Source organism: Zingiber officinale, chromosome 4A (genome assembly GCF_018446385.1).
Source record: "Zingiber officinale cultivar Zhangliang chromosome 4A, Zo_v1.1, whole genome shotgun sequence".
NCBI lineage: Eukaryota > Viridiplantae > Streptophyta > Magnoliopsida > Zingiberales > Zingiberaceae > Zingiber > Zingiber officinale.
Window position 1 is genome coordinate 107,440,481 of NC_055992.1, and position 71,582 is coordinate 107,512,062.

The window sequence follows — 71,582 nt, forward strand, 5'->3', positions numbered from 1 at the left end:
AGTTCATGACTCTCAAGCGTTCTTGTTGTCAGGAGTACCCGGATGTATTTCCAGGAGTGCAGGTTTGCCTCCCGGAAGGCAGTGGAGTTAGCATTGGTGATTCGGGAGCCAGCTGAGCATCAGCTCCGTTCGTATGGCACCAAAAGAGTTGAATGGTGAATGTTCAACTCGAGCTTTAGACTGGATTCGTTCGCCCTAGTGTTTCACCATGGGGTTCTCCATTTTATTTGTCAAGAAGAAAAGGCGGCACCATGAGGTTATGTATTGACTACGACTGGTGAATTGATGGCCAGAAATAAATATCCATTACCACAGTTGAGGATTTGTTTGATCGGCTCGGAGGTACATCTGTATTCTAAGATTGATCTGCGATCCGGATATCATCAATTGAGGTCGAGACTCAGATATCCGGAAAATGACTTTTCGTACGGATACGGTGATTATGAGTTTTTGGTAATGCCATTTGGGCTTACCAATGCTCCAATGGTGTTTATGGATTGATGAACCGCATCTTTCTCGAGTATCTGGATCGGTTTGTTATCGTTTTCATTGATGACATATTGGTCTACTCTCGAGAGGAGCATGCGACATCTTACGCGATCTTGGAGATTCTTGACGACATCAGGTATCGAAGTTCACAAGAAGTGGTGCAGCTATCTCGATTGGTTTTACGGGACACGTGGTTTCTAGCGGTATTTCAGTTGATCCTCGGAAGATCGAGGTTGTCACCGGTTGGGAGCGGTAGAAGTCGATTCGAGATCCGCATGATTTTACAGGATTGGCGGATATTACCGACGTTTTGTCGAGGGCTTCTCGTATTGCTATGCCACGTCTTACCCGGAAGGCGTGAAGTTCATATGGTCCAAGGATTGCGAGACCTTCAGGAGTCAAGCGGAGATTAGTGTCGGCTCGGTTTTGGTTTTACCTTACGAGAGGATGGTTGTACTTTCGATTCATCACTTCAAGGTTTGGGCGCGATGCGTACGGACGAGTAGTCTCTTATGCTTCTCGTCGCTGAAGGAGCATGAGAAGAATTACCCATTCATGACACGGAGTTAGCGCCATCATCTTTGCTCGAAGCTATGGCGACATCATTTATCACGGTATCACATTTGAGATTCTCACGATCATAGAGTCTCAATATATTTTCACCAGAAGGAGCTTAATCTCTGACGGAGGAGATGGATGGAGTTCCCGAAGGATTACGATTGTACCATTAGCTATCACCCGGAAAGCTAATGTGGTTGCGATGCAGGAAGTCTCGAGGGACTTTGGCTTGCCACCGATCACGGACTTGATTCGGAGTTTCTGAGTTAGATCTTGAGGCGAGGACAGAGCAAGGTATTCTTGTTACCATGGTTGCTCGATCGTCGATCGGAGACGAGATCCGAGAGGCGGTGATCGGCATTTGCGGTTTATTAGCGGATCGGATAACCGCAGGCAAGTTTACCGCGAGGAGGGTATCATATACTTCCGAGGCAGATTATGCGTCTCATCCGGTCTTCAGGAGCTACTTGAGGAGGCCCACCGTACAATCCATCCAAAGGGACCCGTATGTATCGAGACTTGAGGCGTTCCTATTGGTGGAGCGGTATAAAGAAAGACATCGCGATTTCGAGCTAGATGTCTTGTTTGTCAGTGGTGAACAGAGACCGCAGGATTACTTCAATGGATTCCTCAGTGGAAGTGGGATCACATTACCATGGACTTTGTGGTAGGGTACCCCGGACGATGCGATTTGGGTAATCGTAGATCGATTAACCAAATCCGCGCATTCTTAGCGGACTGATTCACTGGATCGACTGGCAGATCTGTGTTGTCGGGAGATCATCAGACTACATGGTGTTCCATTGAGTATCATTTCGGATAGAGATCCACGGTTCACGTCTCGTTTCTGGCAGAGTCTGCAGCAGGCCTTGGGTACACAGCTCCGTTTCAGTACAGCTTTCCATCCACAGACAGATGGACAGTCAGAGCGGACCATTCAGACTTTAGAGGACCTGCTGAGGTCATGTGTTATGGATTTCGGAGGCAGTTGGGAGGACCATCTGCCGTTGGTAGAGTTTGCCTACAACAACAGCTTCCATTCGGCTATCCAGATGGCACCGTTTGAGGCGTTGTATGGTAGACCTTGTCGGACACCCGTCCTTTGGGATGAGGTTGGAGAGGCTCAGTTGTTGGGACCTCATAGAGTTCAGCAGGATGCAGAGTTGGTCCGTACTATCAGACGGAGGATGTCAGAGGCGCAGGATCGCCAGAAGAGTTTTGCTGATCGGAGACGCGGACCACTAGAGTTCTCTGTTGGCGACCATGTATTTCTACGAGTTTCACCCACGAAAGGGGTGAAGAGATTTGGCCTCAGAGGTAAGCTAGCTCCGCGGTACATTGGCCCTTTCGAGATCTTGGAGAGGATCGGAGCAGTAGCTTACCGACTGGCACTACCACCGTCTCTGTCAAGCGTGCACGACGTATTCCACGTATCTATGCTGAGGAGATACGCACCCGGCCCGACACATGTACTGATAGATATCCCAGTTTCGGTTCAGCCTGACGTCACTTATGAGGAGGTTCCGGTACGGATTCTCGACCGGAAGGAGCGTCAGTTGTGGAACAAGACTATCCGGCTGGTTAAAGTCGGATGACAACATCATTCGGACGAGGAGGCTACTTGGGAGCTCGAGGATACGATCCGAGCTCGATATCCCCATCTTTTCACTTGAGGTATGTGATTTATTTACCGTTCAGCATTTGCTGATGGTAGATAACGAAATTTGAGGACCAAATTTTTATAAGTGGGGGAGAATGTAAAATACTGAAAATAGGCGAATATGAAAAAGGGAATTTTTAAGAATTTTTGGACATTTTTCGGGAATTTTTCGGAGCTCGTATGGACGAGTTTACGGGGATAAAATGGGGTTCCGGAAAAGCCTGTTTAGGCTACCCATTTAAGCGAGGAAATGTTTATATTTACATTTCCTTTTCTTTTATTCTCTTTTATTTTTCTTTATTTTCTCTTATTTCTTCCTCGCCGATTCTTTTCCCTCTCCCCGAGCGCCCGACGCCGCTCCCACGCCCTAACCACCCTTCGACGGTTCCTTCCTCCTCTCCCTCGCGTGCATAAGGCCCGGACTAAGGGAAGTCGGCACTTCCTTTCTCCCTCTCCGTAGCCGAGTGATCTCCTTCGTGCCCTAGCCGTCGTCGACGCACGGAGCACTACCGCCGGCGACGCACGGAGCACTGCCTCACACCCCTGTGCCCTAGCAAACTCCTTCCTGACGCCCTCTGCCCTAGATTTGGGCCACAGCCGCCGCCACTTTGCCCTAGCCGAATTCCTTCCACCGCCGGCAGTCCGAGTTCCCTTCTGATGTTCGTGCCCTAGCCACAGCCTGCACCGCCGCGAATTCCTCCGCTCTAGGTCAGGCCGACACCCGACTTCCTCTTCTCCCTGTGCTCACGACCCGCCGCACCTCTATTTAGTGCCAACGCCACTGCTTAGTGATTTCTGCCCTTGTCGACTAAGCCTCAGCCCTAGCACCGGTTGCCGTGAGCATTAGCTGAGTGTTGCTGTTTATTGGTTCTGGCTGCCGGAAATTTTGGGTTGTTGAGAGTCGTCAGTAGACACTTAGGGGTAAGTGTGGATTCGATCTCTTGTGTGATCATTTTAACTTCACTAGAATCCTTATGTTGGCTGGAATAATTGCAGGTGTTGGCGATACAGACAGAACCTAGAGAGCATGAAAGGTAAGGTTCTTGTTTAATGTTTATGGATTTAGGTTTTGATGTGGACAAGTTAATTGATGATTAATTAAGGTTAATCGATAATTAGGGTTTTTCCTAATTGAATTAAGAGTTTGATTTAGTTATTTGATACAGGTTGAGTAACTAAATTATATGTGTTTAATTAGGTAGGTTAATGATTATGACTTAGGGTTTTGTCCTAAGTTGTGTTGGGAATTTTATTTAGCAATTCATTGGAATTTTAGCTAAATAAAATATATCTCTGTTGGTATCACAGGACCTTGACGCGAGACGAGTATCTCGACGTCGTGTTCGGACCAGATTTGACATTTCCTATTAGAGGCGGGTACTTTTGACTTTTTGTTTTTGATATGCTTAGTAATGAAATTAACATATTGCATCAATTGTGTTTCTTATCTGTTTCGGTTAATCACTACCCAAATCTTGGTACGTGTTTGATTGATTGATTATTTTGCATCTCATGTATATTTTACCTGTTTATACATGCTTATCGGGGGTAGTGATATACCATGCTTCACCATGTTCAGGACCTAGGTTTTTATACCTTCTGTGTACCTTTGATTCGATATGATTCGTTGACCTAGGGTGCACTTTTCTATATATATGGATTAGGTCAGGATGTTTATATGGTTATTGCCATGCATCATTTGCATGATTGCATGCTGTGCGATAGTCCGCTCCATTATTGTTGAGCACATCGCCAGTTACATGGATCTGCACACACCACCACTCATGGGTTAGTGGTCGATTCAGGCAGAGTGTGTTGCAGCAGGGACTCTGTTAGGCACCGTTGGTCCGCTCATGGGTAGTGTGACACAACGTGTTATCCGACAGGTATTCCTCCCGTGTATGTGGGAGTTGAGAGCATTGCACTCCCCATCTATGATTTGGGGTAGGAGGATAGGTGTACTCGACAAGATCCCGTCCACTCGGTCACTCGTCGGTGTAGTGACGACAGAGTACAGTTGTCACAGCCCTACCCTCGGCCTCACTTTTGTATGAGATGATCGTGGCGTCGGGGTGACCAGGCGCATCATTGGCATCATATGCATGATGCATTTATTGCTTGTGTTTGTGTTTGCTGCATTTATATGCTGCATATTGTTTGGATACCTATGTTTGACATGAATACAGGATTTCCTTATCCCTCGGACTGTTTGACCTTATACTCAGGACCTGGTTAGTACAACATTCTCCTGTTTACTTCAGATGCATTTTTATCTTTCTTATCAGGAGACTGTACGCATGATTAGTGCTAGGTGTTGTTTCTTTACTTTGCATATCAATTGTACCTGCTGAGTGTTGGACTCACCCCGCCTCCATTGTTGATATTTTCAGGTTGATGCTGTCAGGAGAGAGTTCCAGTTGCTGGTCCCTAAACCTCGAGGATGTGATTGGTTTTCGTTTGGTTTCCTTTTCTGTTCTAGACTGTTTGAACTCGTTATGTTCTGGATTTATTTACTTATGGACATGGTATAGATTTTATTATATCGATGGATTTGGATTTGGTTTTTATTCTACTACATGCCTGCCTGGATGGCAGAAGAGGTGAGTTCGTCGGATTTGAGCTTTACGAGTGTAGTGGAGTAGGGTGGATTTCGAGTCAGAGTAGTATTTTACTGTTTAATTATCTTAACTGCGTGGTTGTGACAGCCAGAGACTGAATAGATTATATATAACTGCGTGGTGACGTTTTATTTTGTTGTTATTATTCCAGCCGCCTGTGGCTGAGGTATTTGTGAGATGTAGAAAAGTTTCAGATTGTCCACCGTACAGGGGAGGTGTTGCCGAAATTTTCTCGGGCAGGGACTCCTCTGGGGCGTGACAGCGAGTTCATATACCCCAGGCTCGGTCGACTGGAGCCGTCCGATCTAGGTTGCGAAAACCTAGGACGAGATCTTAACGTTGAATTCAAACCGTCAAGCGTCGCAATCAATGTCTGTCACGTCAGGCGTGCGGCGGCGGTGGGCGTGACACATGGCATGATACCACGAGTCGACAATTAATGCGGGCATGGGAACCTATTCTGCCTTAATGAGAGGGGATTTACACGATTCCCAAGAAATCAGGGTGACGTCAACATAGTCTGTGCTCACCCGAGGTATTCCATGGAAAATTTTTAATAAGTGCAAACCCCTGTCAAGCCAATCAGACAGAAGGAACGCACTTATACCCGTTCAGCAAACTTCAGCAGGTCGATCTGCGAGAAATGCCACATCCCATTTGGTCCATACAACAATGAAGGTCGGTCGAGAGGAAATCTGTTCACACTAGTCCAGTCAGTCGGACTATAGTCTCCTTCGACTAGACTTGGAGGGAAGACTTGTGATGCGGTGATTAGGCGGTGCCCCATCCTGCTGTCGCGTGGAGGTCAAAGTCAAGATGGTCAACGGGTGGATATTGTTGGCTGATCCGGTGAGTTATACGCCGATCGGGGTTGAGCACCGACCCATCATCTTGGGCACAGGGAGTAATCAAATCGACGCTCAAGGGGCGCATAGAAGTCGAGCCAAGCAGCTATCCCGCTCGTCCCGATATCGGACAAAACAGACAGAAGACTTTCAGCCAAGTGGCTCTCCCACTTGGCTTGACGGCGGACGACACAGACAGAGGACTTTCAGTCGAGCGGCTCTCCCCGACAGTGGACTTTCAACCGAGCGGTTGTCCTGCTCGGCTAGCAGCGGATAACGCGAGGATATCATAATTTTGGCCGCGCCATTCCGCTCGGCCAAGCAACAGACACTGATGAGACATCCTTCGACATCCTTTTGGGAGCTAGCGTCGCTAACAGGCAGCATGGCCAAGCAAAGGATCGTACGGCGGAAGCTTCCACTGTCACCTCAGAGATATGCTCAACCCATTAAGGTACTGTGTCAGGGACACTTTACTGACATGTCTCTTTAGGGAAAGCTTGGGATAGTGTGCCCGTTTTAAGAAGCGTGCACACACACTACAGGAATCCTATATAAAGGGAGGTCCAGGCATCGGCGGAGGTATGTGTAGGACCGTGATCGTTCGATAGAGGGGGGGTGAATATCGATTCGAAAAGTCGAGTAAAACTACGCAGCGGAAAAGTAAATGAACACAGTTGTTTTTACTTCGTTCGGAGCCTGTGACGACTCCTACTCGAAGGCCCGTGGTCCTTGACCACTTTCGTTGGGCAATCACTAGCAATTCGAATATAATTACAAAATGAATACAGGAAATGCTAGTGAAACAAAGTAATATCGACAAAGAAATTAACTAAAAACCGAAGGAGCACTTTGTCGGAGCTTTGTTGGCGTCGCAGGAACGTAGAGCAGCAGGACCAGCAGTAGAAGAGTTCTCAGATTGATTGATTGAAGAAGCTCCATCCCTGGGGCTTCTTTTATATGCTGCTCCGGGCGCCTGGATCCCTTCCGGGCGCCCTGGTGCGACGTGGCAGGTCTAATCAGCGAACTCCACGTGGCGACGACTCGGCCTGGATAAAATTCACCTCCGGGCGCCCGGATCCCTTCCGGGCGCCCGGACCTCCTGTTTCCAGAAACTTCCTTTCCTGCAAAACAGAGTTAGTCCGAGGCACATATGTATTCTGCAACACAGATTGTTAGCACAATTTATGAAATAGAATTAACAGTAAAAATATGACTTAGATTCCGTCTTTCCGAGACCGGAATCTAGTCACGATCTCGACTTAGATATCCGAAATGGATCTAAGCCGGATCGACGCCTAATGTTCCCTTCCCGGGAATTCGTCCTCGCAGTCACTCCCCCTCACTTACCTGCCAGACGTCCGGTCAGCCCGTCGACCCGTCTGGACTTCTCGCCAGCTATCTAGTCAGCCCGTCGACCTAGCTGGACTTCTCGCCAAGCGTCCGGTCAGCCCGTCGACCCGCTTGGACTTCTTGCCAGCTATCCGGTCAGCCCGTCGACCTAGCTGGACTTCGTGCCAGACATCCGGTCAGCCCGTCAACCTATCTGGACTTCCCCTGCACACTCGATCAAAGTGTCAGACAACAACAAAACTAACTTAACATATTTGTCATTCATCAAAACCTAGGTTAGACCGTTAGTGCTACCCGCACCAACAATCTCCCCCTTTTTGATGGAATGACAACCTGGTTAAGTTAGTGAAAAAATGCAAAAAACAGGTACATCAGTTTTAAAGTTAGTTTTAGTGTTTTCAATTTTGGTTTATCTAACTTAACCACCTAACCCTCCCCCTTTGACATTCATAAAAAAAAAACAAGGATAAGCAATCATAGTGTAGAGTTACTGTAAAAATAAGCACAGCTAATCTTGAAAAAATATCTGAGTTTGGTTTAAAATTCAAAGATAAAAGTATAATTTTTAAATCCAAAAAAAATCAAGTTGACTTGGGGGAGACAAGTTGAATTTTGAAAAGTATAAATTTAAAGTTAATCAAGTTTTAACTTTTCAAGCGTGTAAAATTAAATCAGGTTTTTTAAATTTTCTTTTCAAGTTTAAGTAACATTTACTTTTTTTAAAAAAAATTTCAACTTCAATTTTTCAAAACAAAGCAAAAATTTAACAAGTAAGATTAAATTTGCCAAAATAAATTTGATAAGAGCAAAATTTGGAAAGTTTAATTTTCAAGCATATGTTACAAAGCTGAATAAGTTTAAATTTGCAATCAGGTTTAAAAATTAGGTGGGATTAAATTTCCAAGTTTTTCAAACACTTAGTTAAATTAAACTTTTTGTAAACTAATGTTCAGACATAAGTTAGTTTTAAAAAGCATTTTTCAAACACACAGAATTTTAATTAATTTCTCCCCCTGAACTTGATACTTAAATTTAAACAGTTGTCTAACCAATTAGGTACTAACTAACTATCAGAAGATAGTAGCTTTCACTTGGTTAGTCAGATTAAGGTGATTATAAACAGTCAGTGTTTGACTTGACTGATAATCTTAATCTGATTACTGTCTGATTTGTATTTAACGTCCAGACTTATGCTGATGCACTGAAATAAGCATCTTAAGTCCAGACAGTTGGCCTATGCATCTCACCCCTTTCTATGTTTGTCAAACACAAGCAAGGTAAACCTAAGGTGTTGGTGAGATGCTCAAAAACTAGTCCAATGGGTACATGCTTTCTAAGGATTCAAAACTAGTCTAAGGCCAAAACTATTTTTGAAAAACTAAAAATAGGAAAGTTTTGAAAACAAACAAGTTTAACTTATAATTTGAAAACATTTATTTTGAAAATAATTGTAAAAAATCCTAGTCTATTGAGCACATCCCTAATTTTCGACGTAAGTTGCTAAACTCACTTTCAGGGAGTGGTTTTGTGAAAATGTCAGCTAAATTTGATTTGGACTCAATGTATTTGAGTTCAATATCACCTTTAGTAACATGATCCCTGATAAAGTGGTGCCTAATTTCAATATGTTTGGTTCTTGAATGATGCACAGGATTCTTGGTTAAGTTAACTTATATTGTCAATTAATACTTTTACATTTGTGATGTTTAAGTTGAAATCTTTTAGAGTATGCATCATCCGTAATAATTGTGCAACACATTTACCTATAGCTATGTATTCTGACTCAGTTGTAGATAGAGCAGCACAATGTTACTTTCTACTAAACCAGCTAACAAGTGATGAACCTAATAATTGGCATCCACCACTTGTGCTTTTGCGGTCTAATTTACATCCAGCATAATCTGAGTCAGAATACCCTATTAGTTCAAAATTATTGGTCTAGGATACCAAATTCCTACATTTGTTGTTCCTTTAAGATATCTAAAAATTCTTTTAACTTGTATCAAATGGGATTCCTTAGCACAAGTTTGGTATCTGGCACACATACTAACTGCAAATAAAATATCAGGTCGGCTTGCAGTTAAGTACAGTAGGCTACCTATTGCACTCCTATAATATTTTAAGTCAACTGATTTTCCATTTGGGTCATTATCTAAGATTGTGTTTACTGCCATAGGTGTTTTTATTTCTTTTGTATTTTCCATCCCGAATTTTTTAAGTAATTCTTTAGTGTATTTGTGTTGATAAATATAATTTCCTTCATTTGTTTATTTGATTTGTAATCCTAAGAAATAAGTTAATTTTCCTACTAGGCTCATTTCAAATTCTTTTTCCATTAGATTAATAAATTCCTCTAAAAAATCTGAATTTGTTGAACCAAATATTATATCATCTACATATATTTGTGCAATAAATATGTCTGTATTTAATGATTTAACAAACAAGGTTGGGTCAATTTGACCTTGGTTGAATCCTTTAGATGTTAAGTAAGATGTTAGCCTTTCATACCATGCCCTGGGTGCTTGTTTAAGCCCATATAACGCTTTCTTTAACTTAAATACATAATCAGGGTGTTCTAGACTTTCAAACCCAGGAGGTTGACCTACATAAACTTCTTCTTTAATTAGTCCATTAAGAAAGGCAGACTTAACATCCATTTGGTATAGTTTGAATCTCTTATGGGTTGCATAACTTAGTAACATTCTAATGGATTCTAATCTGGCTACTGGGGCATAGGTCTCATCATAGTCAAGCCCTTCAACCTGACTAAACCCTTTGGCAACTAGCCTAGCCTTATTTCTAGTAATTTCCCCAGTTTCACTTAATTTGTTTCTGAATACCCATTTTATTTCTATTATTTTCTTATTCTTAGGTGGTGGTACTAGGTCCCAAACTTCATTACGCTCAAATTGGGCTAGTTCTTCTTGCATATCTATAATCCAGTCTGGGTCTAGTAGGGATTCATCCACTGTTTTGGGTTCTATTTTTGAAATTAAGGAGATTTGACTCAAGTTTCTAAAAGATGATCTGGTTTGAACTCTTAGGTATGGGTCACCAATTATTTGATCAGTTGGATGGTTGGGATTCACTCTTATAGTTCTAGGGGGTTCATTTTCTTGATGTTGTTCCTCTTCTTCATGACTTAGAGTTTGGTTGGTTTCTGGAACAAATTCAGGTGGTTGTGTAAGTTCTAAGTTTTGTTTAGTTTCTTCAAATTTTACATTAGTAGTTTCTTCAATTTTTAAGGTAACCTTATTGTAAATTCTATAGCCTCTACTATTTAGGGAATATTCTACAAAAATTCCATTTTCAATTTTAGAGGAGAATTTTCCTAAGTGTTCTCTTGTATTTAAGATGAAAACTGGGCACCCAAACACTTTAAAATATTTTATATTGGGTTGTTTATTATAAAATATTTCGAAGAAGGTTTTGTTATGGGTTTTATTTATTGTAGTTCTGTTCTGTACATAGCAGGTTGTACTAACAGCTTCTGCCCAAAAGTATTTAGGTAGGTTATACTCATTTAACATTGTTCTAGAGGCTTCAAGTAAGGTTCTATTTTTTCTTTCTACAATCCCATTCTGTTGGGGGGTTTTAGGGCATGAAAATTCATGATGGTAACCATTTTCAAGACAAAAACTATTAAAGTTGTGATTTTTAAATTCTCCCCCGTTGTCACTCCTGGTTCTTTTAATTTTAATATCTTTTTCATTTTCAATTTGTTTGCATAAATTTATAAAAATTTCAAAAGTTTCATCTTTATGTTTTAAGAATTTTACCCAAGTAAACCTAGAATAATCATCTATAATTATTAAACAATATAAGTTTCCATTTATAGATTTGACTCCATGGGAGTCAAAAAGGTCTAAATGTAGAAGTTCTAATATTGAGTTAGTTTGTGGTTGATTTGTTTGTTTGTGAGTGGATTTAGTTTGTTTACCTTGTTGACAAGCATTACATATGGTTGAATCTAAGTTAGGTAATTTTGGTAAGCCTCTCACAAGTCCATTTAGTTTACTTATATTTCGAAAGTTGGTGTGAGACATTCTTCTATGCCATAACCATGTTTCTTCTTTTTGTGTTAAGTAACACTTAATGGAAGAAGTGGTTAAGTTGATGGCATAGATGTTGTCTTTTCTAAAACCTTTTAGGCTTATGGTGGGAGTATCTAGGTGTTTGATTAAACACTCTGTGGATAGAAATTTAACCTTATACCTAGTATCACATAATTGACTTATACTCAGAAGGTTGTATTTAAAATTTTCAACAAATAAAACATTTGTAATTATAAAGTCTATTTTTAATTCAATATTACCTATACCAATTACCTTGAGTTTGCCGTTGTTTCCAAAGGCAACTGTTCCTAAGCTTTTGTAAGTGAGTTGAGTGAACTTGGTGTGATCTCCAGTCATATGTTTGGAGCAACCACTGTCCAAAATCCACTTGGTTTCCTACAGTAAGTAGGATTTAACGTTAGTCTTTTTATGACCAGACAAAATTTTAAGTTTAAAATTGGAGTTTTGACATTAATTTTTAAGTTTAAAATTAAAAATTTGAAATTAATTTTTAAGTTAAACATTAAAGTTTTGAAATTAATTTTAAGTTTAAAATTAAAGTTTTGAAATTAATTTTAAGTTTAAAATTAAAGTTTTGAAAAAAAAATTTTGAAATTAATTTTTTAAGTTTAAAATTAAAATTTTTGAAATTAAGTTTAAAATTAAAATTTTGAAATTAATTTTAAGTTTAAAATTAAAGTTTTGAAATTAATTTTAAGTTAAAAAAAATTAATATTTTGAAATTAATTTTTAAGTTTAAAATTAAAGTTTTGAAATTAATTTTAAGTTTAAAATTAAAGTTTTGAAAAAAAATTTTAAGTTTAAAATTAAAATTTTGAAAAAAAATTTTAAGTTTAAAATTAAAATTTTGAAATTAATTTTTAAGTTTAAAATTAAAATTTTGAAATTAATTTTAAGTTTAAAATTAAAGTTTTGAAAAAAAATTTTAAGTTTAAAATTAAAATTTTGAAATTAATTTTAAAGTTTAAAATTAAAATTTTGAAATTAATTTTTAAGTTTAAAATTAAAATTTTGAAATTAATTTTTAAGTTTAAAATTAAAATTTAAGCCTTATTCATCTCACCCGATCTATATTATCAATCAGGGAATCCTATGATTTTGCGAGATGAAATTGGATTTTTAATTATTGAGTTTTGGTTTAACTTGTGTTAGATTCAGGTTTAGTTTTGGTCTCTACAAACAGGCATTCTTCGGATAAACTTCTAAGCTTGGTGAGTCACATGGACGTCATTAGAAGTCACCAACCTTTCGAGGTTTTCCGAATAGTCCTATCCACGGAGCTTAGTACTAAACCTTGGTCTAACTGATTAGGATCCATTTAAGGGTAGCTTCGGTCAGTTCCACTTGGCCAAATGCACCAGATCGAAACCATATCTTTCTAGACATGCGATGCCCAAGTTTTCCTAACGTACTATCATCCAAAAATTTCACCAGTATCATTGATTCAAGTTAAACTTAGTCTCTTTTTAACTAATCCTAATTACCCTGCCAGGTTAGTAACTTTTGGAGGTACCAGCTATTCTGGAGCCTCCCCCTGAATTATTGGCCATTAATTTAAATTTTGGTTTTAGGTTTGTGTCGATTCCTTTTATAGTTATAGTTAACTTGGTGATTATTTTGTTGATTAAGGTGTTTAGATTTTGAATTTAATTTAGGTTTGTATTTTGGATTTTGGTTTGGTTTATTCGAGTCTATATAATGTATTTTTTCTTTAGGTATATAATATTGATTAAGTCCTATTTGCGTGGTTAAGCACGCTTTCATAACCCAAGCTAGATTGGTTGATTTGTATTGGGTTATTAATGATTTGAAGGTTTTATTTGAATTCGACTTATATCCTAGTCCAGTTTTATTATAGCATGCCTTTTGATTATTTAGGATTAAGTCTAGATTTTTTGATCTTGTTGTGAATTTTTCTAACATCTCCTTTAAATTGTTTATTTCATTTTTTAATGATAAATTCTTCTCCTCAAGTGTTAGATCTTGAGTTGGATTCGAATTTTTTATTTGTTCCTTGAGGTCTTGATTTTCCTCAAGAAGTGATTTGTTTTCATTTTCTATTTTAATTAATTTATTATTTAAACAGGAAATAATTCTAAAAAAATTTTTGTTTAAATTAAAGTATACCTCATTCGGACCTTCGGAAACGAGTACGGACTCGTGGCTTGTTTGAGTTGAGACCCGTCTTCATCTTGAGCTCATCTTACGTTTCGACCATGGGCCATCGGTCGAGGTGGCTCGATGTTTCGCTCTTCTTCCTCTGATTACGTCCCGAGGAGTCGTCCCACGTTGCTTTGAGGGCCTTCTTTTGGTTGGCTTGGTTTATCGAACTTGATTTTGGGCATTCGTTCTTGTAATGTCCCTTTTGTTCAGAAGCAAGTCACGTTCTTTTGATCCGAGGGAGAACCGATCTTTTTTGCTGAAGCTCCTTTTTCTCCCGGTGAACATTTTTCTTACCAAGTTCACGGTGTTCTTAATCTTTGGAGTCTTGGTCGGGATCTTCTTCATACTCAGGCTTGCTCTTCTTTTCTTTGGAGGAACCTGCAAATAAAGCTATACCTTTTTCGGCTCCAGCATTAGTTTGTTCATGTAATTCTAATTCACAGAAAAGCTCATCTAATTTTAATTTAGAAAGATTTTTAGAAATTTTGTAGGCATCTACAATTGATGCCCACAAACTATTACGTGGAAAAGCATTTAATGCGTACCTTATTAAGTCTCTATTTTCCATCTGGTGGCCTATCGCATGAAGCCCGTTAAGGATGTCCTTGATTCTTGCGTGGAGCTGATTCGCCGTTTCACCTTCCTGCATTTTTATATTAAAAATTTTATTTAAAAGCAGGTCTCGTTTTGTTACCTTGGCGTCGCTCGTTCCCTCGTGCAGTTCGATCAATTTGTCCCATAGCTCTTTAGCGTTTTTGTGTGGACCGACTCTGTTCAGTTCTTCTCTTGTCAATCCGCACTGTAGAGTGTTGATCGCTTTATTTTCTGTTGATGCCTTTTTCTTCAAGTCTGCTGTCCAGTCTTCAGGATCCAGTAGATTCCCGGAGTTGTCCACTGGAATTTTGTAGGGTCTCGTAATGCTCATCCACTGGTCGAAGTCTGTTTTGAGGTAAACCTCCATCCGCTTTTTTCAGTACGGAAAATCGTCCCCGTTGAAGAGTGGAGGTCGTACTGTGCTGAATCCTTCTGTCTGAGACATTTTAGTCCTGCGCACAGACGAAAGAGAAGAAACAAAAAAATCCCAAGACTTGGTCTTGGATTAGTAGTGCGGGAAGAGAGAAAAAATAGTAGTAAAAATCTAGATTCGTGTTGCACCAATTTAGATTAATTAAAAAATATTAAAGTGATGATACACCAGTTTTAGAATTAAGCGTCGAACTGAAAACAAAAAAGGAAAAAAAATTTCACCCCCAGTCTGATTGGTGGTTGCACCAAATCAGAGCGGTACCTGCTCTGATACCACTTGTAGGACCGTGATCGTTCGATAGAGGGGGGGTGAATATCGATTCGAAAAGTCGAGTAAAACTACGCAGCGGAAAAGTAAATGAACACAGTTGTTTTTACTTCGTTCGGAGCCTCTGACGACTCCTACTCGAAGGCCCGTGGTCCTTGACCACTTTCGTTGGGCAATCACTAGCAATTCAAATATAATTACAAAATGAATACAGGAAATGCTAGTGAAACAAAGTAATATCGAAAAAGAAATTAACTAAAAATCGAAGGAGCACTTTGTCGGAGCTTTGTTGGCGTCGCAAGAACGTAGAGCAGCAGGACCAGCAGTAGAAGAGTTCTCAGATTGATTGATTGAAGAAGCTTCATCCCTGGGGCTTCTTTTATATGCTGCTCCGGGCGCCTGGATCCCTTCCGGACGCCCTGGTGCGATGTGGCAGGTCTAATCAGCGAACTCCACGTGGCGACGACTCGGCCTGGGTAAAATTCACCTCCGGGCGCCCGGATCCCTTCCGGGCGCCCGGACCTCCTGTTTCCAGAAACTTCCTTTCCTGCAAAACAGAGTTAGTCCGAGGCACATATGTATTCTGCAACACAGATTGTTAGCACAATTTATGAAATAGAATTAACAGTAAAAATATGACTTAGATTCCGTCTTTCCGAGACCGGAATCTAGTCACGATCTCGACTTAGATATCCGAAATGGATCTAAGCCGGATCGACGCCTAATGTTCCCTTCCCGGGAACGCGTCCTCGCAGTCACTCCCCTCCAGTGACTTACCTCACTTACCTGCCAGACGTCCGGTCAGCCCGTCGACCCGTCTGGACTTCTCGCCAGCTATCTAGTCAGCCCGTCGACCTAGCTGGACTTCTCGCCAAGCGTCCGGTCAGCCCGTCGACCCGCTTGGACTTCTCGCCAGCTATCCGGTCAGCCCGTCGACCTAGCTGGACTTCGTGCCAGACATCCGGTCAGCCCGTCGACCTGTCTGGACTTCCCCTGCACACTCGATCAAAGTGTCAGACAACAACAAAACTAACTTAACCTATTTGTCATTCATCAAAACCTAGGTTAGACCGTTAGTGCTACCCGCACCAACAATCTCTCCCTTTTTGATGGAATGACTACCTGATTTTGTTCTTTTGCTTCACCAGAGACTGACTTGAGCGTCGGAGGGCCATCGCCAAGGATCCCTTTCCTGGCTCGGCACTGACACTACTTGTGTTGCAAGCGGAAGTGAAGCCCACCAAAGGTCAGCAAGAGCGTCATGTCCCTAGCATCCGTCTCTTCGACTTTCGGACAAGATCATATACTACATACATAAATAAACTAAAAATAAATATATTACATCAAATATTTAAAATAATTATATAAATACTACTCGTCTAGCTACTTTAGAAATAAAAATATTTATCAAATCTGCATAATCTAATTATTGGACTATTTCTTTCTCAATCGACAACATTGATAATCCATTTAGTGCATCATGTAACATGGAGACTAATGCGGTGGCTACAGGTAGTAGCAAGATGACAAGTAGTAATCACCATGCAATTAGGTCGCAGTTCGCACAAGCGACTGAGGTAGCGTGCGACAGCCTCGTGCTACACAATTAGGTCACCCGAGCAAAGGCCAACCGCCAACCTATGTCACATGAGATAGCCACTGCGAGAATCGATGCGATTACGTCACACAAACTGTCATTATTGCACAATTAGGTTACAATTAGTGCCACGTGTTGCAAGACGAAGAAGATGGTCAAAGAAGAATATTATGATTACCTCTTATTCAGTGGACTCGTGCCTTAGTAGAAAGAACGCCGGAGAAGAAATCACATGTAAAGAAGAGCAACATTGGAGAAGAAATTGCGTGAAAAGAAGAGTCATGCGTCGGTGTGTGCCTCAGAGCCACGAGCATAGGTTTAACGACCATTTAAGGTCCATGTCTCTCATTTTTTTTAGTATAATTAAAAAAAAGGGTCCTTCATTGGGTTGGGCCCTGAGGCGGTTGCCTCTCTGGCCTCATGGAAGTTACGGCTCTGCCTAAGCCATGTCATGCACAGGTGCCCTGAGTCAAATCCGAACAAATATGTAACAAAAGATCCGCAGCATATCAAATTTTAACCTTTTTTCATTTCTTTTGTTTGATTTGATTTAGTTTTGTTTGTGACGGCAATCAGATAGCGATTATCCTACAAGCTAATGCAAAAAGAAAAATTAAGGAGGAGATAAGAAAAGGAATCTCCAAGAAGAAAACTTTTTATTAAAACTTGAGGGGTTATCTCTTAACATCTAAACATGACTCTTTATAGACCATAACATAAAACTCAAATAAGGAAAGAAATTATAATAATTACAATTAACATATCTTAATTCCAATTTTGTAAAGAAAGGAAATATATTTTTATCCAAAAAAAGAGAGTAATTAACTTAACCATCTTAACTCAAATCAAGACGCAGATCAAGACAAATCCTCTCTAAAAAATACTAGAAATATGAAAATTACCTTAAATACCAAAAATAGGAAAAATTACCAAAAATAGTAAAAAGAACCTAAAAATGGTTTAAACGTCAAAATTTGAGGCTAAAAATTGACGGTTACGGTATCACCAATAACAAATATAGGTTTTTGAATTCTGCATGGGTGACGACAGACAGAGCCTGATTCCAAATCCCAAGTCAAAAGTTATGTCCGTTTGAAGTTTGGAAACTCATATTGGACTTCAACATGAGTTGAGCCTGCTTCAGTTTGACTTTTTTTTAATGGTTAACTCTGAATCGTTTTAACTATAACAATATTCACACCTATTTTCCTATCCAAAATATATAATTTAAGTTTAAAAAAATTACTTTATTAAATTTAGATATTCATTTTTCAATAAATCATATATCAACTTCCCTATTTTTTTTCTCTTACCTTTATTAATTTAGGGAATGAAATCTATTTCCTAAATTTAGATAAGTATTATTTATAAATATAAAATTTAGCAAATTGATAGGATAATGTAAAAAAAATTTAGTTACTTTACCTAAAATTTAAAGTAAAATTTTTAGATAAAATAATTGATATATTCTTGTCTTGGATTTTTGAATGCTATCGATAATCTCGAAAATTATACCAGTATGATTTTGTGAGTGTGTCATAATTATTGAAAGGGATTGAAAATAATTTTATGCCTTTTCATTTCCATTTTTTCAATTTGATAACGGATAGTTTCGACTTTTTTATTTCAAAAGACAGTCAACAACATGTGAAAAATGCCATCGATGACTTAAGGATTCTGTTTCCGCATTAGTTACATAGAACAGAGACAAGTTTGTGGATAGACTTCTTTATAGAACTTGAGCAACGTCAATAGAAAGAAGTTAAAACGCAGTCGTGATTGCAGGTGCAAGCAACGCAAATCAATACACTTCCATGGCCAAGATGCAGCTCTTTCTTCTTCAGTTGCTGGAAATAATAGCGGCAACAGCTTTGGTTGTTCTTGGCCAGTCTTCATCTGGTATGTATAGAAAAGAAATCTCGGTCCATAATTAAACTATAAAATATGATCGGATCTTTCTAGCTTACCATCTTCATTTATTTGTTTGTAATTTTTTTTTCTTTGCTGAAATAAGTCTGCTAGTTTCTGAATTAAAGAAAATACAAACTGCTCATACTCTTTCTTGAAGAAAATGCAACTATGTACAGTTTCACCACAAGAAAAGAGGAACCGAACCAGAGACTAATTAACCTTTTGTGCAGGAGACACAATGACCCCGAACAGCTCACTTATTAATGGCCAGACCTTGATATCAGCAGGAGGCATATTCCAGCTTGGTTTCTTCAGTCCTGATAAAGATTCAGAGAATGGATACTTAGGAATTTGGTACTACAATCGCCCGCCTGCAGGACAAAGCATAGTAGCATGGGTTGCCAATAGGAACAGGTCTCTGAACAGAGCCTCCTCTTCACTGAACCTAACCTCTGATGGAAATCTAATCATATTCGACGGAGAAACACTTGTTTGGTCGACGGGGATATCCACAGAATCTAATTCTGTGCACTTGCAACTTTTAGACTCAGGTAACCTTTTGTTGACGACTGAAAACTTTAGCAGGACTCTATGGCAGAGCTTTGACCACCCAAGTGATACACTTCTCCCTGGCATGAAGCTTGGATTTGACCTCCGAAGAAACACTTCCTGGCAGCTCGTCTCATGGAGGAGCGACGTAGACCCTTCTCTGGGCAACCATATCAACAGGATGGAGACGCATGGGGTTGCAGAGTTCATAGCATGGAACGGAACCACCAAAATTTATCGAAGCGGACCATGGAGCGGACATGGATTCGTTGGCCTTCCTCAGATGAAGAACAGCACCTTGGCAAGGAGCGTAAACTTCACATTCGTATCCAACGAAAATGAGATCTATTACACGACTGAATACATGGACCGGTCGGTGCTATCACGGTCAGTGGTGAACACTGATGGAAACTACGAGCGCTGGAGTTGGGACAACGGAGAATGGAGACTCTTTTGGTCATTTCCGGCGGATGAATGCGATCATTACAATCTCTGTGGGCGTGGCAGCGTTTGCTCTTGGGGCTACTATGCTTTCTCCTGCAGCTGCCTGCAAGGCTTTGCGCCGGCTAGTAACGGGTGCGTGAGGGAGAAGCCCCTAAATTGCTTGTCGGACCAGGTTTGGAAGGTGCAGAACATCAAGGTGCCTGACGCCGAGAATGCCACAGCATACGGCGTGATCAGTCTGGATGCATGCAAGCGCTTGTGTTTGGGTAATTGCTCCTGCGTGGCGTACGCTGTGCTGGATGAGCCAAATGGGTGTGTGACTTGGCAGGGTGACCTATTGGATCTGAGATATTATACCGATGGAGCAAATGATCTGTACATTCGGCTTGCAGGTGAGTCTCTAATTGTTCGTGAATGAATAAGGGCTGATTGGATTTAGTTCATAATTCTCAAAAAAAATTATTTCTTCAGAATCATCAACATCAAAGAGTAACAAGCATGTGTGGGCGATAACTATACCAGTGGTGCTTGGATTTCTGCTACTTTGTTGTACACTTGTTGCCACGAGGAGGAGAAACAGAGCCCAGAAACAAGGAACTCGGAATCATATCGAGCCCTCGGCCAAGGGGACCAGGTTGAAATTGCAGTTTCCAAATGCGGAGAACGGTAATGGATTTCATCACTATGCTTCATGTGGTTGGAAAAAATGTCGATTATATCAACCATGGTGCTCTTTCACACAGGTGACTTGCAGAGCCTCCCTGAACTTTCTAATTCCATGGCTAATGATGATGTTTCAGAGCCGATGTCAAACGAGATTGACTCTGAGCATTCTGGTAACTGTGAGTATAGAGAAGTAGGTGAGTTCGGACTCTCTTTGTTCCTTATTGCTTTGTTTGAGAGATTTCTTATTGCTTTGTTTGATACAGCATTTTTGCAACAAAATCATAGATGAACAAAGTTGCTTATTGCTGAAGTTCCTTATTGCTAATAAGATCAACAAATCATTGATGAACTTTAGTCAATATCAAGTTATATTTTCACAATACAGCATTTGTGATTACTACATGTATAAGAAAAGCTTCCTACTTCACGTTCCAACAATGCCAAAACAAGCCCAAGGAAGCAAATGTGGGAGGTATATAGAAACCACTCAGTTGTAACCACATTTAGCAACTGTAAGTCTGTAAGTCGAACTATTTGTGATCCTTTGGTTCATTTTTTTTCTGGTCCGCTCCATAATTGCAATCGAATTTTGATTGAAATCTAGTCGTAATTGACTACGATCCTTTCTTGACATCATCTTCCCATCTAGGTTATAGTTTTAGATCGAGCCAGACGGTCGAAGGTTGCCGACGATGGACAGACTATATGGTGTCGAGTAGGGGGTGGCCCGCCTACCGCTTGACTCGACCCAAAATTATAATTTAGGTGGGAAGGTAAAGTCAGGGAAGGATCACAGTCAATTACGGCCGGATTTCAGTCGGAATCCGATTGTAATTTTGGACCAGGAGCGAACCAGGAAAAAGTGGGTTAAAGGATATGTGCTCTATACTGTATTAGGAATTTAAGTTGCAAACAAAAGATGGTTGAAAATGCATCAAGTGTGGAAGTGTTTGTTAAAAAAAATTGTTAACCAGGTCAGGTAACATTAAACCTGGGTGACTGATCCGGTCCCATCTAAATTTTCTACCAGCCGCTGATGCGGGGATAAGGGACTCACCCCAAGGAGGGGCAAGGCCACGGTGGAAGTCAAAGTCAAGGCGTGGTCAACTCCCCCACATCATCGGCCAGTCGGGCAACCCCCTTTGCCCCACCGGGATAAAGAATACCCGGTCCAATAGCATCATATCTCGGCCACGAATCCAACTTCTAACACTCAGAAAAGCATGTGTCGGTGAGGCGCACGCCGAGCGGCCAGCCCACTTGAACTTACATCAAACCTTGGAACCAGCAAAGTGGGATCATTACCGAGTAGACCACATTCAGACACAGCTCCACTTGGCACAACAGCAAAGCTCGGACAATGGAAGGTTGGTCGAGCGGCCATCCCGCTCGGCTCGAGAATGATAGCGTCCGGATGACGGATGGTTGGCCGAACGGCTTACCCGCTCGGCTCCGCTCAGCCCACTAATGGACAAAAGGAGGATCTGGTGATATCCTCCTAGGAGCTCATGCTTCAGACAGACGACATAGTTGGCGACATGGTCAGGTAGAGGATCGTACAACTGAAGCTTCCACTATCACATCAGAGATGTGTACAACTCGTTGAGATATTGTGTCAGGGACACTTACTGGTACATCTTTTCAGGGAAAACCTCGAGAAGCATGCACATCTTGGAAAGTGTGCACGCGCACTACATGAGTCCTATATAAAGGGGTCCAAGCTTCGTCGAAAGTACACACACATTATTGTTGCTACTGTTCTTCTACTTCTTCGTTCTACTACTTCCACATCGCCGGTGACTAATTTGAGCGTCGGAGGGCTAATGCCGGAGACCCTTCCCTGGCTCGGCACTGACGTGGTTGTAGTTGCAGGTCGGCTTCGCTCGGAGTCTTCGCACAGTCAATAGGAGTGCCACATCCCCAACATCCGTCGACTCGACTTTCGGACAGGATCAAATTTGGCACCGTTTGTGGGAACGCAATTTGCATTCGAGCCGAGAAGATGGAGGACGCTGGATGACTTCACACCGTGACGCTCACCCAAGAGGAGCTCGACCTGCTTGTACAAGCTCAAGCAGCAAAGATAGTCGAGCAGCAGCAGCAGAAGGCGCTGGCTAATCGACTGGCCCAGCAGGCAACGTCGACATCGGGCAGCCTAGCGGCGCATGAGGACCGGCCAGAACAACTCTTCATCTGAGGACATAATAGAGGGTCGACCAGTACGCATGGGGAGGCACCGCCAGCGCTGATACCTTTCCATCGGACTCTATTCCAAACGCCCTAGAAAATCGCTCAAGCGAATCAAGAGCGGAGATCCTCTTCGGATGAAGTGCCTGTTGGTGCAACATCCCTCAGGTCAAGGTTGACCTGGTTGACCAAGCTTGAGTCTTGGTTTGAGTTTCGATGTTTGACAATGCAAGGTTGATTGAAGAAGAGTCAAGTAGGTCAAGGATGACCGGATACTTGACTGGGAAGTCCTAACTAGGATGTTAGGCAGGAGGAAAATCCTGGTGAGTGAAGCTAGGTGAAAGACCTAGTGAGGGAAGCTAGGCAATTGGGAAGTCCTAGTGAGTGAAGATAGGCAGGAGGAAAATCCTGGTAAGTGAAGCCAGGTGAAAGACCTAGTGAGTGAAGCTAGGCAGGAGGAAAATCCTGGTGAGTGAAGCCAGGTGAAAGACCTAGTGAGTGAAGCTAGGCAATTGGGAAGTCCTAGTGAGTGAAGCTAGGCAGGAGAAAAATCCTGGTGAGTGAAGCCAGGTGAAAGACCTAATGAGTGAAGCTAGTCAATTGGGAAAGTCCTGGTGAGTGAAGCCAGGCAAGAGAAATCCAGATGGGTCAAGGTTGACCAGACATCTGGTGAGAGTCCAAGTAGGTCAAAGGAATTGACCGGATACTTGGCACGAGGAAGAAAAGTACAAGTAGGTCTTAAGGAGTGACCGGATACTTGGCAAGAAGAGAAAAGTCCAAGTGGGTCAAAGGGATTGACCAGACACTTGGTGAGAGAGTCCTAGCTGGTCAAGGGTGACCGGATGCTAGGTCTTATGTACCAACAAGTCATGGTTGACTAGATGTTGGTTTAGGGGGCTTTGGACTTGATTTTGGGCAAAAACCAAGATCTGGATTGATCAGCCGATTGATCCAGCAGGTTTGGATTGATCCGTGGATCGATCCAGCAGATATGGATCGATCAGTGGATCGATCCAGAAGATCTGGATCGATCGGCCGATCGATCCAGTGAGTCCCTGCGAACAGAACCCCTCTGGATCGATCGGTGGATCGATCCAGAGGTCCCAATCGATCAATGGATCGATTGGGACGCTGCTGCTTCGCGCGATAAGCGCTGGATCGATCCGTGGATCGATCCGTGCATCGATCCAGGCGCTCTGGATCGATCCGTGGATCGATCCAAAGCCTCCCCGATCGATTGGGAGCATTCCAATCGATCGGGATTCGACCGTTAGCGTCGATTTAATCCGCAGGCGTTCATTTCCTTCGGCATCTCTTCACCGATTCATTTCAGATCTTCACCAGCTTCTCCACAGCTCTTCTCAAGCTCGAGATCGCCAGTTCTTGAAGGCTCTTGGAGGTTCTTCCAAGTCAAGAGGCGGATCAAAGCAAGAAGAAGAAACTAGGGTTAGGGTTTTTGCTCTCATTGTAAGCTTGTAAGCTTGTATTTCATTACCTTTCCCTTTCTTCTTGTATTGAGTCTTGTAGGGCTTCTCCGCCCTTGGTAGTTACCATAAAGGAGAGTTTTATTAGTGAAGGGTGTGTGTGTAGGTGTGAATCCTTGGACTAGTCACCTCTTGTGAGGTGGATACCAAGTAAACCAACCTTTTTAGCGTTGTATGATTTGTTTCTGTATTTTCCGCTGCGCATCATCGCAAGAAACAAGCAAGGCCGAGCAACGAGCACGCGACGAGCTATTCTCCCCCCCCCCCCCCCTCTAGCTACTTTTGGTCCCAACAAGTGGTATCAGAGCGAGGCCGCTCTTCACCGGAATCATCGCCGGAAGGGGCAAACAAAACAAGCAAAGCTAGAGGGTGAAGAAGTTGGAGCAATTCTACAAGTCGAAGACTTCATCACAAGAAGCTCAACTTCAAATGGAATTCCGAGATGGACTCGGATTCGACACGAGGGTGCCTCCACCATACACATCTATAAGCTTCGATCTTTGGAAATCAAGGATCGAAAACTTCTTAATGGTGGAGATAGAGCAATGGTTTGCTCTCATGGAAGGTTTTGAAGCTCCCACAAACTCAAAGGGCAAAGTTCTCAAGAGAAGCAAGTGGAGCCAAGAGCAAGTTCAAAGGTGCAAGGTCAATGACAAAGTGACCAAGCTTTTGGTCAATCTATTGCCAAGCATCATCCTTTGCAAAATTGGAGAATTTGAAGATGCAAAGGAATTGTGGAGTAAATTGGCCAAGCTTCATGAAGAGATCCCCTCCACTGTACAAGAGCAAGAAGAATCCAGAGAGGGTGACTCTTTGGAGCAAGACCAAGAGGAGGACTCCGAGGTTGAGAGATGCTCAATCTCCGAAGAAGAAGTCCAAGAAAGAGCTTCATCTTCAAGGGAGTGCAATGAAGAGAACAAGGAGGGAGCATACTCCTTGTTCCATGTACAAGATGATGAAGCCTCCACCTCTAGGATTGAGGGGGAGTGTAGATCAATGAACCCGGAGCAAGAAGAGGCCTCCACATCCGGGTCAAGTGAAGAAGACGATGCCACCTCCACAAGTCAAGTTAAATCTATTGGAGGAGTATCATCTTCGGTTCAAGAGGAAGCTTCTACCTCTGGATCCAAAGGAGAAAGTGTCATCCCTACACAAAAAGGTATAAACATTTCAATTAATAATAAAAATCATATTATATGCTTTGAATGTAGGGAACATGGGCACTTCAAGAGCAAGTGCCCCAAATTGGCCAAGAAGAAGGGTCAAGTGACACAAAAGGGCAAGGAGAAGCCCAAGGAGACCACCCCCGGGACAAAGAAGAGCAAGGAGCACATTGTGTGCTTCTTGTGTCAACAAAAAGGGCATTACCGAAGTCAATGCCCCAAGGGGAAGAAGATGGTCAAGGCTCAAGGAGGCACTAGTCAAGGGGGAGCCTCCAAGGTAAAGAAGAAGGTAATATTTATTGAGTCTACCCCTTTACGTTATGGTAAAAAGCATGATAGTTCAAATTTTTATCATTTTAATGCAATTTACCATAAGAATAGAAAGCATGAGGGCATTAAGGAAAAGCATGTGGCCCTACATGCCAAGACTACCCAATCTAAGGTTAGGAAGGTAGATAGACATTTGGGCAAGAACACTAAGGATAATAGATACAAGCCCAAGAATAAAAATGCTCATGGATCAAATGAAAAATCAAATACTAAGGACTTAGTGAGGGAAAATCAAGTCTTGAGGTCAAGACTTGATAAATTAGAAAAGACCCTAAAAAGATTGGAAAATATCCTATTAGGGCAAAATGAGCATAACCTAGGTTTAAGGGTACAAAAGCCATCAAATGGCCATAGAGGTTTGAGATACAAACCCAAAGCAAAAAAGGATGTGCCTAGTTATCATAGGGTTCCATATAGTTATGGAACAAACCCTAAGTCTAGAGGTCAAGTCAAGGATACAAGGGAAGATATCCCTAGAAGTATCTTTGCAACCAAAGTGACTAAGACTTCTAAGAAGTCTAAGAAAGTCACTAACAAGGTCACAAGGGAGGCTATCCCTAGAGTTGACCTAGAAAATGTGACCAAGGCTTCTAAGAAGCCCAACAAGGTCACTAGCAAGGTATCTAGGGAAGTTATCCCTAGTGAGTACCTAGAGCATCCAAGGAGCATCAATAGGTGTTGGGTTCCTAGGAGCATCTTCTCTACCCCATAGATGGGTTAGAGAGTGTCAACTCCGATTAGAAGGGTAGTTAACCCAACTTTGAGGAAATTGACACTCAAGGAGCATTTTCAAGATTTTTATTAACCTTTGAAAATGAAATGGAATTATTATTTACTCCTTGAAAGAGTAAAATGTGCCTAATGGTGGAAAATTTGATTTTATCTTAAAATGGCATAAATTGGGAAAACCTAGAGAAATACCAAGTTGAGATTTTGGTATTCTCTTAGAAATTTAAGGCAATCCGGGCCTTGATTTATGTGATTACTCTTGAGGAAAAATGGAATATGCCAACATTTGAGGATATGCTTAATTTTTAAGTGGCATAAACAAATCAAGAGAAATAGAAATGTCAATTTAGGTTTTGGCATTTCTTTGAAGCATTTAGGGCAATCTAGGTTTAACGTTTTAAGTTAAAACAAGTGGTATATTTTGAGTTAGCTAAGTGGTTAAGGATACTTAGAAAGGTAATTTAGGTATATTTTATTTATGTTAAACCTTGCCATGATTGTTTGCCTATTATATGTCATGGCATCATGTTTTATTTTTTTTCATTCATGTTTTATTATGAAAAAAATCAAAAATACCATGTCATGACATTCATACATCATGTAGTTATAGGATATTTTCTTTGGAAAATTATTTCCTTTTGATGTATGCCATAACATAATCATGCATTAAGTTTAATTCCTTGTAATTAAGGACAAATGACATTTAACAACACTTATTAACAAGTGACATCCTAGGTGGATGTCTAATATCTCTAAAATGCCTAGATAGATATGCATGATTCCTAGAATAGGGCAAAACCAAAATCTCACATCTCACAAGGACTATAAGGTGACTTGTATGTGTTTTAGTGCACATTAGATACAAGTGAGATGTTAGGAAGATGAATAAAACTCATGATGTTGATTTAGTGCATTCTTTTGAGTTTTAGGTTCATCAAAACACATAGTTATGTGTTTTCCCATCATTGGGAAAGCTAATGTACAAGTCATGTGCATTAAGCCCAAGGAATGTGATGGGATATTGGTTTTGAAAATTATTTTAAAAGACTTTTGGAAAACCTTGGTGAAGGCTATCTTTTGATAGTAATCACCATTGAATAGTTAGACACAAACTTGAAGAAAACGCTAAAGTTTTAGCAAGTTTTCAAGCTTGTGTCAATCTTTGAAGATATGATGTATTTTCATAGAAAACTATTTTTCCATGATAAAGTATGCCCTAAATAATGTCTACACGAAATTTCATGATTTTTGGATTTTTGTAGAATTTTCTAGGGGTTTCTGAAGTTGGCTGAATTTGAAATTCAGCAACTATCAGAGCTCCGATCGATCCATGGATCGATTGGAGTGTCTGAATCTATCAGTGGATCGATTCAGAAGGTAATTCTAGCGAGCAGAAGCTCGCTGGATCGATCAGCCGATCGATCCAAGAAGACTGAATCGATCAGTGGATCGATTCAGAAGGGTTCAATTGATTGGAACCCAACTTCAATCGATCGAAGATGCTGATTTTGACTGGGAAAGCTTATTTTCAGCATATTGAACCTATTTTAGTCTAGGTAATCATTCCTAACCCCTCAAAATACATTTGTATACATAAAAAGGGTGTTTTCGTGTGGAAAATAAGGATGGATTGGTTAAGGAACGCTAAGTTGAAGTTTAGGTTGAGGTTTGTTTCAAATTTTGAATATTTGAACCTCAAAACTTCTAAAATTGGGTTTCCTAAAGCTTTAGGGATTCCAAGTTATTGTTGGTGCAATGACATAAGTTACCACCATGTCTTTATGGGGAGGGACTCTTTAAAGACATAAAATTTATTTTTGATGAACCTTGGAAGGTGGTTAACCTTCTGTTAAGAACATGCTCAAGGTTGAGCGTTTGAACTTTAATGGGGAGTGCATATCCTCATTGTTCAAGTTGTTTCAAGTGGATAATGCTCAAGGATGGGCATTTGCCTACATTGGGGGAGAATGTAGGGTTAAGGATAATGAAGGGTATGGGACCTTCATTATCGTGTTGATTACAACGAGTGAAGTTGTGAACAACGATGAGCAACTCTTCAGGGGGAGAGTTTTCAACAAGTGAATTTGTTGATGTGTGCCCAAAAATGGGGCATGGTTTGATGTGTGCCAATAGGGGGAGAATGAAAGGGAGTAAGTTAGGCTTTTATCACCTAGAGGGAGTTTGCCCTCTTAAGGGGAGAATGAAGGGCTTAACTTATGTATTCATTACCTAGTGGCATGAAGAAGGTTTAGGCTATGGGATTAGCCTAACTTACATGTGGTATTGTAAGTGATAGTGTTGGTATTGTCAAACATCAAAAAGGGGGAGATTGTTGGTGCAACATCCCTCAGGTCAAGGTTGACCTGGTTGACCAAGCTTGAGTCTTGGTTTGAGTTTCGATGTTTGACAATGCAAGGTTGATTGAAGAAGAGTCAAGTAGGTCAAGGATGACCGGATACTTGACTGGGAAGTCCTAACTAGGATGTTAGGCAGGAGGAAAATCCTGGTGAGTGAAGCCAGGTGAAAGACCTAGTGAGGGAAGCTAGGCAATTGGGAAGTCCTAGTGAGTGAAGATAGGCAGGAGGAAAATCCTGGTAAGTGAAGCCAGGTGAAAGACCTAGTGAGTGAAGCTAGGCAGGAGGAAAATCCTGGTGAGTGAAGCCAGGTGAAAGACCTAGTGAGTGAAGCTAGGCAATTGGGAAGTCCTAGTGAGTGAAGCTAGGCAGGAGAAAAATCATGGTGAGTGAAGCCAGGTGAAAGACCTAGTGAGTGAAGCTAGGCAATTGGGAAAGTCCTGGTGAGTGAAGCCAGGCAAGAGAAATCCAGATGGGTCAAGGTTGACCAGACATCTGGTGAGAGTCCAAGTAGGTCAAAGGAATTGACCGGATACTTGGCACGAGGAAGAAAAGTACAAGTAGGTCTTAAGGAGTGACCGGATACTTGGCAAGAAGAGAAAAGTCCAAGTGGGTCAAAGGGATTGACCAGACACTTGGTGAGAGAGTCCTAGCTGGTCAAGGGTGACCGGATGCTAGGTCTTATGTACCAACAAGTCATGGTTGACTAGATGTTGGTTTAGGGGGCTTTGGACTTGATTTTGGGCAAAAACCAAGATCTGGATTGATCAGCCGATTGATCCAGCAGGTTTGGATTGATCCGTGGATCGATCCAGCAGATCTGGATCGATCCGTGGATCGATCTAACAGATCTGGATCGATCAGTGGATAGATCCAGAAGATCTAGATCGATCGGTCGATCGATCCGGTGAGTCTCCGTGAACAGAACCCCTCTGGATCGATCGTTGGATCGATCATGAGGTCCCAATCGATCAGTGGATCGATTGGGGCGCTGCTGCTTCGCGCGATAAGCGCTGGATCGATCCGTGGATCGATCCAGGCGTTTTTCCAGAGCACAGAGGCGCTCTGGATCGATCCGTGGATCGATCCAAAGCCTCCCCGATCGATTGGGAGCATTCCAATCGATCAGGATTCGACTGTTAGCGTCGATTTAAGGCGCAGGCGTTCATTTCCTTCGGCATCTCTTCACCGATTCATTTCAGATCTTCACCAGCTTCTCCACAGCTCTTCTCAAGCTCGAGATCGCCAGTTCTTGAAGGCTCTTAGAGGTTCTTCCAAGTCAAGAGGCGGATCAAAGCAAGAAGAAGAAACTAGGGTTAGGGTTTTTGCTCTCATTGTAAGCTTGTAAGCTTGTATTTCATTACCTTTCCCTTTCTTCTTGTATTGAGTCTTGTAGGGCTTCTCTGCCCTTGGTAGTTCTCATAAAGGAGAGTTTTATTAGTGAAGGGGGTGTGTGTAGGTGTGGATCCTTGGACTAGTCACCTCTTGTGAGGTGGATACCAAGTAAACCAACCTTGTTAGCGTTGTGTGATTTGTTTCTGTATTTTCCGCTGCGCATCATCGCAAGAAACAAGCAACGCCGAGCAACGAGCACGCGACGAGTTATTCTCCCCTCCCCCCCCCCCTCTAGCTACTTTTGGTCCCAACAGTGCCCGTTCGGGACACTCAGAAAAGGAAGTCGCATCAAGGCGATGCGTCTTCCGAACGGATTAACCGCCAGTTCTCTGAAGCAATACTACAAGACTCACTGCCAAGACACTATGCTCCACTAGCGATCGGAGAGTACATCGGGTCGACTAATCCGGACGATCATTTGGGTAAATTCAACAACGCGGCTACACTTCACCAATACACAGATGGGGTGAAGTGTCGAGTCTTTCTTACCATGCTCTCCGGCTCGGCACAACGCTGGTTCAGGAGACTGCTGAATGGATCGATACAAAGCTTCAAGGATTTCCGAGTGGCCTTCCTACACCATTTCGCGAGTAGTAGACGCTACCCAAAACTGAGTGTCAGTTTGTTTTCTTTGAAGCAAGGATCAAGAGAGGCTCTCCGGGCATACATACAACACTTCAACCATGTAGCCATGGATATCCCTTTAGTCTCATCTGAGACCATGATGAATGTGTTCACTCAGGGGCTTGTCGAAGGAGACTTCTTTCGATCACTCATCAGGAAGTCACCCCGGGACTACGACCACATGCTCAAGAAAGCTAACGAGTACATAAATGTGGAAGAAGCGCAGGCAGCAAAAAGGAAGGTGGTACCAGCCGAACCCTCGATGCCAACCGAACGCCGACCGCCAAGCAACCACCAGCCGCCAAGGGGACCCAGAGCCACAGGAATGTGGCCACACCAGGAGGCGAGGGCACATGCCGTGCAGCATGTGACTTTCGAATGGCAAAAGGTGTCAAAAGGCAAGGTATGGACACCTATGTTCTATTCCTTCCACCAGTCGGCGTCGCACAACACATGTGACTGCCGTGGCCTAACGTTGATCGCCAAACCAACTCCAAGAGGATATCGTCGCCGATCTCCCTCTCTCGACCGACGACACCGGCATCAATCTGTCGGTTTGACGGGAAGATGCAAGAAGATCACCCGAATGACAACAGCGTCATCAGCGAAGGGAAAATGTTGATCATCCCCGGGCCTTACTCGAACAAAATAGGTCATCCGTTCAGGAGGAGGAAAACAGAAGTAATGTCGCTCGGGGAGAAATAAACATCATCGCCAGCGGACCGACTAGCGGTGACTCCAATCGAACTAGGAAGACATATGCTCGGTGGCTGGAGATTCATGTAGTAGGCTGCAGCCGAGAGAAGGCGAGCGGGCCTGAAATCTGTTTTGGACCCCGGGATCTAGAGAGAGTAGAAGTCCCTCATGATGATGCAAGAATCATCCGAGCGGTAATCGCAAATTATACCATTCACCGAATTTTTGTTGACACAGGGAGCTTGATAAACATAATATTCAAGAAGGCTTTCAATCAGCTCCAGATGGACCAAAGTGAGCTACTGCCAATGACGACTCCACTGTACGGGTTCACAGGCAATGAGGTTTTACCGATCGGCCAAACCAAATTGACCATATCGCTCGGAGAAGAACTGCTCAGGAGGACCAGGACCACAAACTTTATTGTGGTAGATGCCCCCTCAGCTTACAACGTCATCTTGAACCGACCGGCCCTCAATGAGTTTCGAACAGTAGTTTCAACCTACTGCCAAAAGATTAAATTCCTGGTAGATGATCGGGTCGGGGAAGTCAAACGTGACCGGTTGGCCACCCAGCGTTGCTATGTCGAGATGGTCAAGACCGAGGTCAAGTCCGGCAGGAAAACTCCCCGGCTAGAGGTAAGCGCCATCATCGAAAAACTGCCTACCCTAGCCTATGAAGAAAAAGAGGAAGTCCAAATCCATCCCGACTGAGCGGAGGCAACAACTTTTATAGCGTCTGATCTGGAAGCGTCAACTTTTATAGCGTCAAATCCATCCCGACTAAGCGCCATCACCGATGACTTTATCATTAAACGCGTCCGAGCGAATGTAGTTCTGGCACAGTGTTGCAAATCGGCTCGGCTCGACATCCTGATAGATCTTCATCGTCGCTCGAGAGCCCTCCAACTCAGCCTTCGCCTTCTCCAGCTCATCCCTGGCCAGCTTCAGTGCTGCGTCCTTGGCGGAGAGCTAGCCCTGGAGCTCAGTTTCCCTCGCTGTCCGACTCGCCTGCTCAGTCACCAAAAAATCTTCAGTGTCCTTGAGTTTGCTAGTGAGATCTCGGGCCTCCTTGTTCTTCAATTCCAGGTCCTCGATGGCCCGATTCTTCCTAGCGGTGGCCGACTCAATTTTCTTATCGAATGTGCTGGCTTGCTTCTTGAGTCGGCCCAGCATCTCCTCGTGGCCAGAAGATTTAGCCTGCTCGGCCTCGAGAAGCTTGGTCGTCTTGTCCATGTCGACCTTCAGTCTAGCCATCTCCCTCGGATCGGCAGTGGGCTGGCTACTGGAGACCTGGAGCTTCCTGAACTCATCCTCTAGATGAGCTAGCCTGTGATACATGGCTAGGTTCTCCACCCAATACTACAAGCAGGTAAAAAGGTTAGAACTGATCAGAAGAAAGGTAATGACAACAAAGAGCTTACCCCAGTTGACATTTGGGTATGGCTGTTCGCAAGCGCGCCCGGAGGCATCACCGCCGCTCGGCTCGGGCTTCCTCCCAAACTTGGGCGAGCGGACCCCGTATGATGATTTGATGCTCAGGAGTGCTCGACCGGGCGCTCAGCTCGCTGTACTCCTCCGTGGGCAGGTGAAGGATCGCCATGATGGATCGTCGGGCGTCCGGAGCCAATTGGGCCGAGGAGACTAGGCCAGCTGGCCGGGACGCAGATGTAGGGAGAATGGTCGATCGTCGAACCCTCGGTGGTCGTGATGGCGACATAGAAGCCAGGGGCTCCACGACGATAGGTTCTTGCGACCACTCAACCATCGATGGAGTCTGGTTGGAGGATACCTCGGGCGTAGTCACAGGAACTGCAGAGGGATTTGAGGTGCCAACCTCGACCCTTGCGGCATATCCCACCACGGAGGCAGCAGAACGCAAAGACTTGATGTGGCGCCTTTTACACCTTAGTAGTGGCTCGCCAGAAGAATCCGAGCTCTCCGAGCGAATGATGGGCACTTGCTCATGTGGTGGCTGCTCGCCGCCAACAACCTCGACACTGGGGGCTTGGCTAGTTGCCCCCCCCACTTGCCAGGGCGGGAGTCGCTGCGCTCTCATCTTGAGAGTCGACCAGCTGTAGGTCGCGGTTCACCAACTCCTCGACAGCAACCGCCTCAATCTCGGCGTTCTGAAGCTTTGCGAGGTCGGACATCTGAGCACGTAGCATGACTTCGGCTGTAAAAGAAGTAGAAGAATCAGTTAGGATCAAAGGAGATATGTACACAAAATCTCTTACCTAAGTCGGTTGGAAGCCCGATACGGATCGAACTCAGGCAAAAGATGTACATCACACCCTCAAGTAGTAGTTTGTAGATGTTGTATTTCTGGCCGGCCAGCATGGAAACAGCATGAAGGTAGTCCGAATGGCTCTTATACTTCTTCAAATCAGGTTGGGGTGATAAGCCGACTTGCCAGAGAGTTTGGAAGCAAGGCCGTTTGGGAAGACGTATAAAGAAGAAATGTTCCTTCCAATGTTTATTGGAAGTGGTCATTTTGTCAAAGAAGACCAACCCGATCCGAGATTGAAATAGAAAGGTTCTCAGTTCGGACGACTTGGAGTAATAAAAGTAATGAAAAACTCGAGGGGTCAAAGGAATGTTTGCAGCCGAAACAACACGATGACGCCGCACAAAAAGCGAAAAGAGTTCGGCACAAGTTACAGAAGGGGGGCACAGAAGTAATTACAGACTTCGATGATGAAGGGGTGGATAGGGAATCGCAAACCGACCACAAAATGACCTCAGAACAGACATATGGTGTCGGTTGGTGGATCATTGGGCCGATCGGACGAAGAAGCTAGAATGATTTCGTGATCAGAGGGAAGCTCAAAGGCGTTTTTGAGGCTCTCAGCGTCACCCGCATCAAACCTAGTCTACATGGTAGTGTACCAAAGCCCAAGAGAGGGGTCTGATAACTGTGAGGAGCTCTCCATGGCCAAAATACGAAAGGTAAAAGAATCTGAGGGGAAAAAAGGCGAGCAAAAAACACAAAGCAAGCACTGGAAGTACCGGAGAGCGAAAAAGATTAAAGGAGGGAAGATTCAGGAGGAAAGCTTACAGGAGGAGAGAGTTGTCGCCGATGAGATGCAGAAGATCGTTGAAAACACAAGATCGCATAGGCAGCTTTCGCAGAAGATGCAGAGTAAGGAAAGGAAGTCGGCGCTGCGGCTTTATAAACTTCGAGCTCGGCCGATCGGAGCTGTCCAATCTAGGTCACGGGAACCGGAGCATAGATCCAGTCGTAGAATTCAAATCGCCAAACGTCACATTAGCACCTATCGCTTCAGACATGCGGTGACTGCGACCACAACACATGGCATTTCCCCATTGGTCCGCATTTAATGGATGCCATCAACAGGCGTGGGCGCGTGCTTGGCCTTAATGGGAGAGATCTGTACGAATTCCGAAGAGATTCGGGTGATGTCAGCGTTGATTGCACTTGAAGACACCGAAGGAGAAAGTCCCAAGTACAAGTACTTGAAGCGCCGATCAGCCTCAATGATCAGTCATATGGCTGACTGACATTCTTCGGCAGACCGACTGGAGTTCACTAGTATCCCAACCGATCGGCCAACTGGTCCCTAGACTTTTTGTCCAGTCAGTCGGACTTGCAACCTCCTTCGACTAGACTTAAGGGGGAGGCATGTGTGATGCGGGGATAAGGGACCACGGTGGAAATCAAAGTCAAGGCGTGGTCAACTCCCCCACATCACCTGCCGTCGGGCAACCCCCTTAGCCCGACAGGGATAAAGAATGTCCGGTCCAACATCATCATAGCTCGGCCACGAGCCGAACTTCTGACGCTCAGAAAAGCATGTGTCGATGAGGCGCATGTCGAGAGGCCAACCCGCTCGAACTTACATCAAACCTCGAAACCAACAAAGTGGGATCGCTATCGAGTAGACTACATTCAAACACAGCTTCACTTGGCACAATAAAGGAGCTTGAACAGTGGAAGGTTGACTGAGTGACCATCCTGCTCGGCTCGAGAACAATAGCGTCCGGACGGCGGATGGTTGGCCAAACGGCTTACCCGCTCAGCTCACTTACGGATAAAAGGAGGATCTGGTGATATCCTCCTAGGAGCCCGTTCCCCCAACAAATGGCATGGTTGGCGACATGGTCAGGCAGAGGATCGTACGATCGAAGCTTCCACTATCACGTCAGAGATGTGCTCAACTCGTTGAGGTATTGTGTCAGGGACACTTTATCGATACATCTTTTCAGAGAAAGCCTTGAGAAGCGTGCACATCTTGAAAAGCGTGCACGCATGTTACAGGAGCCCTATATAAAGGGGTCCAAGCTTCGTCGGAGGTACACACACATTACTGTTGCTACTGTTCTTCTACTTCTTCGTTCTACTACTTCCACATCGTCGGTGACTGACTTGAGCGTCAGCGAGCCAACACCGGGAGACCCTTCCCTTGCTCGGCGCTGATGTGGTTGTAGTTGCAGGTCCGCTTTGCTTGAAGTCTTCGCACAGTCAACAGGAATGCCACATCCCCAACATCCGTCGACTCGACTTTCGGACATGATCAGTCGCTAAGACAAATTAGGAAAGTGCACATGAAGGTCTATCCTGACAGTTAGCATTCTCAAGTTTGTTACCCATTATAGAGGAAAATTTATAATAATACACGTAGCTGAGTCTCGAATTCTAGATCTCTAATCTGTCATTGGAGGGTCTAACCATGATACCCTACCACCCTGCTAGGGGCATGAAGTCTCTTGTTGACACCACATCTCCCTTTATTTCACCTACTGATAGATCGGAACCATATGTTTGATCTGTGCGGACCATTGATAAATGGTTGTTTAAATCATGGGCGAGAGATTGTATCTCCTTGGGTGCTAATACTGATCTTGTTTTGTTGAGTTTGACTATGGAGTGGTCTTGCTTTTTTTTGTTTTTGTCTTTGATTTTTGTTGGGTTTAAAATGAGTCTTCAAAAAAAAAAAAAAAAAAAAAAAAGCGCTCCCGCTATTCAACTGTCTCCTCCTCCGCCTCTCCTCTCCCTCTAGTGTTTATTCTGATCTTACAATTAGAATCAGAGTAGGATCACTCTGAATTGATGCAACCATCACTATGGTTCCAAGAAAACAAACTCTGAATTGAACTATATATTGAACAAAGTTCATCAATAATTTGATATTGCATTTCCTTATAATTTGATATTGACTAAAGTTCCTTGTTGCTTTATTTGATAATTGATGGTGTGATCTTTGTTCCAGTTTCAATCCTCGCATTAGGGGTGCTACCTTGCTATGATTTATGTACAATAAAAGCTGCAACAAATGACTTCTCTAATGAAAACAAACTTGGGGAAGGTGGATTTGGTGTTGTGTACAAGGTAGGATTTCTAGTATTTCTCGTTCTTCCAAACTACAAATCAGAAATAAACTTAAGATTTTGTCAGGGAGAGTTGCAAGATGGACAAAAGATTGCGGTCAAGAAACTATCAAGATACTCTTCACAAGGCCCAAATGAGTTCCAGAATGAGCTATCACTAATAGCCAAGCTACAACATAGAAATCTAGTTCGTCTTCTAGGCTCATGCATTGAGGGAGATGAACGACTCATCATCTTGGAGTATATGGAAAACAAGAGCTTAGATCGCTTCATCTTCGGTTAGTATATTTGCCTCCATTAATTTTCTTCATAAAAATTTGCTACAATTTGTATGAATAATTTGTCCGCAACATGTGTCAGACAAAACAAAGAGTCCATTGCTAAACTGGCAAAAGCGTCTTGAGATTATAAATGGGATTGCTCGAGGGCTACTTTATCTGCATCAAGATTCTATATTGAGAGTCATTCATAGAGATCTTAAGCTAAGCAATATCCTCCTCGACAAGGATATGACTCCAAAGATTTCAGATTTTGGCATCGCCAGGATATTTGAAGGTGATGGAGTTTTAGAAAATGTAACTACAAGACCAGTTGGGACATTGTAAGTTCTTCAAATAGATAAACCATTGTTATCATCACATAAACATAGAGTACTAATTAATGTTTTATTCCTCTAATGCAGTGGCTATATGGCACCAGAATACTTAACTGAAGGAGTTTTTTCATTTAAATCTGATGTATTTAGTTTTGGTGTGATAGTATTAGAAATCTTAAGCGGTAAAAGAAACAAAATATTCAGTAACACAGATGCTAGTTTAAATCTTTTAGGACATGTAAGTAGAACTTTTTTATACACGTGCTTTTATCTCCTTAAGATATTGTTTAGAATTCAAAATTTGATCCTTTCTCATTTGCAGGCATATAAACTTTGGAAGCAAGGCAGATCTTTAGAAATTCTTGACGATACACTAGACCACTCATATCCTACTGCAGAAATCCTTCGTTGCATCCGACTGGGTCTTTTGTGCGTACAAGATAATTATGAAGATAGACCAACATTGACAGAGGTGGTGATGATGTTGGCAAGTGAGGATCAACTTTTGACACCACTCAAGCAACCTACGATAACGTTAGCAAGTAGTGAAGGCGGTGCTACTACTAAAGAAATTAGTCACTCAATTACGGGTCGATAAGCACTTCAAAAGCTCTCATCATCTACGTTTACAAAAATAGACCTAGTTTGTGTACCATGTTCCTTCAACTTCAACAAAGTGTGTGCGTGGCTGGCTAATTTGGAGACTGCACACTGGCTGACTAATTCAACAGCGTGTCAACATCCAATTAGAAAAATAATGGGAGCGTCTTGGAGTCATTGGCTCCCTCCCTTCTCCTCGATCGATCCTATGCCGTTAAATGAATCCAAAGTTGTTGCTCACAAATCTAGCAATATTAAATATTTATCTTCTAGCAATTTTATATCTCTAGCCTTTTATTATACTTGAAAGTAGTTTGAAGATTTATTTTCTATAGTTGAATAGTGATATTATATTGAAGATTAGTTTGATTGGGTTGATAATGATTTCAATTTGCTAAGTTACTTTAGGAAGGTTAGATTATTTTTATTAGTATAATGATAATATTCATATGAACACTCGTTAGCAAATTAAAACAGATTGCTTTAGTTTATTTAGACTATTTAGTCTATAGCATCCCAAATTTGTTAGTGAAACAGATTGAATTTTGTCCATTTGCTTTGGATCCATATTGGTGGTCCTTGTTGTTGTGATTTTAGATCAAACCAAATCATCAAGCAACAGGCCAATAGGGTGGTCCAAATCAACAACTCACCTTCTTTTTCTTCCCTAGCAATACATGCCTACCTTCTTTTACATTACTTTAAGTAAAATTTATGTAAAACATAATTTTAAAAAAAAATTGTACAAAGAGAAATACTTTTAGATGTTGAACATAAGGAGGAAGAAAGAAGAGCTTAAAAGCTAGGACTAAAGTTGGAGAAGAGCTCTTAAACAACACGAAGAGTAGCAAAGCTCGCAAGCAACAATAAAAGGAGTCGAGCAAAATTCTCAATTGATGATCAAGAGTAGAGGCCGGGGGAAGTAAAGGACAAGGAAAGCGCGTGCAAGACTATACTAATAAATGGAGAAATGATTTTCACTTGTTTTTTGTTTTGATTGAAAATTATTTTTGCATAAAACCTTATTAATTGTGTTTTTTCGTGGAGAGAAAAATGCTGATTTTTTTTAAACAAAAATGTTTGTAAAAAATATATTTCACTATAAGTAAACTGGCCTTAGGGTCTTCATTTGATGCCCTAGTAGTCCATATGTTTATATGATTGCCTAGCTTATTAAAAAAACAAAGGGGCGATAGAATACACAGCATCACCACCAAAACACCAATTAAAGATAATCCATGCAGGGGATTAATTAAATAAATAAAGGACCCAATCATTGATCTCTAAGTCTAATTAATCATTGGGACGCACGACATTTGATAACTACATTACACCTATAAAAATGGCCATTACATGTTGCTTGCTTGGACCTCATAACCATGCACTAATTAAATTAATAACATGCTGCTGTGCTATTCTATTCTCTCTCTTTTTTTAATTACCAAACAAAACAATAAAAGGTGATTTATTATTATTTTTTTCGATAAATTTGGTCTTCAATATGAGTATTAGTTTGTCTCTTAATTGCAGTTGACCGTCAAATAGTTGATAGATGGGATTGGATACTTGTTTGTCTAAATTGTCTCTCAATGATAGTAAAAAGATAAATATTTTAGTCTCTCGTAGTTGTTTCCGTATTACAGGAAGAGAGGTAATTTATAATATTTATTTATCTCTCAGTGATAGTAATCCACAAATATATGTGAAGAGGTAAATTAGAAACATATAGCTGGCCCGTATATAAAGGATTTTTTTTAACTTTATTAAGATTTAAATTTTTATCTAGGTAGCAACTCTATCTTATACTAACTAATTTAACCTGTGAGTACAATTTGTTTTGTCTCTTAATATGGTAAAAAAGATGATTTGTTGATCATAGGGTCCTCATCAATTTATCCCTAGAACAGCATGGAGAAAGTAAATTATGGATGACTACTAGTTATTGATACAGTGTCCAAGGCATGGGAGAAGACATCCTCGACAAGTTAAATTTCGACCTCATGACCTAATATGACAACACTCCATATCTCAATCATCACATCGCTCCGATAGGACTAGTTTATTTGTCTATAAAAAAAATAATTAATCAGATCAGGTATCGTTGAATCTAAAATAATCAATTTGACCGGTTTATCTCTCTCAAGTATCAATATGGTAAATGATTATCTGTTTGCCCCCAACGTCTCCACTAACTCTTAGGTTAATACAGAAAAAATAAATTATGAATTATTACTAATTATTAGTATAGATTGTTAAAATATGAAAGAAGATATATTCAGATGGATCAAATTTCTATCATAGAATTTCATATGATAAGACTTATATTTTAATAATCCTACTATCCTGAGAGAATACCCCCTCTCTCTCCCATATGATAGCTGTATTTTTCTTTATTGTTTTTAATTTAGGGAGTGCACTAATTAACTAGTAAAGGTAGAATTTTAAAATGATATAATTTAAATATGTGAAATAGATAATAAAAACTGACTAGCAAGTAAAATTGGTTTTTTTTAAATGAAACGTAAGGTACATGCAGCAAGATGGCCCACCAGATCCAGCTCATTGCGACGGTGGGCTCCACCAGAATGTGCCTAATTAACCAATCCCAGCTCACCTCGTCCTCTAAATAGATGCCTGTCCAACCAAACCCCTTCTTAAACCCCTCGCCGCTACTTTCCAACTCCTCCTCCTCCTCCTCCTCTGCTTCTCCGTTCCTCGTCGGCTCCTCAATTGCATGGCCAACATCTTGCCTTTCTCCTCTACCATGCCTTCTCTGGCCTTCTCCATCCTCGTCCCTCTCCTTTTCTCCTTCTCCTCCGCCGCCTCGATCGGCGACCTCCTTCAGGCCCACGGCCTTCCCGGAGGTCTCCTCCCCAAGACCGTCGAGTCCTTCTCCCACGACCCCTCCTCCGGTCTCCTCGAGGTCCTGATCGACCACCCTTGCTATGCACGGTACGAGGGCGGGCTCGCCTTCTTCGACCGCGAGGTACGCGGCAACCTCAGCTACGGCGCGCTCCAGGGAGTCGTCGGGTGGTCGCAGGAGGAGCTCTTCCTGTGGCTACCCGTCAAGGAGATCTTCGTCGCCGATTCCGACTCCGGCGTCATCCTCTTCGACATCGGCGTCGCCCGCAAGCGGCTCCCTGTGTCTTCGTTTGAAGACCCGCCGGACTGCCTCCCCGGAACGGAAGATGCGGCGGCAGCCGCGTTAGGTGAGTCGGTTAACTCTAAAAATGCGATTTTTGTGGGCGTTTCCATTCTGATTTGGAGTTTCGAATGGGAACGCTTTATCTGTTCTGTGCGTTTAAACATTCATTAGCCGCAGCTTTAATTTCATCTCCAAATTGATTAAATGCATATCCGATTGGATCAATTCTTCTCTTTTCAGTTTAAAACTTACATCTTCATTATTGATTTTGCCTATCACATTCAACATCTTCATCTAATTTTTTCAGTTTTTATTTGTTTTCTTCTATATTTCCCCTTGTCTTGTTCTTGTCTTGTCTTGTAACACTGACTGATACCATGTACTTGGTCCTGATCTCCATGACCAATCACGTAACTGACTCTTCACGTTCCCACTCTCTGCAGGACCCCTCGGCAGGAAAGGCTTTTGGCAGCAGAGATAACGACAACAGTAATTAAGGAGCATACAATAGAAATTTTCCTCCCTTTCCTTTCCCTTCCCTTGATCTATCCCCTTCCAATGAAACTTATTGTATGTTGTAAATGGAAAGTGGAACTGAATGCTTTTAAATACTGTTTTATTGCTGTGTGTTCTTCCAAAATGCGCCATCAAACAATCAATTAATCTAATGCAGAAATACTTAGCTAAGGACACTAGGAAAGGTTTTGATGTGGATGGTGAGCTGTGCCAGCTTATATGGCAAGTGGAATAAGATATCAACACCTCTGTGCTGCTTTCAGCTGTCATTCTTTTAAAAATGCCATGAATGATCGATGAAGCCACTTTGCCATGTTACAGTGCGACTTGGCAGTGATGTGTGCAATAATGCAGAATTAAATGTAATAATTTTGTTGGATGTATTTGTTCAGGCCTATAAACCAGGACTTGGATCTTGTGTTTTCAAACTAGAGCTGGAGATTTAGGGACGAATGAATATGAATGGAAGCATAAATATGTGAATAAAATAGAAGATGATACGGTGCATAATAGTAGGGTCCGGTCGTCAGAAGTTAAGGGGGAGTGACAATCAGAAATTAAGGAGATGTGACAGTCAGAGGTCAAGGGGGCATGACAGTAAGTCAAGGAGATATGGTAGTTGGAGGTCAAGGGATGTGACAGTCAGAAGTCAAGGAGATGTGACAGTCAGAAGTCAAGGAGATGTGACAGTCATAAGTCAAGAGGACGTGACAGTTAACATACGGAGTAAGACCACCTGAGGCCATCCGGCGTATAAAGCCGGGACAGGGTCTACCAGACAGGAAACCAGGTCTGCGGCATGACGTCTGATCAAGGCGAAGCCTGACCTATCTTCACCGGTCGGGTTTCCCCAAGCTAGCCCGCGTAAACAGACTTGTCATTCTCGGTCGAGTCTGAATCATAAAAGCAGGAAGAAAGTGACTTTGATCGCACCCCTCCATCCATCCAGTCTGTTCATTAGCACTTAGCGGACTAACCCGAGTTGCCTCGATCACACCCGGGCGGGAGAGAAGGCACTACGGGACAACAGGTTAGGGAATCGTAACCACCTGTCAGAGAATAGTTACTGCATGTCAGGGAATATTCCAACGGTTGGGGGCATCTGCAAATAGAACCTTCCTCCAGTATATATGAGAAGGTCACGTGTCTTCCACCACCCGACAAAGTCTTGACACCCGACATCCTTTGGCAGGGGTCAATCTCTAGAAGGTATGCACTGTCATATAAAAAGGGGCGTCCTCTCCTTGTGCAGGCACGCTCACTCGCACACTTGTCTCCTACTTTTCTTCTTCTTTTATACACTGTTTTTCTGGAGAAAAAGTACTTGACTTGAGCGTCGGAGGACCTGCTCCAGAGACTTTTTCCCTGGTTCTTGACCTCTAACATTCCGTGTGCTTGTCTGAGTGTGTGCAGAGTTCTAGTATCGCCAGCTCAGGCCCAGCAGTCCTTCAGGGCCACGTGGGGGTCTGTTCTCTGAAGCCCGTACGACCGCAGCATCACAGTCTCCTCCCCGTCGACGCCTGCGACACTTCATCCGGCTTTCATCCGACTCAGATTCCGGACAGAATCAATTTGGCGTCGTCTGTGGGAACTTTCTTCACTTGTTTTGGAACATAAAGATGGAGGACACCGGAAGAATCAACGTGACCATGACGGTAAGAGAGTACGAACTATTCAAGGAAGCAGGCGGGCAACCTCCGAAAAACAGACCACCGCTTCTCGACCATACAAGATGCCGACAGTTTCTAAAGATCCGACTCATGTTTTTGACAGAGGATCCAAAAGAAAATAGCCCGAGGAGTTTTCCCCAGCCTTCTATCAGGAGCTGGGCCTCTATTATTATCATAAGGGTCCAAACGACTATAACAAAAAAGAGCAGTCACATGCTTCTATGGCGAAAAGCTCCCTGCCCAGGGATTCAAAGAAGGGTAAAACTATAGTCCTCAGAGTGGAGCCTGAGGAGCAAGTTCCCTTCTCTACAAGGATACTGGAGCAAAAGCTACCCAAAGGGTACAAGCCTCTTGCTATCGGAGAATATGAAGGTAGCAAGGACCCGGAGGATCATCTCCGTAAGTTTAGGAACGCTGCCCTGTTGCATCAGTACAACGATGCTATCAAGTGCTGAGTGTTCCTGAACACTCTATCTGGCTCAGCACATAAATGGTTTGATGGATTGTCGAACGGGTCCATTACTTGTTTCTATAATTTCAAGACTGTCTTCCTGCGCCATTTCGCCAGCAACAAGAAGTACCAAAAGACGGATCACTGTCTCTTCACCCTCAAGAAAGGGCCCACCGAGCCCTTGAGGAGTTATATCAGGCGCTTCAATCAGATAGCTCAGGATGTTCTGTCCGTTACCTCCGAGATATTAATGAGCGCCTTCTCCCACGGGGCAGGTAGAGGGGGAGTTCTTTCGAGACCTCATTCGAGATCCTATAAAGAACTTCAATGAAATGCTGGGGAAGACCGTAGTTACATTAACGTGGAAGAAGCTTAAGCGGCTCGGCGGAAAGCAGACAAGGCGCCTGCTTCCACCAACAAACCAGAGAAGAGGCCACCTCAACCACCAACCCAACCTCTTTCGCGCGCCCAGGATGTTAGACCAAACTTTCCACTCGGTCAGGATCCCCGGCTGACCCAACTCATAGTTGCTGTCCAGGCCCCACGGCTTGGTCCCTGGGGCCCTCGTTACTGTACTTATCACCAGTCTCACACTCATACTACGAGTGATTCCTTCCAGTTCACTCGTGACTCCCGGCACGGGACCGAGCTGGGCCTTCCCCCACCTGAACTTACGCCCAAGCTTCAACGGTTAGTGGATGGCCAATAGGCTACCGCAAGTCCGACAGGTAAACCCCGTCCTGGTAACGCCGGGCAGGGCAGTCAGAAGCCTGGTTGAAACCAGGAGTTAGGAGAGGCCAAGGAGGAAGAAAATCGAGGCAACACGACTGTCCAAGAGATTGACATGATCTCCGAGGGGCCCATAGACGGAGATTCCGCCAGGGCACGAAAATCTCATGAGCGTCGTCTAGAGATACATGTTGTAGGATACAGCATGGAGCAAGTTGCCGGGCCAAGTAGCTTTCAGATTCTTGTGCTTCTTGGGTATCTTGACTTTATCCTTCTTGAGGTATGGGCAATTCTCTTTTAAGTGTCTTTCCTTTTGACACTGATAGCAACAAACCCTTCTTCTATTTCTTGGATTTTTCTTATTATGCATTTCTTTAAATTTATTAGATCTAAAGAATTTTTTGAAATTCCTTACCATATAAGATTCTTAATGTTCTTCTGAGTCTGACTCGGGTTCATCCTTCTTGGTTGCATTTAACACCATAATCTGGCTTGAGTCTTTTGAATTCCCTACACGTCTGGTTTCATGTAATTCAAGAGTAGAAAAGAGTTCCTCTAGGGTACTTACCTCCAGGTCCTTTGAGATGTAGTAAGCGTCGATTATTGAGGTCCATTATGGAGTCCTGGGAAAAGCATTGAGTGCGTAGCGTATCGTGCCCCAGTTGGTTACTGTTTCTCCGAGGTTTTCGAGTCCGGTGATTAGTTCTTTTATCTTTGCGTGTAGATCGGCTACCTTCTCACCTTTTTCCAGATGGATATTTATCAGTTTGTTCCGAAGTATATCTCTCCTTGCAAGTTTGGCTTCGAATGTGCCTTCGTGGAGTTCCAGGAATTTTTCCCAGAGTTCTTTGGCCGACGAGTAGCTTCCGATGCGGTTGAATTCTTGAGGCAGCAACACGCTCAGCAAGTGATGTTCCGCCCGGTTATTTGCTACAGAATCGTTTTGTTCTTTCTTCGTCTAAAGACTTTCTTCTTTTTTCTCTCCATTTTGATTCGTAGGAGCTACAAAATCATATTTTATTATTAAACAAATTTCAAAGTATGTTTTCAGAAATACCTCCATACAACGTTTCCAATGTGCGAAGTCTCCCTCAAATTTTGGTGGAATGATGCTTGGTCCTACCATTGGTTGGTTTTGCTTCGGTCGGTGGTTAGTCCTTCTGAAGTGTACTCGCTCTGATACCACTTGTTCGTCCCATTGGTGGCCCGCAAAAGGGGAGGGGTGAATTACCCTGAAAAAATAAATCAACCCTTTCTCGACTTATAACTAAATTAAGAATACTTGTAATTAAAAATAAATAGACTAATTAAACAGGAAATATGCATAAAGGAGTTACTTGGTTTGCAATCAGAAGATTGCTAATCCAAGGAAAATGAAGCGCACTATCTGAAGATCTCCTTCGGGTGGTGTAGCCTCTTACAGCGTTAACAGCACACAAAGAAAAGTAGAATAAACAGAAATGGATTACAAGTTGTTGTTTAGCTTCTTGGACCAAGACTATATTTATAGCCTTGGTCGGGGCACCTGAAAGGGTTCCAGGTGCCTGGGAGGGGATAAAACTTTATTCCTTTTCGCATAGATCGCGTTTGATAGCGATCTAGATAAAATCCAGGTCCGGGCACTCGGAAGGGTTTCAAGCGCCCCGGACTGGTCTGGGCGCTCGGACCAAGAAAGTCAATAATGTTGACTTTTTTTAGTCCGGGCCCTCTGCTCCGGTTCAGCTCGCCTCGATCCGGGTCTTCCGCTCCGACTCCGTTTGCTTGGGTGATCTCGACCATCCGGAAAAGGGCTCACCCGAAGGCCGAACCCAAGTTTCGGCCTTCTCCTAGAGCAGCCTTCCTCCCCGGTTTCTCGTCCCTCGAATGTTGCGTACGTTTTTCTCGTCCATTGGTGTACTCTTCCGCGACACCTCGTCCCTCGGATGCACCGAGCCCTTCGGCTCTCTCCCCGTGCCGTCCTTCTCGCTAGCCGCGTCTTTCGCTCGACTTCACGTGCTCCTAAACTCCTGCACACTTAGACACAAGGGTTAAACCAAACATGACCTAACTTAACTTATTTGATCACATCAAAATAACCTTGAGGTTCCAACAGTATAATGGTAAGTCACCAGTGGATATGTATTTACCGTTGTTGGTGGAGCAGTGTCATGGAAATCCAGGAAACAAACTTACATAGCTCGATCAACTATGAAATTTGAGTTTATAGCTTTAGATAAAGCCGCAGAAGAAGCTGAATGACTCTGCAACCTCTTAGAAGATATCCCATGTTCGAAAAATTCAGTGCCTACCATGATGATATATTGTGATAATCAATCGACAATTGATATATTGCGATAATCAATCGGTAATTGGAAGGGTACAAAATAGCTTGTATAATGGTAAATCACGACATATTTGTCGATGACACAATACCATTAGGCAGTTGATCTCTAACGGAGTTATCTCTGTCAATTATGCCAAATCGAAAGATAACTTAGCAGATCCAATTACAAAAGGTTTGAATAGAAATCAAATATACTGCACATCAAGATGAATGAGATTAAAAATTTATAAACAAGAATATTCATAGTGATTACCCAACCTTGTTGATTGAAGATCCCAAGATCTTGGTTCAATGGGACAACTAAATTATAAAAGTTCACGTGAGCATTTGGACTAGTTTCCGTCTCATTCCTAGGATGGAAAAGTGCTACCTACGATATGTAGTGATGTTAGGTTATAAACTTTTAATGATTTCTATACTTGAAAAAATATAGTATGGTAGGATACTCTTCATAGGAGGTCACCTATATAAGTATAAAGATGAGTTGCTTCAATAAAACACTTATGAATTTAAGATGTTGTCTATGGTCAAAATGGATAAAAAAGTGAGAACCATAAAGAAGTGAGAAATGCTATTGTATGATACCATTGTCTTGGTTTACACGAACGACTGAGTAGTGCAAGACATCACGTTTACTAAGGAGCCTAGTAAATCCGATGATACTCTACTACGGAAGGTTCAAAGTTGCAAACTACCTCTCCTGATGCAATAATCTTTCGATTGAACTCTCCTTAGGTTATAATATGCATGTATTAATTTTTATTCATATGGAGGATTGTTGGAAATATAGTACGAATGAGAAATTAAAAATCTAGATCGTTGGATCAAGATTGACAAATCTAAATAATTAATTTGAGAAGGCATAATTGCCCTTTTGAATGGGTCAATCTCAATCATTGATTGACATCTAAATGAAAAGACATTACATCTCTTTGGAAGGGATGCAATCTAAACCTTCCAATTCAAGTTGAATAGTTGAGATCTAATTCAACCAAGAGATTTTTATATCCTTGCATTTAGTATAAATAAGATCCATCTCGTTTTCATTTTACTCACTCAATTCATTCCAATTCAAAGCAAACATTACATTCTATACTTGCATTTGGAAAGTTCGAGAAGTTTCTTTGGTTTGGAGGTCTTGTAATTTGCAGTGCTATTATCGCAAAATAAAGTCATTGTATCTTGGGAGATGATTATCATATTTTATGAGCATTGTGTGCAAGATAAATTCGTCTAAAAAAGATAGAATCTAACTTTAACGTCAGCTTCATCAAAATAATATTATACTGTTATCTATCCCTACTTAAATTACACTACTACCAAATCCCAACATATGTTTCAGACTTTCTTAAGTATTATCCTCTCTTTCACAAAACCATATTCACAGTTGAAGTAGCATGTGGTAAGTGGACAATGATTTACCACATATTTAGTTGAAGAATGTTTTTGTTGATTTGCATGGCCCAGCCCAAAATGGTATATTGAATGGTCCAAAGTCCATGATTTCCCCTATTTTAGAAGCAAATTGAAGGGTTTCGCATCTCGATCGAAGAACCCTTTCGAGTTCCGAGATTGCCCAGATTTTGGCTTTCAAAATCCATCTTTTCGAACCGAAGGAGCAGCGATGGAATTGGCCGACAAGGCGGTCGGTTTCTTGCTGACGGCGATTAGCATCTCTATCTTCGTCTACTACACCTTCTGGGTCATCATTCTGGTTAGCTAATTTCTCTTCTGTTCATTAATTGGCGTATTGGTCTTCCCTGTGAACCCTAGAAGAAACAAGGCGTGAGTTTTTTCCGCAGCCGTTCGTTGAGAAGGATCATTTCGTGCACGAGTATTTCCTCCCGCAGGAGTACGCCATCTTGTTGCCTGTATTTGCTGGTGTTGCGCTGCTCAGTTTCTTGTGCGTGTTCGTTGGGTTCGTGATGATCAAGTCCAACAACAAGAAGAAATCTGCTTGAAGGAATGCCAAAGAGGCCAGGTTCGAGCTGCTATTCAGGGCGATCTTTTCTCTTGCCGTAATCTGTTTTGACGTTTAATTATTTCCTTTTTATTTTGTTTCTGCTACATTGAAATATATGCTCTTCTTTTTTCTACTGGCCTAACCATAGATTTGTGACTTAGGAGTGTATATTTATTGTCTATTTTAAATAAATTTTGTATTGTATACCTATCTGCCAAAACAACAAGAACAGTTCCTTGATTTCTTCTACAACCCAATCACAAAAAACAAGCATACCTATCTGCACTGTGGAGATTTTGTTGTCGCCTAATGCTAAGCTTATGGGGTGCTCTTGATCATTCAACACGATCCAGTTATCAGAAATTTAAAAAAGGACAGATCAGATAATCTCTTGTCAAAACTGCAAAACTAGTATTCTTTATCATGATTAATCAAGAGCATTACTCAATCAAAGGCAGCTGATCATTTCACTGATAGCCTTTCAAAGTGGCTTTTCCTCTTGCAGAGATGATGCTGTCTAAATTAGAATGCAAATATCCTGCCTTTGAGGTGGAGTTGATCTATAAAATAGGGCTAATCCTTTGTATCGGTTGATTCCTTAACATCAAGAATATCTTTGGTCAACTCCTTAGCTACCTGATGTCTCCTTGTGATGGATTCTGATGCTATATAGGCATTTGGATGCTGACATTTGTTTTTTCCCCTTGATCCTCAATTAGTTGAAGGAAGCACAATAGTTTCTTTTTGGTCTTTTAACTACAAATCATTCCATAAACTAGATCAAATACAGATTAGAATAAACCTGAAGCTTAACATTCAGTTAAACTTTACATAAATTTGCATAAATTTGAAACATGATATTGGCTGTTCAATCAAGACTCAGCTATATATATATATCATCATCACCCACACATTTTGATAAGTGGTGGCCACCTCAGCAGGTGTCTATGGTTGTGCAGGCTATCAGAACTATATATATATATATATATATATATATATATATATATATATATGAAGTGAACTTTCCTACTATCTTGGTTTCAACGTAGAGATTGAAACATTATTTTCAGAAATTTTCATTAGATTTCCCTTGCTTGCGCTGGAGTTCCCTCGCTTTAGAATGCCATTTGATTCACTTGTGGTATTACGGTTACTAAGAAACGCTGGTGCTGAAGGGGTGGGAAGGCCGACAAAGTGGCTGTTGAGCATAAGCACAACATTGGCCATGGTGGGTCTTTGGATTGGATCTTCTTGCACGCATAGTAAACCTATATGTATGCACCTTAATATTTGCGGAGCTTGACATTGTTCAACTAGACCTTGATCAATCATTTGCAGGGCACTTCCTTGGGTCCAATGGTGCCAGACCACCTAAAGTGAGATGATAGCATGTCTAGTTAATAACATTACCTCATTTGAATAAAATGCGTATCAAATTCTCTGACTCAATTGAAGGGAGGATTAGTACTTACATGAGTAACAAGTTCAACTGGATATCCAGATCCTCGATAACCACTATTCTTCTGACCAGTTAAGATCTCCAAGATTAGCACACCATAACTATATACATCTGATTTAACTGAGAAGAGCCCATGAAAGGCATATTCTGGTGCCATATAGCCACTATCATTAACAAGAAAAACACAATGAGACTTTCTCTAATCTTTAAAATTTTCTATTCATTCGAGTGTTAAATTTGATCGACAATGATAAATAGAGTGTCTGCTTACAATGTTCCAGCAATTCTTTGAGTGTTTCCTTGGGTTTCATCTACACCAAAAAGCTTTGCAAGACCGAAATCTGAAATTTTGGGATCCATATTTGCATCTAACAAGATGTTACTGACTTTTAAGTCCCGATGAATGATCTTCAATGGCGAATCTTCATGAAGATAAAGAAGCCCTCGACTGATGCCCTCAATGATCTTAAACCTTATTGCCGAATCCAACTGCTTTATTTTTGATTTATCTGCACCAACCATATGTAATATTTGGTTACTAATTTTGACGATCATGGTGTGTGCAATAGAGGACTAAATTATTCATGTAATCTTATACACAACCAATCTTAGAACATATATGTATTAGATTAGCAAACTACTATATGATCATCAATTGAGGATGTTATCATGCAAAAATGGAGACCGAAACTATACCAAACAAAAACTTGTCAAGACTTGTATTAGCAAGGTAATTATAAACGAGTAGTTTCTCCTCTGATTCCAAGCAGCAGCCCAACAGCCTCACAAGGTTTCTGTGTCGAAGTTTGGCTACCAGAAACACTTCATTTTTCAACTCATCTAGTCCTTGTTCCGAGCTTCTTGAAAGTCTTTTTACTGCTACCTCCTCTCCGTTCTCCAGTGTTCCCTGCTTTCAAGTGTCGCCAGAATTATTAGAATCATCCACAGTTATATACAACATTCGTCAATTCTTAGGATTGACCTTATAAACAGGCCCAAATCCTCCTCCTCCTAGCTTGTTTCTATCAGAAAAGTTGTCCGTAGCTATCCTAATAGCCTCCAGATCAAACAATAGAGATTCTGCCCCTTTTATTTCACGTTGATCCTTATGATCTGTTTAAAAGATATTTTTCGTAGTAAAAAATAAGAAGGTATATATGTTCAAATAATAATAGTTCAATAGTCATACTGAATGTTGCTGTAAGTAGTTTCCGTCTTCGTGCGGTTGCTTTTGTTCTTCGACGGTAAATAAAAATGGCACAAACGAATAATATTGCTGCAGCAGAAGAGATGGCGCTTAGCAGAATTCTTCTCCTAGTGCTGTTGATTTTTCCTAAGCAAACATGAAAAAGTGATTCTAATTTTACTATATGTCAAACAAAAGCTTAATACGAGAAACTGTATTTTTTTTGAAAGTATTAAGATTAATAGGTGAGAAGGATACTGCATTTATTGATAAGAGTTCTATAAAAGGGTAAAACTGTCAACCAAGACGACTTATCCATGACTCTCCCACACCACTAGGAGAGTAAATTAGGGAATCGAAATTAACTATTACATGAGAGGATAATTCTTGGATTTTTACACATTTATTGATAAAGAAGAAATTTATGTTCTTGGTCATATTTTCCTAATTAAAATTGGAGATGAAACTTCAAACAATATTTTTGATGTTTAGGCGATCAGTGGCTGAGACGAGGTACAACGTCTCAAGAAATAGATTGTAGAAGGGGGAAAAAAGATTATGACTTTAATACCATCTAAAAGTAATTAGATGTAATAGAGGTATAGATAGCAAAGAGGAAAGATATAGACTATATTATTTATAGATATATTGTATTATATGGTAAATAATATTAAATTTTAATTAACAAAATTTTAGTTATTGCAAGGAAATAAATTAAATTAATCAGAGTCATGCTAAATATAAAACAAGTTTAAGCAGCACTTGCCTTTCAATTCATTGCCAGTGGGAGAGGAAGCTGGACTCAGTGACAGCGGGGGAGAGACGACCTCTATAGCAGAAATGTTGTAGAAAGGATACATTTCATATCGACTACTGCAGCTCTGCCCTAACACCCTGCACCCCTGACTCCCGTTGGACACGGTTGGTATGCTCCCCACTGCGTCGAGAAGACAGTTGTAGCAGTCATCGGCGGACAGGTCCCTTGTGCACTGTTCCAGCCCATAAATATTCGTGGAATTCGGTAGGCTCACATTGTCCATCGCAAACATCTTAGGTGAGCTACGTGCTGCCTTCGCGAGAGTGTTCATCAGATTTCCCAACTGGAAGATAGGATCCGTGGGTCCGATGCGTTGTGTATCGCGAGGTTTTTTACATAGACGACGTAGGGAATAATGTCGACGGTGGAGAAAAAGTTTTCGTTGGAGTAGCGGAGCATGCAGTGGTCGTACCATACGGTGGAGTTCATTCCGGTGGGGCATCTGTCGGTGATTTGTGTGACGGAGGCATTGAGGCATCCCTGGCAGGCACCGAGAGAGAGGTCACCTTGGCACAACGCCAGGCCGTAGACTTGGTTCGGAGGTCGGCCTATCGTGTCGTTATAGAATCCTGCGGCAGCGGTGGTGGTGGAGGAGAGGGAAGAAAGGAGAAGATTGAGATTGGCGTGAAATCAATGTTTGCAGCGTTGTTTGCTTCGGTTGAGCCACATATTAGGCGGAGGGGACCTGTCAAATGAAAAAAAATTTAGAGAAAATTAGCAATATATATATATATATATATATATATATATATATATATATATATATATATATATATATATATATATAAAAGTTCTATAAGATCTCCATAAAAAATGCATTTTAAATATCCATTTGATGAAAACCCCAACCCTACATCGAAGAGTGACAAGTTTTACTACTAGCGCAAGGTTTTATTGTAATCAACCCTCTCTCATTATGTGAAGCTTTTGGCAATCAAATAAGCTTTATATCATTCAAGAGTTCTATTACAATTATACTTCTTGGACACCCATCTACCTAGTATGGAGATGACCAAAGGGAAGGAGGACCAGTGACCAAGTTCTGTTTGCTTCTAATACACATCAATACCAGCCTTCATAGTTTATATCCATTAGGTCCTTACAAGCCTGCTCACATGTCTTTTGTTCGGCAAGTGACAAATATTATAGATGAAAGGAGAAAATTATATTTTCAATCCTATAACTTGTATTTTTTTCAATTTTAGTTCTGTTATGAGTTAATTTATGTTCTTAGTCCTATAACTTGTAATATTTTTTAATTTCAGTCCTTTTTCCTCCAAAATTGAAATTTTTTAACGAAAAATGTCTAGTTTGTAGTTGGAATATAAAAATCACATGGGTCATAAAAAATCAAAATCCCCAAATTCAATTTACAACTCATTATTTTTTGTTGAAAAATTTCAATTTTAGAGAAAAAAGGACTGAAATTGAAAAATATTACAAGTTACAGGACTAAAAATGTAAATTTACTCATAACAGGATTAAAATTAAAAAATATATAAATTACAGGATTAAAAACATAATTTTCTCTAGATGAAAGTATGCTGAGTATGAAAAAGGTTAGCATAGGACACGTAATTTGATATGGGATAGTAAATGTTGGATTTAATTGGAAGAGATACATTTGTAACAGGTAGAATTTGATTGATCTTATAATCTTGAAGGTGAGTTGGTATTCTAATTTGTCAAGTGAACCTTCAAGGAATGGTTTTTGACTCTACCGGAGGTTCGGCCTACTGCTGAGGGCTATTTGATCAATCAATGAATCTAAATTGAAGTTTGCAAGGCTACAATTATCTAAGCAGATAGACAGTCTAATGATGTCTCTATGTTTGTATCTATAGGTTTTGGTAAGGTTAGGGTACTAATTTCATCATCATTTGATATGATTGAATATGAAAAAATATCTTTAAGGAATATATTATCTCGTGTAGCCATTATTTTTTTTCAATCAAAGTATATAAATAATAAAACTTCACTAAAAAAAATAATAATTTAGGGAAAAATCACAACAAGTTTGCCGACAAAAAAAATTCAACCCAAATTAGAAACAAAATCTGCAACAAAAATTTTTCATCGCAAATTCCCAACGGAAATATTTTTGTCTCAAAATTCGTCCTAGATTCTGGGACGAATTCTGGATGCGTCCCCAATTCTGGGACGAATTTTGGATTCGTCCCCAATTCTGGGACGAATTCAGAATTTGTCCCAAATTCTGGGACAAATTCAGGATTCGTCCCAGAATCAAATTTTTTTTTTTTAAATAATCAGAAACATTAAATAAGAACCTAGAGACATCAGAATATCATGATACAAGTTTTTATGTGTTCGTATCATTCTTCTGATCGTAAAATATCCTCATCCATAATTTTGACCGAATATATTGAGTGTAGTGATTTTTTAACCTTGAATTAGGTTGTAAATCGGGTTAAAAAATCACGACACTAAATATATTAGATTAAAATAATGGATGAAGATATTTTTTTAGATCACTAAAAAATTTGGAATTCATAAAACATGTTTCATGAAATTTCGACATTCCTAGGTCAATTTTTAGGACTCCGAATAATTTTTTTATTTTTTTAAATTGTTTAAATCTGGGACAAATTACTGGGATCGTCCCAAAATCTGGGACGAATCTAGGAATTTGTCCCCAAATATGATTAAAAAAATTAAAAAGAAAAAAGAAAAAAGAAAATCATTCGAAGGGCTTAAAAATTGACCTAGGGATGTCGGAATTTCATGAAATAAGTTTCTATGGATTCCTAATTTTATTATCATCATAAAAATATCCTAATCCCAATTTTTAACCTAATATATTTAATTTAGTGATTTTTAACCCCAAATTAGGTCATATTCGTATTAAAAAAATTACAAAACTAAATATCTTTGGTTAAAAATAAGGATTAGGATATTTTTATGATCACTAGAAAATTAGGAATCCATAGACTTGTTTCATGAAATTCCGACATCCCTACGTCAATTTTTAGGCTCTCCGAATGTTTTTTATTTTTTTTAAAATTATTTTAAATCTGGGACGAATTTTTGGATTCGTCCCAAAATCTAGGACGAATCTAGGAATTCGTCGCCAAATCTGGGATAAATCCAAAATTCGTCCTAGATTTTAAAAAATTTTAAAAAAATAAAAATCATTCGGAGAGCCTAAAAATTGACCTAGAGATGTCAGAAATTCATGAAATAAGTTTGTATGGATTCCTAATTTTATTCTCATCATAAAAATATCCTAATTTTGATTTTTAACCTAATATATTTAGTTTAGTGATTTTTAACCCCAAATTAGGTCATATTCGTGTTAAAAAAAATCACAAAACTAAATATCTTTGGTTAAAAATCAAGATTAGAATATTTTTAAGATCACTAGAAAATTAGGAATCCATAGAAACTTGTTTCATGAAATTCCAACATTCTTAGGTCAATTTTTAGGCCCTTCGAATGTTTTTTTTTTATTTTTTTTTAAATTTTTTTTTAATCTGGAACGAATCTTGGATTCACCCCAGATTTGGGGGTGAATTCCTGGATTCGTCCCAGATTTTGGGACGAATCCAAAAATTCGTCCTAGATTTAAAAAAAATTAAAATTAAAAAATAAAAAATATTTGAAGGGCCTAAAAATTGACCTAGGGATGTCGGAATTTCATGAAACAAGTTTCTATGGATTTCTAATTTTATTCTCATCAAAAAAATATCCCAATCCCGATTTTTAACCTAATATATTTAGTTTAGTGATTTTTTAACCCCAAATTAGGTCATATTCGTGTTGAAAAAATCACAAAACTAAATATCTTTGGTTAAAAATAGGATTAGGATATTTTTATGATCATTAGAAAATTAGAAATCCATAGAAACTTATTTCATGAAATTCCGACATCCCTAGGTCAATTTTTATGTCCTCCGAATATTTTTTATTTTATTATTATTTTTTTTAAATCTGGGATGAATTTATGGATTCGTCCTAAAATCTGGGACGAATCTAGGAATTCATCCTCAAATCTGGGACGAATCCAAGATTCGTCCCAGATTTTAAAAAATTAAAATAAAAAATCATTTGGAGGGCCTAAAAATTGACCTAGAAATGTCAGAAATTCATGAAATTAGTTTATATGGATTCTTAATTTTATCCTCATCAAAAAAATATCCTAATTCCAATTTTTATCCTAATATATTTAGTTTAGTGATTTTTTAACCCCAAATTAGGTCATATTCGTGTTAAAAAAATCATGAAACTAAATATGTTTGGTTAAAAATCGGGATTAGGATATTTTTATGATCACTAGAAAATTAGAAATCCATAAAAACTTATTTCATGAAATTCTGACATCCCTACGCCAATTTTTTGTGCCCCCGAATGTGACCTAATTCATATTTAAAAAATCACTACACTCTATATATTAGGTTAAAATTCAAGATTACGATAGTTTTATGATAACGAGAAAAATACGAACGCATAGAAACTTTTTTCATGAAATTTTGATATCTTTATTTCCATATTTAGTAAAGCATAGATAGTTTACTATTAATTAATTGTGCTAACGTTCAACGCATGTTTGAATATGTGCCTAAAACTTAAAATATATACCTACTGATGTCAGAATTTCATAAAACAAGAGTTTATGAGTGTTGTATCATTCTCCTGATCGTAAAAATATCCGCATCCATAATTTTGACCGAGTATATTGAGTGTAGTGATTTTTTTAACCTTCAATTAGGTGTAATTCGGGTTAAAAAATCACAACACTAAATAAATTTGGTTAAAAATCAGGATTAGGATATTTTTATGATTACTAGAGAATTAGGAATCCATAGAAACTTGTTTCATGAACTTCCGACATCCCTAGGTCAATTTTTAGGCCCTCCGAATGTTTTTTATTTTTTATTTTAATTTTTTTAAATCTGGGACGAATTTCTGGATTCATCCCAAAATCTGGGACGAATCCAGGAATTCACCCCCAAATCTGGGATGAATCCAAGATTCGTTCCAGATTTAAAAAAATTAAAATAAAAAATATTCGAAGGACCTAAAAAATATTTGGAGGGCATAACATTTAGATAAATTCTTTTTATATTTCATTCTGCATTTTGCCTAATTTATTTATTAAAACATTATTAAAACTACTACACAAAAAGCTAAATTGAAAACAAAGTAACCAAGAGCACATTGCCAACTTGAAAAAAAACACACATATGTATAATATATTACTAGCATTAATGTGGAATCATGTGGCAAAAGGCGATTCGCTCACCCCCAACACCCCCGCCAACCCGTCCCTAGGCCAACACGGAGTAGGTAAATCACGGGTGGCTACTAGCCATTAGTGCAAATGACCAAGACATGGGAGAGGTTATGCTCGGTCACGTCGAGTTTCGACCCTAAGACCTCATGTGGCAACACCCCATGTCTTAACTATCGCACTGCCCGAGGGGACAAGCATTAATGTGGAATCAAGCATAAGCACATTGTGTTTGGTAGATGAAATTTTGAGATGAATTCTGCCAGTACTAGCATGCTATAGGGAAAATCTGTGGGAACTCTTAACTATGTAAACATGAGATCTATTACAATTAATCAATAATAACATAATTAATTGTAGTTAAATTTATATAACAATAAGTAATTGTATGGTAATGAATGTAGAAATATTGAAAACAAGTGAGTGAACAAATATGTATCTTTAACTACACTAAGCTTACGACAAAATGAGACCTGCACAAATAACATTACGAATTCAGACAGTATCTTATGATAGTACTTCAAATATGAAAAACTAAGAATCAAATCAGACATCTAAGGCATTATAATTACGGACATCTAAGGCATTATAGTTAATCACACTTTGTGCATTAAAGAAAAGCATACAATAATAAAAGAAAAGGAAACTTAGATGTCATTTGAAAGCAAATGCCCTAGAAACATTTGATTGATACATCACTTTTTAGACTAATGCTAGACTAAAACAAGGAATCTCTCTATATGTGTATATAATATACAGACGCACATAATCAAATACTAACAAGCAAACAAAGCCTTGTGGCTGCCATTCTTATGTAGCAAGACCTCAAAGATCAAACAGTGTTGGACCTACTAGTTCATCTACTTGGTACATACAGCTACTGCTCCAGCACTAAGCCAACCGCAGTTCACTGGGGCACCCGCGCCCACCGGGGGCAGTTGGGCCACTCACGACCATGGCAGGGCACTAGGGCCAGCTGTGGCCAAGATCACAGCAGGCCATCAGGGTCCAGCTACAGCCAGCCACGGGCAGTTGTGCCTGGCTGAGATGGGGCCTATCATGACATGGCCCTAAGTGACATTGAGTGTGAGAGGGGAGAGGGACTTATCGACACAATCGTCAGAGATAGCCGGCCCCGCCGTTGCCACTGCCAAGAGAAGAAGACACAAGTAGGTAGAGCAAGGGGATCGGGTTGTGAGATAGGATTTTAGTGTTGTTTTGCGATGAAATGTTTTTATCGTCAATTTCGTCCCAAATTGTGGCGAAACCAATTTTCGTCCCCAAATTAGGGACGGAACTAGTTTTCATCCCCAAATTAGGGACAAGATCAATTTTCGCCCCCAAATTGGGGACAAAAACTCATTTCGTCCCCAATTTGGGGATGAAAACTGATTTCATGCGTAAATTTGGGGGTGCAAATTTAAAATATATTAATTAAAATTATAAAATAATAATTAAAAGTTATATAATAATATAGGTATAAATTTTATATTTATAATATGTTTTATGTTATATTTCAGGTTTTGTGATTCTTTTGTTTTTTTTTATTATTTTTTCCAATTCAAGGATAAATCCATGGATTCATCCCAAAATTTTAAAAAATAAAATAACAAGGAAAAAAGCATCTAAAATCTTAAATATTGACCTAAAGATATCAGAATTTAATGAAACTAATTCCATGTGTTCGTATTATTCTCCTGATAATAAAAATAACCTCATACATAATTTTGACCCAATATATTGATTATAGTAATTATTTAACCTGAATTTTACCTAATTCATGTTTTAAAAATGACTACACTCAATATATTAGATCAAAATTATGTTTGAGGCCATTTTTATAATTAAAATATTAATACGAGCACACGAGAATTGATTTCATATAATTCTAACATCTCTAGGTATATAATTTTATTTTTTCTTTTATTTTTTTTAAATTCCGAGATGAATCCTTGATTCATCCCAGAATTGGCGACGAATCCAAGGATTTGCCCTTGATTCATCGCCAAATTTGGGATGAATCTAGAATTCATCCCAAAATTGAAAAAAAATAAAATGGAAAAAGAAAATAGCAACCGAAATCCTAGAGATCTCAAATTTTCATGAAAGTAAACAAAGAATATGAATAGCTTATAAGGAATTAAATATTTTTAATAATGATAAAAACTTAAAAAAATATACAATAATCAAGAAAGAGGCTAAAAAAAAATAGTGAATGAAGCAAATAATGAAACTTTTAAATGATATATCTAAAATTGGATACAAAAAAAAAATGAAAAAGAGACATTTATAGAATAACTAATGTGAGAGGAAAATAAGAGATCTTATCCAAACAAAATATATTAAAGACGAATACAATAGGGTATTAGTAAATGATGGAGAAATAAAAAAATAGTAGAAAAGTATTTTCATCAACTTTTTAATGAAGGTTTATATGACCAACTTAACTTAGATAATTTAAGTAGGTCAAATCAGTAGAAATTTAAATTTTTTTATCATAGAATTCAAACTTTAGAAGTAGCACAAGTTTTAAATATGATGTAAATTTGAAAAGTTGTTGGACCAAATGATATTCCGATAGAGGCATAAAAGTGTCTAGGGAAACATGATATTAAATCACTTATAAATTTATTTAACATGATATTGAAAACGGAAAAAAATACTTGATCAATGAAGGTTAAGTACTCTAGTTCCCTTGTATGAGAACAAGAGAGATATATAAAATTATGCAAATTATAGGGGTATTAAACTAATGAGCCATGTCATGAAACTTAGGGAAAGAGTAATATAAAAACATTAAGGAATGAGACCACGGTGATCAAAAATCAATTTGGGTTCATACTTGGAAGGTCAACAATTGAAGCTATATATCTTCTTAGGCAACTAATTGAAAAGTATCAGAAGCAAAAGTAAGATCTAGACATAATATTCATTAACTTAGAAAAAGTTTATGATAAAATTTTAAGGGAAATTATACGAAGAATTCTAGAAAAGAGACGTGTTAGCGTAGCATATATTAAATTAATTAAAAATATATGTGAGCATGTAATGACCAGAGTAAAGATTTCAGGCGGAATAACTAAAATATTTCTAATAATGATAGGGTTACATCAATGATCAGCCTAAGTTCTATCTTTTTACATTAATTATGGATGAACTCATTGGACACATTCAAAATATAGTACTGTGGTGAATGTTGTTTGTAGATGATATTATTTTGGTAGATGAGACATGTAAAGGAGTAAATGTTAAACTAGAATCTTAGTGGAAAACACTAGAAGTTAAATGCTTTAGGCTTAATAGAGTAAAAACATAATATATGAAATTAAAATTTAGCAATATTAGATGTAATGAGATAATTGTTAAAAATAGAAGATGACGAGTTATCTGGAACTAAGAGGTTTAAGTATTTATTATCATTTTTATAAAACCATAGAGAGATTAAGAGATATGTCTTGCATAGAATAAAAACAGAATAGTTGAATTGGAGGAAAATGTCGAATGTTTTATATGATCGTAAAGTAACTCTAAAACTTAAAGAGAAGTTTTACAAAATGACAATTAGATCTGCTATATTATATGATACTGAAGGTTGGACTATGACTCAAATACAAGAGCAAAATATGAGAGTTGCAGAGTGATGATGTTAATGTAGATGTGTGATATATGAGAATGAACAAAATAAGAAATAAAAGTATTAGAGAGAAAGTCAGAATTGTATCTATTGAAGAAAAACTCCGAAAGACACGTTTAAGATGATATAAACATGTACTTAGCTGGTCAATGAATGCTCTGATTAGGCGATGTGAAAGTATGACAAATACACACGTTAGATTAGAAAAAGAAGATTAAAAAAAACTTAGTTATCAATAATAAAATAAAATAAAATTTATTTAAATATATATGATAATATAATAAGAGATAGAGTTTTATATATAGCTGATATTTGATGGAATAAAATTTGATTTTGTTGTCGTCCAAGACCTGCCAGATCAATGCAACAGTGATGTTACGTCATTAATTTTCTATTGAAAAAATAAAACCAAGAAGTCTTTCAGGAGAAGACTTATCCTGCCTACACGATGCAGACACTGCAAGATTGGCGATGCAATACGACGAGACTAACTCCATCAGACTTTCGAATTTGTCGAAGACCTACCGGTCGTCCCCTGCAACAGCGATGTTCCGTCTGTCTACTCCATCATATTTTTCCAATTCGTCGAAGACTTACGGGTCCGATGCAACAGCGATGTTCTATCTTTTTTCTATTAAAAAAAACAAAACCAAAATGTCTTCCACGGGCCGGAAGAGTGTTGATCTAGTCTACCCGATGCAGACACTGCAACGCGCTCAAAATTATAAGCAAGTTTCAGCATCTGTTATTCATTCCAGAAAAGATAGTATCACTCTTTCCAAATGATTCAATATCGATCTTCTATAAAATACATAAATTACGGGAGAAATATTTTATCCTAACATAATGATTTTTTTTGTAAAAAATAGATTAGATACCCAATAAAATATTTTACATCGAAATTATCCTCAAGACCTATTGGAACAAATATTTATACAGATACGAATTGCACAAATCCATGGAGACACAATATCAACTATTCATCAGAACAAAATATGATAATACTCACCTTAAGCGATCTAGTATAGTCAGCCCCTAACTAGATACAGATAGATAAATCACAGATAATATTTTATCCTAGCACAACGATCATTTGTATAAGGATGGTGCATCCAATGAGATATTTTCCACTCGTTGATAATTGATCTCAAAATTTAATGAAGTAATCATTCGTATACATTATCAACTGTGTAAATCCGTCGAGGCAAAAATAAACTATTCATTATTTTATTGAAATCGGTCTGGCATATCCATTTGATCCAGATTTATAGGAAATCCTACAAACAGATACATCTATTATAATCACATAACTCTCCTTTTTTATATCTATTTTAATTTATATACATAAATTGAAGCCTTCGTTATGTGATTGCGAATAAAAATTCTCTCGTGAGGAGATACAATTAAACAAAGTAAGCATAAATAAGATAATCTCTTGTTAAAGCTACAAAGACAGAATTCTTGATCATGATTAATAAAGTTTATAACTCAACCAAAATCAGTTACATACCCGATTGATGGCCGCAGAAAGCTTCTCAGCAATTTCAAAGTGGTTTCTCCTACTTTCAAAGATGATTGGGTTAAGATCATAACACAAATATCCTGCCTTGAAGCGGAGATCTTCCATCACATAGCTCATTCCTTTTTATCAATCAATTTCTTACCATTAAGAATGGAGTTGGCCTACATTTTTCACTCTCTGATGAAGGCATATAATCTGGACATGTAATGACTACGTATATTTTAAAATATATATATATATATACACACGTAGCCATTACATGTCCGGATTATATGTCTTCATCTGAGGTGTGTTTGTGCTGCATTCTGTTACAATCTAGTTCGGCATTTGGATTTTGACATTTGCTTTATTTCTTGATCCCCAGTTAATTAGCTTAAGCAAACCAGACAGTTGGACCCTTCTTTTACATGTTATAATATGAATTACAGCCCAAAATCTATATCAAATACAAATTACAAGAAATAGAAACCTTAATATTCACTTAAACTAACATTTAGACATGAACTCGAAATTTATATAAGCAATTCAATACAAATTTAACAAGTTTATATGATGACACAAATGCTTAATTTAGTATAGATGGAAAACAAAACACTAAGTTTCCATGATGTTTGGACTTGGTGTTATCTAGGCTCCAACACAGAGATTGAAATGTCATTTATAGAAACTTTTGTTGGATTTCCGTTGCTTTCACATAAATTCTTGTCCCTGGCTGAAACACCATCTGATTCAAGGCTTATACCACTATGATTGACAAATGCTGGAGCTAAAGGTGTAGGAAGACTAATAGAATGGCTGTTGAGCATAAGAATAACATTGGCCATAGTAGGTCTTTGAATTGGGTCTTCTTGCACACACAGTAATCCTATATGCATGCATCTTAGTATTTCTTGAGTCGGACATTGATCAACTAGCTTTTGATCAATTGTTTGTTGAGCATTTCCTTGAGTCCATTTGCGCCAGATCTTTGTGAGTGAGATGAAAGCAAGACAAGTTAATGATTTATCTTTCATTCAAATAAAATACATTCAATCATGGGAGAAAGGAGGAGGATTCATACTTACATGAGTAACAAGATCGATGGAATACTCTGAGGATGACCCTCGACAATTATTATTCTTTTGACCAGTCAAGATCTCCAAAGTTAGCACACCATAGCTAAACACATCTAATTTAATTGATAGGGCGCCATGAAGAACATATTCTGGTGCCATGTATCCACTGTCATTGATAGGAAAAAAAACATTTGGATTCATTACTTTCTTAGTCTTAAAACTTTCTCTTTATGGGAATATGAGAGTTAATCAAGTGGAAAAAGAGAGTTTTGCATACTATGTTCCAGCAATTCTACTAGTGTTTCCTTGAGTTTCATCTACACTGAAAAGCTTTGCTAGACCAAAATCTGAAATTTTAGGGCTCATATTTGCATCTAGCAAGATGTTACTCGCTTTTAGGTCTCGATGAATGATCTTCAGTCGTGAGTCTTCATGAAGATAGAGAAGTCCTCTAGCGATGCCCTCAATGATCTTAAATCTCCTTGCCCAATCTAATTGCACTCTCTTCAAAGGATCTGGCCCATCAATATGTAAGATTTTGTTACTTGAGTTTGAACTAGGTATGGCATGTGAAAAGAGTGACAATATTCTCAAACTTGGCATGATAAGTGATTCAAAACTAAATTACTATCGTGGAAAACTATCAATCTGAAAACATAATGAGAAGATTCATATTTTAACATAGCTTCAAGTTTTCTGTCAGTAAGTTGATCAAAAGCAAACTAGACTGCAATTTAGTGAAGGTAAAATGGCAATAGATTGATCATATTGTCATGCAAAAATAGACTCATTAAGTAGTTAAGCACATACCAAACAAAAATTTATCAAGACTTGAATTAGAAAGGTGCTCATAAACCAATAGTTTCTCCTCTGACTCTATGCAACAACCCAGCAGCCTGACAAGGTTTCTGTGTTGAAGTTTGGCAACGAGAAGCACTTCATTTTTCAGCTCAACTAGTCCTTGATCAGAGCTTCGTGAAAGCCTTTTAACTGCTATCTGCTCTCCATTCTCTAGTCTTCCCTGCCAAAGTACCATGAACATTATTACTCAATTATCAAATATAGGAATCACCATATATTGCAATCTTTATACTAACCTTATAAACCGGTCCAAATCCTCCTTCTCCTAGCTTGTTTGCATCAGAGAAGTTGTCTGTAGCTATTCGAATACTCTCAAGATCAAACAATAAAGATTCTGCACCTCTTACTTCACGTTGATCTTTATTTTCTGTTCAGAAGTATTTTTCATAGTAAAGAACAAGCATTTGTACAGGCTCAAACACTATATAATAGTTCAGCAGCCATACTTACTGAATGTATGTGAAAGTGATTTCCATCTTGGTATTGTTGTTTTTGCTCTTCGGCAACAAATAAACATGGCACAAAGGAACAGCAACGCTGCCGCAGTCACAGGGATGACGATAAATAATGTTGTTCCCCTACTGTTGTTACTATTTCCTAAACAAAGAAATGACAAATGAAATTTGATGCTCCAAAATGAAAACAATATAAACTATCCAAATGAATTTGCTCTCACAAAACAAAGGAAAAAAGACCCTCAAAAAAAAACTATGGGCTTGACAGATAGGTTAGTAATATGGAAACAAATTGTCAATTATGTGGCAAAAGGTGATTCGCTCACCCTAGCGCCTCCGCCAAACCATCCCTAGGCTAACACTGAGGAGATAAATTACGGGTGGCTATTAGCCATTAGTGCAGTGGCCAAAACATAGGAGAAGACATACTCAAACAATCTGAATTTCAACCCCATGATGTAATGTGGCAACACCCCCATATCTTAACTACCACATCGTCCGACAAATTTTCACTCATGCAGATAGGGACGTGAGTGCCGTGAACAATCATATTGTGGAAACAATAAGATTTAATAGACTTGTGTGCACAATTCTTGCTTTAAATGAATCCTTTCAACAAGAAATATAACATAGCCTTTTTAGCAAATAAGGTTAAGCAAGAATTTATGTCAGTGCAGCTTTTCTACTTTCTATCTTCTCCAATTAACTTTTACAGTTGGAGCAGAAACTGGTATTAGCTGTGTAGTTGGTATCGGTAGAACAGTAGTTCCAAAGATGAGAAGAAGTCATGATTTGGGAAAGGAGGAGGAGAAAGAAGCAAGAAGAGGAAGAAGAAGATAGAGCCGGACATTTTTTGTACTGTTTTGGCAAATGACTACTAAAGGAAGAGATGGCTCGTAGTTTAATTAAGCATTGGAGAGGACGATGCTATTAGAACAGTCAACCATTTGAATTTTTCATTTTTTTTTTTTTTTTTTTTTGATCATGAAACAGGGCAGAAAGACTCGTAGCTTGCGTCTAACATTCGATTCAACAACGATAATTTACGACCATAAAAAATGCATAGCAGAATTTAGGGGGAAAACAAGTTTAAGAATCACCTGCCTTCATTGCTAGTAGGAGATGAAATTGGAATCAATAACGGCGGAGGAGAGGCGACCTCTGTAGCCGAACTGTTGAAGAAAGGGTACATTTCATATCGAATACCGCAGCTCTGCCCTAGCACCTTGCACCCCTGCCTCCCCATGCACGAGATCGGTATGCTCCCCACTGCCTGAACAATACAATTGTAACAGTCATCGGGGTACAAGTCCCTTGTGCACTGCACCAACCCAAATATTTTCGTCAAGCTCGTCAGGCTCACATTCCCCGCCGCGAACATCTTCGACGAGCTACGTGCTGCCTTCGTGGCGAGACTATTCATCAGATTTCCTAACTTATCGTTGAAGTTTCGCAGGTCCGATGCGTTGTTGGAGTTGGTTTGAGTAAACTTGATGGAATTGTCGGCGGTGGAGAAAAAGTTTGTGTTGGAATAACGGAGCATGCATATGTCGTACCATATGGTGGAGCTCATGCCGTTGGGGCAACTTCGGGTGATTTGTGTTGCGGAGGCATTGAAACAGCCCCTGCAGTCACTAAAGGAGAGGTCTCCTCTGCACGACGCGAGGCCGTATACTTGTTCCGCAGGTCGGCCTATCGTGTCGTTGTAGAATCCTGCGGCGGCAGCGGTGGTGGAGGAGAGGGAAGAGAGGAGAAGATTGAGATTGGTGTGGAATGCACTGCCTGCTGTGTAGTTTGCTTCAGTTGGGCAGTTGCAGTCTAGGAAGACTGGACTGCTGGCAGTTACTACTGCAGGATTAAAGTGGAAGATAACGAGGAGAGACAGCAAGTAAGAGGAGGACGAAGGCCTAAACTTGCGATGGCAATTCATCTTCATAAATTCAGGCAGAGATGGAGCCACGGAGGGGATTGAACCAAGCAGCAGAAGAGAAGAAGCTCATAAAAAGGCGTGAACGAACTGTGAAGAGTTAACCAGTTTTTCCTGTTCGTCGGCCAGGAATTCCATGGCTCTCTTTTAATTGCACCGACGCCGACTATGATAAAAAATCTTAAATCTAATTATAAGTTTTAAATTTTAAATATTTTTAAAATTTAATCGTATCTATATTATAATTTAGTAATATCGTAACATTTAATAATATTTATGATATAATTTTAATATAAGTTAATATAAAATATAATTTTAATAATATTTAACTTATGTTATGATAATATATATATATATATATATATATATATATATATATATATATATATATATATAATTTAATTTAATATTAATTAAAAGTTAATATAATAATATCTATGGTACATTTTAATAATATTTATAATATGAGTTAATTACAGTTACAGATTAATAATAATTTAAAATCATTCATATAAAAGAATATTTTAAATTTTAAATAAATTTATAGGTAAGACTAAACTCCTTCTAATTAATAATATTGAAGTCGGTCGTGGCTTATGGACTATCAATTATAATCACACCGCAAGATTTTCCGTTTCGTCCCAGACCTGCCGGTTCGATTCCACAGCTGCCGATGCTCCGTCATTTTCTATTGAAGACCGTTGACTGTTGGCGTATTCGAAAATGTGATATTAATGTCAAATGTGGCAAAAGGTGAAATCGCTCGCCCTCAGCGTCTCCGCCGCACCCACCCAAGGCCATCACGAGGGAGGTAAATCATAGCATCCTGAGCGAGCATGTGACAGGTGGGGTGAGTTACACAGGGACCGGGGATTTATGCCCCGACTACCTCGAATTTCGACTCCGCGATCTCATGTGGTAAGCATCCCATCACATACCAACTAGGATGACCTATGAGATCGATATTAATGTCAAATGGTTTAGTATGGTCGATGTTACGATAAAATATAAAATATAGATAAATAAGTTATAAAAAAATATTTTCTTTTAATATATAAAATATAGATAAATAAGTTATAAAAAATATTTTCTTTTAATATAATGGTCTTTTATATAAGACATATCATACACTTAAACCATATTTTATAATCGTTAATTTTAAAATCTATTAAAATAAATATTTATATAAATACCAATCTGTCACGCTCTAAAGGAGTCCCTGTTCGAAAAAATTTCGGCAGCATCTCTTCTATACGGGTGACAATCTGAAGCATTACTACATACAAAATATACCTCAGCCACACTCGACTGAAATATATATGCAAAATAGAAATAACATAACCATGCAGTTAATATACACAGCCTACCCGGCTGGACATAAATGAATAAAACATATAACATAATACAACAGCCCACACGGCTGGAACAAAATAAACACACAGCAGCGGAAGACATAAAACGATACGAACGTAAAACCAACAACGACACTAACAAAAATACTTGTCATCACAGACTTGACCCAAAATTCATAGCGACTTATTGAAAACAAAATACACAAAATCAATATACCACCCCAAACGATAACAAAACCAAAACGAAAACTATCCTCGAGTGTGACCTGGGACTGGCAGTCGAGACTTTCCAAACATCCATGACTCATCTACCTGTTACCTGGCGAAAGAAAACCAAATTGCGAGGTGGTGAGTATTGAAACTTAGCGGGTAAGGAAAGAGATAGTGCATGAACATAACATATAAGTAGAGAGTGTCAATAGTATACAGTCTCATAGGAAGAATAGTAGATACTATAATAAAACCAAAACAAATGCTCATACCTGAGACCATATCCTAGGCTAGATATAGTAGGTCAGAACTGGTACTAATCTGCTACAGTACTGCTCATACTACAGAGGTAATATGCAAGGTATATACAAATTTCTAATGACTAAACATTTACAATGAGAATATATCTCAACACAAGTAAGCATATCAGCATATATGAACAACAGCAGTAAGTAAGCAATATCAGCATATATAAACAACAGCAACCATAACAAATATAATAATAATAGCGTATGCACGGATGGTTACTCCCGCCCACCTCTCTGCACCATGACCCCTGTATGGTCGAGAGGCCGGGTCAGTGAAAGACTGTACACCACTCCAGCTACCACTCACACGAGTGGCCGAGGGGACAGTTGCATAGTAGCTAACTAGCTACATCTGCGATGGGGTCCTTGCTGCTCGTACTCTAGCTACCACTACCCATGAGTGGTCGAGTGCGGCACGACAGGACAAGCGGCATCAACTCCAGCTACCACCCTCTCGAGTGGCCAAGGATGCGACCCCTTTTTAACGACTCTCTCGACCGCAAGGGAGAATTGGTCGTTGACATGATGCGCCAAATGCAACAATCATCATACAAATATAAACAAATTTAGGTATGCTACATGAAACCAGCATGCTCATTATAGTACATAATAAACAACAGTTAAAGTATACAAACATGATATCTAGTATCTGCTACTGATCATTAATAACAACAAGAGACTGTATAGATATGGAAATGAATTTCTCAAAGATCACATGGAAGTATCAAACGCAGGAAAAATAAGAGTGGAGTCAAGGTAAAATAGTCCTTATCCAAATATAGTTCATGCACAAAGTTCATAGAACTATAGAATCAAGGTAAGAAGTACCCGCCTCAAAAATAGAGATCGTATCTGAAAGCTTTCACGTCAAGACACTATCTCGAATCCAAGTCCTGCAAATCATATATTATATAATTTAGCTAACAGATAAGCAACAAGCGGTTAGACCTAAAGATCCAAACCCTTGGAGGAAAACCCTATTCAACATTTAATCTCAATTTATCCAATCCATTTGATTGAGTCAGGTTTAACCCAACATTCCTAATTCATCGAATAAATCGAATAATCCTCAATCGAAAACAAACACTCCATGTATGACAATCAATTCAATGAGCCCATCGACAAACATACAATCATGATATTCAACTAATCCAAATTACGCAAACCATGAGAGATTTACTAACACAAAATCCACGTTTAACCTCATCAATCAACAAACCAAATCCAATATAGAAATGAAATGAAATTAACAACAATCCATTCCTAACTTAACCCCAAGTTAACCTAGTTACACATGAACAACCAATTATATAATGGATCAATCCTATCCAAACCAACTCACCCAAACTCGATCGAGGTATTGCTGGTGTTATTGGCCGGAGTGAGTGGTGATCGACAAGGTGACAATGCTGTCCAATTTAAAGAATCGAAGCCCAGATCATTAACCCAACAACAGAATATATAATCAGCAGATAACCTAATGTTTACCTCAAATCTGTGCCCACGAAATTAACTCCGACGAAGACTATCTCCCGGCAGCCAGGTAACCAACGATGGCAGACCCAAATCCGAAACCTTGACCTGTGATCCTCCGCCGGAGACAAGTAGAAGGTGGCGGCAATGAATCAAGGCTAGGGCTCGGCCTTTCCTCTCTTGGCCGAGGTTCTGACCGTGTAGCCGGCTAGTCAAGGAAGAAGGGCAATCGCCGGGAAGACGACAGGGAACTCCTGCTCGGGTCGCGATTGTCGGCGGTGATGAAGACAAAGATAGAGTGCTCGGCTACCGGCGACCAGCTCCCTTGGGGCGCCGACATCAAGGACAACTAGGGCGTGGGGCAGAGAGGAATCGGGCGACGGCGGGGGCTCAACGAAGAGGTGAGGCTGCGGCTATGACTCGAAAGGCAAGGAGAGGACGCTGTGGCTCGGCGGCTGGTGCCCGCGTGCAGAGGAGGAGATCGGCATGGATGAGAGGAGAATTGGGAATTAGGGCATGGGGAGGTGGTGGTGTTCGGCGACAAGGAGGAGGGGCACGGGAGGGTTTTTAAAGAAAAGCGAAAAGGAAATATTTAAGGAAATTAAAAATTTCCTCGTTTAAATCAGGTAACTTAAACAGACTTTATCCTGGCCTAATAATTTATCCCCTTAACCTACGTCAAACAAGCTCCGAAAAATTCTTAGAAAATCTCTTAAATTTTCTAAAAATTCCAATAAAATTATTTGTCAAATAATCCTATTTTTAATTATTATTTTGGGCACCGTATTTTACACAATCACTACTGAAGTAAAACATAACGATATAATATGACAAAAGATAATTCATTCGACTCTAACATCTTTATCAATTCGTCCTTAAATTAACACGAAAAAGATAAAATTATGAATGATTACTGACCATTAGTACGGTGGCCAAGATAAGGAAAAAATGTGACGGCATAATGTGGCATAAAAAAAAGGTGATTCGCTCATCATAACGCCCCCACTAACCCGTCCTTAGGCCAATACAGAGGAGATAAATTATGGGTAGCTACTAGCCATTAGTACAAGTGGCAAGGCATAGGGGAGGGCATGCTAGGAGGTGCCGAATTTCGACCCCAAGACCTTATGTGATAACACCCCATGCCTCAACCATCGCACTGCCCCGAGAGGATGAAATCGTGTAGGGTAAACATTTTTAAGTGATTGGCCCCACTGCCGAGTGACCCCATACTGCAGAAAATCTCCTAAGGGATTTTTTTAGGGAGGCACAGTACTACTATGCTGCTAAGAGGACTCAAATGCGGGAAACAAATATTTGTGCTGCTAAGAGGACCCGAACTCGGTATCTCAGACAGCAGATGTCAATGTGCTTGCCACTAGAACAAAGGCACATTGACAAAAATTGTGTAGGGTAAACTTTTTTAAGTGACTGGCGCACCGTCGAGAAATCTCATAACCCAAAAAACTCCCTAAGGGATTTTTTAGAGAGGCACAGTACCACTGTGCTGCTAAGAGGACTCGAACGCGGTACCTCAGGCAACAAATATT

General features: G+C 40.0%; 5 protein-coding genes and 1 pseudogene across 5 annotated transcripts; 3 read left to right on the forward strand and 3 right to left on the reverse strand.

Moving 5' to 3' along the window:
- The first annotated feature begins 18,383 nt into the window (after window positions 1-18,383).
- LOC121970480 (G-type lectin S-receptor-like serine/threonine-protein kinase At4g27290) lies at window positions 18,384-37,993 on the forward strand. Its single transcript, XM_042521239.1, has 8 exons — window positions 18,384-18,552; window positions 18,795-19,949; window positions 20,029-20,223; window positions 20,301-20,417; window positions 36,416-36,534; window positions 36,601-36,811; window positions 36,894-37,134; window positions 37,216-37,993. Exons 1-8 carry the CDS (start codon window positions 18,468-18,470, stop codon window positions 37,724-37,726), a joined length of 2,634 nt encoding a protein of 877 aa, XP_042377173.1. The 5' UTR covers window positions 18,384-18,467; the 3' UTR covers window positions 37,727-37,993.
- Window positions 37,994-40,382: 2,389 nt separating this feature from the next.
- On the forward strand, window positions 40,383-41,485 carry LOC121973525. Its single transcript, XM_042524937.1, has 2 exons — window positions 40,383-40,937; window positions 41,317-41,485. Exons 1-2 carry the CDS (start codon window positions 40,463-40,465, stop codon window positions 41,352-41,354), a joined length of 513 nt encoding a protein of 170 aa, XP_042380871.1. The 5' UTR covers window positions 40,383-40,462; the 3' UTR covers window positions 41,355-41,485.
- A 6,597-nt stretch (window positions 41,486-48,082) lies between these two features.
- LOC121973526 (dolichol-phosphate mannose synthase subunit 2-like) lies at window positions 48,083-48,735 on the forward strand. Its single transcript, XM_042524939.1, has 2 exons — window positions 48,083-48,276; window positions 48,365-48,735. The coding sequence occupies exons 1-2, from the start codon at window positions 48,187-48,189 to the stop codon at window positions 48,521-48,523; spliced, it is 249 nt and encodes an 82-aa protein (XP_042380873.1). The 5' UTR covers window positions 48,083-48,186; the 3' UTR covers window positions 48,524-48,735.
- A 721-nt stretch (window positions 48,736-49,456) lies between these two features.
- LOC121972595 lies at window positions 49,457-52,614 on the reverse strand (annotated as a pseudogene).
- A 10,400-nt stretch (window positions 52,615-63,014) lies between these two features.
- LOC121972596 (putative receptor-like protein kinase At4g00960) lies at window positions 63,015-66,097 on the reverse strand. Its single transcript, XM_042524249.1, has 7 exons — window positions 65,867-66,097; window positions 64,758-64,904; window positions 64,544-64,674; window positions 64,257-64,467; window positions 63,724-63,961; window positions 63,446-63,612; window positions 63,015-63,364 (listed from the first exon to the last, which is right to left on the reverse strand). The coding sequence occupies exons 1-7, from the start codon at window positions 66,006-66,008 to the stop codon at window positions 63,015-63,017; spliced, it is 1,386 nt and encodes a 461-aa protein (XP_042380183.1). The 5' UTR covers window positions 66,009-66,097.
- Window positions 66,098-66,121: 24 nt separating this feature from the next.
- On the reverse strand, window positions 66,122-66,692 carry LOC121972597 (cysteine-rich receptor-like protein kinase 10). The gene is made up of 2 exons (XM_042524250.1): window positions 66,253-66,692; window positions 66,122-66,164 (listed from the first exon to the last, which is right to left on the reverse strand). The coding sequence occupies exons 1-2, from the start codon at window positions 66,690-66,692 to the stop codon at window positions 66,122-66,124; spliced, it is 483 nt and encodes a 160-aa protein (XP_042380184.1).
- Between the last annotated feature and the right edge of the window lie 4,890 nt (window positions 66,693-71,582).

Excerpts from the sequence above, each read along its gene's own strand:
- LOC121970480 (XM_042521239.1), top strand. The coding sequence starts at position 18,468 with ATGGCCAAGATGCAGCTCTTTCTTCTTCAGTTGCTGGAAATAATAGCG. Across the intron at positions 36,812-36,893 it reads CTTAGATCGCTTCATCTTCG|ACAAAACAAAGAGTCCATTG; the intron begins GTTAGTATATTT and ends AACATGTGTCAG. Across the intron at positions 37,135-37,215 it reads ACAAGACCAGTTGGGACATT|TGGCTATATGGCACCAGAAT; the intron begins GTAAGTTCTTCA and ends CCTCTAATGCAG.
- LOC121973525 (XM_042524937.1), top strand. The coding sequence starts at position 40,463 with ATGGCCAACATCTTGCCTTTCTCCTCTACCATGCCTTCTCTGGCCTTC. Across the intron at positions 40,938-41,316 it reads TGCGGCGGCAGCCGCGTTAG|GACCCCTCGGCAGGAAAGGC; the intron begins GTGAGTCGGTTA and ends CACTCTCTGCAG.
- LOC121973526 (XM_042524939.1), top strand. The coding sequence starts at position 48,187 with ATGGAATTGGCCGACAAGGCGGTCGGTTTCTTGCTGACGGCGATTAGC. Across the intron at positions 48,277-48,364 it reads CCTTCTGGGTCATCATTCTG|CCGTTCGTTGAGAAGGATCA; the intron begins GTTAGCTAATTT and ends TTTTTTCCGCAG.
- LOC121972596 (XM_042524249.1), bottom strand. The coding sequence starts at position 66,008 with ATGGGGAGGCAGGGGTGCAAGGTGCTAGGGCAGAGCTGCGGTATTCGA. Across the intron at positions 63,613-63,723 it reads AGTAGAATTGCTGGAACATA|TGGATACATGGCACCAGAAT; the intron begins GTATGCAAAACT and ends TATCAATGACAG. Across the intron at positions 63,365-63,445 it reads TGTTACTCATGTAAGTATGA|TCACAAAGATCTGGCGCAAA; the intron begins ATCCTCCTCCTT and ends CTTTCATCTCAC.
- LOC121972597 (XM_042524250.1), bottom strand. The coding sequence starts at position 66,692 with ATGAATTGCCATCGCAAGTTTAGGCCTTCGTCCTCCTCTTACTTGCTG. Across the intron at positions 66,165-66,252 it reads ACCGCCGACAATTCCATCAA|GCAGCACGTAGCTCGTCGAA; the intron begins GTTTACTCAAAC and ends CTCGCCACGAAG.